The sequence below is a fragment of the Ochotona curzoniae genome, unplaced genomic scaffold (genome assembly GCF_017591425.1).
Source record: "Ochotona curzoniae isolate NIBS_2020 unplaced genomic scaffold, NIBS_Ocur_1.0 contig_883, whole genome shotgun sequence".
Taxonomy (NCBI): Eukaryota; Metazoa; Chordata; class Mammalia; order Lagomorpha; family Ochotonidae; genus Ochotona; species Ochotona curzoniae.
In genome coordinates, this window is record NW_024466599.1 from 2,915,046 (window position 1) to 2,987,134 (window position 72,089).

Genomic DNA, 72,089 nt, shown 5'->3' on the forward strand with positions numbered 1-72,089 from the left:
CTTTTTCTTTTTTGTTACTACAGTAATTTGGAAAGTTTTAAAAGTGAGATTTAATTTTTTAAGTGAGGGTTTCATTTATCTGGGATTTTTATCAACAGCATAAATAATTTTATGTCATATATTAAGCATATTTTTAAGACTTGTTTTATTTATATGAAAGGCAGAAAGAGCAAGAGGAAAATCCTGTCTGCTGGTTAACCCCTCCAATCCCCTGACAGCTGGAGTTGGCCCAAGTGCAAGTGAAGCCAAGAACTCCTTCTTAGGTCCCCGGGTGGGTGGCAGAGACCCAGCTCCTCGGGCCCTCGCTGGCTGCTTCCCAGGTCATGCGTGAGCAAGCAGCGAGAACCCGGAGCAGGGCCCAGAGTCGAACCCAGGCACTGTGGGTCTAGGATGCGAACTTCTGCCCCAGTGTGCTAACTGCTGCTCCCAGTGCCTGGCTCATCTAGGAAACCTGGATGTTTGATAATATATCGCAGCACATAAAATCCTTCAAAAGCACTTTCCGCTTTTATCATTTCATACTGGTAGGTGTGACACACAATAAAATACATATGTTGAAGCATGCAATCTGTTGAATTTGACATGTGAAATTCATGAAACCATCACCACAGTGAAAATTATAAATGCGTTCATTAATGTTTCAAAATTAATTTCGTTCTTCTTTAATACACCTCAAGTTGTGAATTTCCTCTTCATATTTGTAACTCACATTTTTGTTCACATATACAAAACATTTTTATTTTTTTCTCTTGAAAGAAACCTGCCTTCATCTGTCATGGAACAACATTGAGAACTATCGCAGACCACGGTGTTTGTGAAAGAAGAAGGAGTGTTTCCTACCAGTGTCCTTGTCTACACTTTCCGTGAGTTAACGAGCAAACCAAGTGGAAAGATAATGTCTCATTTTCAAAATACGCTACAGTAATATGGCAGCTGCTGATTGTACATTAGTAATAAAACATTTAAAAGTAAAGTGAACAGTTTCTTCATGCTGCAACTCATATCCTTCTATCCCTGCCCTGTGCCTGAAGCATCATTCTGTCGTCCCGTGGAAACGAGGATTCGTTGCATTTTGGAGACTTTGGGAGAGCTCAGCTCTCTGGTGAGCCAGCAGTGCTTGCCACGTGTTGGTGCTGTAGGGCTCACTCATGGCTCATCATGTAAACTATCTTATCAACAGGCCCAAACTGTATTAAAGTGGACGTGGGCAGTTGTCTTTCAAGCAAAGTGGTGTCCCGAACCTGCATCTGCTGAGGTTCTGTTCTCTATTTAGTGTGTTTTTCCTTGGCATTTACTTTTACAAAGGACTGAATGAAAAGGCCAAATCACAGTCTCAGACAACAGGGTCCACTGGAGCCAACTCCTTGGGGCGGCCATGGCCCTGGGAGCTCACCTCTCAGGTTTCCAGAGCTCTCCCACCTTGGCTTGTGGCTGGTGGACCAGATGCTGGTTTGTTTCTTCTGTTATTACACATATTTGATTACACTATTTTGCTAATAGAAGAGGTCTTCAAAAACTTTGTGGGTAACACATTTTATGAAAAAATACACTGGTTTGTTTGAAAAACTGTTGCATTAACATGAGCTTACCTTTCATTTCTATTTCCCACAAAGCTTTTGCAGGCCCGCCCCACTTCCCTCCCATTTGTTGTAGACTTCCAGTCTTGAACTGAAATATGCCTTACTTAGATTCTCCTCAACTATTTGCCAACGTTTCGTCTTTCATTTTCTCTTTTCCCAGTTGAGAAGCGGGTAGATGGCAGGACACTAAGCTTGAACGTAGGATTAAGTGGTATCAACAAGAGGGCTTGATGCAGAGCCAGAATGTGCCTGTGCATTGGCTTTTATTAATAATCATGAAAGCAACTGGTCTTCATGACAATTTTTATGAAATCACTTGTGTTCACAGCTGCAGTTTGTTCACTTGCTGACTTACATTAGTTTCTCTAGGATGCTATAAACTTAATGTTTTCAAAAGACAGAAATTCTTACAAACGTCATCTCGAGTTCTCCTCATTACAACGTTAGGATGGGCACTTATCACAGCATTTACACATAGTTTCTTTCTGGTAATTAAGGGTGAGTTACTACCTCGGCGTATCTGAAATTCCAGAGCAGAAGTTCAGCTTCCAATGTTTCATTTAAAGGGAAAGATGAAGCGAGAATCTGTAAGTAAAATGAACTACTGGGCACGTTTGTTGGAATGAGAGCAAGGCATCTGCTCACTCTCCCTGCTGGGTGCGGAGGGCCTTGGCATCTGGGCACTGCTGGATCCGCCCTTCCCTGAGCTCCTTGCTGGATCCCACGGTGGGGACGTGCTCGGACTCACTGTCGGCACGAGCTGGGCTCTGGTTCCGGTGCACCTGCCAGGCTCGGTGCCCACTTGCACTTGCTGATGCATGTCTTTCTGAAGCGGTGGGCACTCACACGGGCTGGAAGGCCGCCTCGATGATACATGGTGTTGCCTCAGACATGTGGAAGTGCTCTCACGAGTGAGACCCCAGCATCAACCCCAGCATACAGAATGTTCTAGAGAGAACTTACTCCTCAGAAAGAATCACACATCTTCACTAAAGCTGACATCTCAAGTCTGATTTTTCTGGATTAAGTGTACTACCTATACATGATTTAGTTTCAGGATAAACATTGTATTTCTCTTTGATTAAATAAAGAGTAGATGTGAATTTAAACTAGTGGAACTCAATTATTGGACTTATTAAGCCAGAAATATATGTTATCTATTTAATCTGCTTAATTACTGAAGCAAGGCTTCCTTTAAAAATGACTCCATTAGCTTAGAGAATAAAATCAATGCATATTCAATTAATATTAATTATACAACAAATGCAGAGTTGAGGCAAATTTAACACAATCAAATCCTATGATTTTCTTATTCATTTACTGAAAGAGAGAAGAGTGTTTTGATTCCGTTTGAAGTCACATGCATGCTGCAGTCTGTCAAAGCCGTCTCGGCTGACTCAGTTGGTTGTTTTCATGTATCCAGGGCTGGAACAGGGAGGGCAAATATGGTTCTATTTCATCCACTTCTAAAATAAAACTACAAAGATTTACAAAATGGGCTTAGCAGATTTGGGGACACAAAATAGTTTTACAAAACAGTGTTTCAGTGATAGGAGAAGAATGATCAGAGATGCTGAGTGACTTCTTCCCAAGTGATGTTCAGCTTTACAAATCCAGGGCAAAGCTCTCGATGAGCTGTGGCAGGACCAGCGTTGTGAGGCACGGAGCCAGACTGCTGCCTGCAGTGCCGGCAGTGCCAGCATCCTGATTCCAGCTGGAGTGTTGATCCAATTCCCAATCACTGCTCCTGAGCCGGCTTCCAGCGTTGTGAGGCACGGAGCCAGACTGCTGCCTGCAGTGCCGGCAGTGCCAGCATCCTGATTCCAGCTGGAGTGTTGATCCAATTCCCAATCACTGCTTCTGAGCCGGCTTCCGGCTGATGCACGTGGGAACGCAGCAGGGCATGTCCCGATTCCTTGCGCCCTGCCACTCATAGAGGAGACCCAAGTAGGGTTCCAGGCTCCCAGCTTTTGTCCTGGAGCAGCCCTCACAGTTGAAGCCATTTGGGGATTGAACCCCCTCTCCTTCTATGACTCCGCATTGAAGTAAGTAAATACATCACTAAATGAGTCACTAAATGAAATGGACAAATGCTTTACAAAAAGTGTCTCTGCTTCCACTACAGAATCAGTTCTTTAAAGAGGTACCATCCAAGGAAAGCTATTTAGTCCTTCAGGAGAAAACAAAACCCTGCACAGGTGGAAAGAGGGGGGAGGTCTGCAGATCGCTGTGTGCTTGGTTGCTCGGAGCTGCTGGCTAACCCGACCTGCACCTACATGCATGCAAGGGACAGTCTCAGATGAGTGGCCACACCTGATGCTTAAACAACATTTCCTGCTTACAAAGCCCCTTGCTTTCTTGTTTAATTCTTAAACAATTCCATCAGCCATTAATTTGTCTTTATTAACTATTCATGATATGATATCAGTATTGCTTATAAGCTAAAGTTCATACAATCATGAGAATAACTGTGGTCACTCTGTCTCTCAGTAGGACAGGTGGACTCCTGTTCTCAGGTCGCTTGGGGATGGAACAGCTGGAACTTGAGCTTCCTTTTTGAGAACTAGCAATCTTCGCTCTGCCATTCAACCAACTGACTTGCTGATTGATATAAAGATATAATGAACCCCAGTCATACTTGAAAGACCTGGATTATGTCGACTCTGCCAACGTTATTCAAATCAGGTTGAAGCTTCTGTTTTTCATTAAGTTATAAAGAGAAAGACTAGGTCCTCATGCGTATGATTTAGATATTTTGGGCATAGCTCGCCCCCTCGTTCCTTCATTTAGCAAATAATTAAGGTTGTCCAGCATGTGGATGGCTCCATCACGGTCTCCGGTAACACCACAGTGCCAGTGTGGCCTGCTCTCCCTCCTCATGCGGCACAAAGGGTAGTTCTCAAGCAGGAATTAGACACCGTGTAAGGAATGCTATGAGAAGAAGGGCAAGGGGCCGTGGTTGCTCCTAGGAGAGGCACCAAACACCTGAGGGAAAAGCCAGAGAGATTCCACGTGGTGCTTCTAAGCTTTCGTCTTCCTGGGTAAAGATTAGCAAGGCACCAGGGAGGAGTGAGGTTTGGCAGAGCTGGAAGACCGCAGTGGGTGATGATCCTACAGAGCGGCTGCACACAGATAAGGCGTCCTCACGTCAAGACACGTGGACAAAGAGAAAGCTGTGCAGACTCCGGCTTGCAACACACTCAAGGTTACTTTTCTGCGAGCATAGGGGCTTGGGGCTGCCTTTCCCCTCTATTTTCCTTCCTTACTCTCCAGTCCCTATGGGAAACGCTCTTTAGATGCAATCTGCCTACGTCACGTGTACCTTCCCCTCAAGAGACTTGGAATCTTACAAACAAGTGACTCAGCTGGGGAGTGATACAGCCATCAGTGTGTGGCCTGGCTGGAGGTTGGTGGCCCCCCTGAGGCCCTACCACCCAATTTTCTCCCTACAGGTTTACGAGTCTTTTCTAGAAAACCCCTCGTCTTCAGGCTTGAATGTCTGCATCTCTCTCTTATTCCACCTCCAGGGTTGTTCACCAGTTTGATGATGCACATGCATATTGGTACTTCATATTCTGGTGTCTGCCTTCCTCTGTGCCCCCTGCCTACAACGCACTCTCAGCTCATCCTTTCCTTGTGCTTCTAGAATCAGGACATTAATTGTTATTACTGCCTTCCCCACATTCCCTCAAACATATTCCATAAAAGAATACTCAGTCGTTATTGCTTTTCTGCCAGAGGTGGGAGCACTTTTCTAACGCTGTTAGATTTGAGGTTTAGATGGAGTAGGTTTGACCTCCAATTCTGTCTTCAGTGAACTCTAATTGGCCCAATTAGAATAACATATTTCTTTTAACTGATTCAGAACCAACATAATTCAGAAAGACTGGACTTGTGTTTTCCTTAAACATATAGACACTATTTTTGTTGCATATGAGATAACAAGAAACGCAGTGTTGGAGTGAAAAATGCCACATTATCCCCACACCTGGACTAAGAATCCAACCACCCCCCAACCTTAGAGCGAGAGCGAGAGGATGTAAGCAAAGCAGAATATCTGAAGCCACCTTGCTAGTAGGATTATCTCCACTCCAAACATTGTTTCTCATTCTTTAAGCAGCCTTGGATTGTGTTTCCGGTCATTACGTATTATAAGAACGATAATCCATCCTCTTTTGGCGGCTGTTTCCACATCTTCACCATGGTGGATTTTGCTACTGTAAATGCAGGGTTGCAGGTCACTTTCCCATATGCAGATTTCATTTCCATTGGTTATATTCCCAGAAATGGGATAGCTGGGCGGTATTGTACATCTGGGATATCTACTGCGTGGAGTACTACTTAGGCATTAAAAGGAATGGAATTCAACCATTTGTAACAAAATGGTTCCAAGTAGAGATCATTTTACTCAGTGAAATAAGTCAATCCGTAAAGGGCAAATATTGTGCATTCTTTCTGATAGAAGACGGTGTTCATGCAAATTATGAAATAGATACATAAGTAAGTATGTATATACACATATTCTCAAATATGAACTGTGTAGTGGAGTCTAATATAGTGGGAAGTGAAGACAGTGCAGTATGCATCTGTACTCCTGAACTAAAGGAGGCCTCCCAATGGAATCCTTAAATACACCTTGACAATACGATACCAGCTTTTCTACCATTGCTAATACCTACAATGCCATGATACACTTAAATAGCAGAATGTTGGCCTTGTGAATGTTGCTGAAGGATTATACGACTGTAATAATATGGGGGAAAACTCTAAGGTGGGAACTATTGGGATGGAGGAAGGAGAGGTGGAGGGGAAACATCCCTATACCTATAAAACTGTATCATGGAGAATAATAACTATAAAAGTACAAAAAAAAAAAAAAGAAGAAGGCTAAGTGACATGTTTTGCCAGTCAGAATGGATTGGTCCCCTCTCTGCATTACAGATTATTGCTTTATTACTATATCAAATGGCACTATCATCATATCAAATGGAATAATGTGTTATGTGTGTCTGATGTTGCGGCTCTACGTCGCTCCAGCTTCAGAAATGGTGTCGGTGCATGGTGGGTGCTCACTGACGGTGTGTTCAATAACTCCTAAGTTTACAGCTGCAAATCGGCTGCTTCTCCAAGTCTACAAGCTGGAGCTCCTACAGAATGTCAGTGCGTATTCATCTGATGTTCTAATGATCAAAATAATTAAAAGGCAATGGAACTACTTTATCTCAAGCACTTCCTCCAAGGTGAGCCAAGGTGAGAGCCCTTAACTAACTGCCATCACAGACACACCAAATGTAAGCATTTGTCAGTTGTGGAATGTTTTTCCAGCCTTAAAATTTCTCAGTATTTCTACAGACACCAGAGACTTTGAAAAGTGAACATTGGATGTTCTACTGATGAAAAGATGACCTGTCAGGGATTTTGGAAGAGAAGAAATAGCAATCCCCTCGAGTACCTTTCGAAACCTTGTAAAAATGCTATCAGCTGAATTATTACTATTTTTCTACATTTCTTCTTCATTTTAGAAAATTCACCCCTGCCAGGATGGAAACATAGCAGCCAATCAGCTGTCCTGACAGCAGAAGTAAATGCTTTCCTTCTTCAAGGGTTCGCTGAATTCCTCACGTGCACCCACGCCGAGGAGCGAGCTCCCCTATGAGTCTCACGTGAATGCAATCAATAGGCCAAATTCATCACACTACCCTGGTTGCCTAGCAAATGCACACATAGTGACTTTACTGCCTTTGACTGTACATTTCCGCTGTAGTGCAATTTTCACAATGATCCTTTCTCTACCTTAAATGGAAGGAAAGACCCTCTTGGGGTCTTCATTTATCATCTCTTGTTCCAAACAGAGTTCGTGGGAATGGAGGCCTACACATGCTACTTCTGGCTTTCCATAAATTACAGGCACACCTGTCATTGCTCAGCATTAGTAGTGCTCTTTCCCATCAGGTAGCAATGCTCTTGAATTTCACTTTGAATGGTCACACTAGGTAAAGAATAAAGCAACGTAATGGCTGCTAAGACAACGCGTTACTTTGCGGGTTCAAGGTCTATATGGTTTTTGAAAAAAAAAAAAACAAAACACTGATCCCTTAGCTTCCAAGGCTGGCAAGGGAAGGGGGCTCCTGTAGACAGCCCCCAAATACCATGGCCATGCCAGTGTTCTCTGATTCTGTACTGCTTTTCCCTGAAAGGATTGTATAGAGTCAACTTCCCTGGGGGAACACATTCCTAATTATTTTGTGTGCATTTGGCATTTTTTTCTTCCAAGTAATTTTGTTCTGTTGGTAACTGTGTAGTGCATGTTGTGGAAAGCATGAGATGTAATTGTTCACAAGGAAAAACAGATCTCGGGCCTCAGAGTAACAAAGACTTACACCTTAGAATGATCTCTTTGAAGAGCTACGTATTTCTATTTTTATTGGAAGGGTAGATCAGATTTACGGAGAGAAGCAGAGACAGAGATAAAGGTCCTTCATCCACAGGCTCACTCCCCAAATGACTGTAACTGAGCTGATCTGAAACCCGAAGCCAGAAACTTCTTTTGAGTCTCCCATGCAGGTGCAGGGTGTCAAAGTTTTGGCCATCCTCTACTGCTTTCCCAGGCCACGTGCAGGGAGTTAAATGGGAAGTGGAACAGGGTGGACATGAGCCAGTTTCCATATGGGTTCCCAGCACTTCCAGGGTGAGAATTTAGCCCTTGAGTCATCACACTGGGCTCAACTGTGTCTGTGAATGTGAAAGAATTCCAAAGTCTGTTGTGGTATGAGGGCTTCTTCCTACGTGCTGATCCTTGAGCTCGATGGTTTGAGTCGAGCAGTTTTGGTTGCTGCGGAATCTTCGCTCAGGTCCCGTCTGTGCTGGGGAGTCTTCTGAGCATATTTTGTGTGTTTCTGCAGGCACAGGTTAGTCACTGTGCCCTGTATTGTCTCTACAGGTGTTTGGATTCTATGAACATTTGCACGTTGAGTTCCTCAAAGGGAAAGAATGTACTACATTCTTCTTTGTATCCCCAAGGCCCCGCCTAGTGGGCAACGCTTCATTGAAGCCTCAGTTGGTGCTTGGTAAGTGAGCTCAGGGAAATTATGAACAAAAGGCTTTGTCAGTACCCCGGCAGGGGATTCATAATGTGTTTGGTGCACAGGAAACAGGCTGACCAGACATGGAAGGAAGGAGCGTGGACGCAGAAAAGCTGTCATGGGAATGGGAACAGTATGAGTCGATATCAATGGGGCAATGTGCTTTTGAAATTGTGAACTGTGATTGCAGCTAAAGAATGTTAGAAAGCAAAGCGAGAGGAACTTGCAAAAAGCTCTGAAAGGCAGACTGAGGTTTTACAACTCCTCTGAGCAGACCTACTTGCACCTGTAGGACCTCCTGAGTGCAACATCTTTACAGGTGATGTTAGTAACCTCTCAGGCATGCCTCCGCTCTCCAGTCTGCTAGCCAGGGACGAGCTGGCTCAGTGTATGCAGAAAGCAGCGTGCAAATGGGTCTCCTCGTCTGGTCAGACTCATCAGAACCCAGCATGACGACAAATCAGTGCATTGTAGCTCCTTTTCCAAACAATTTTGAAGGACCTGAAGGCTTTACAGACACATAAAATAACTGACAAGAGTCAAATGTGTTTCATGCAAGAGTGAGCCTACCTTCTGGAAGAAAGGAATTGTTGATTGAGAACCGGGATTCGGAGGCTGAATAAAGAGGACTCCGCGTGGAGAAGGGTGGAAAACAGTGGCAAAAGCCAGACACCAGCAGCCAAGCCACTGAGGTGTGGGCTGGCCTGGGCAGGGAAGATCCAGGATGCTGAAATCCACACACCTGGGCCAGTGAGGATCCAAAACGCATGGCTGCCTGCCTGGTCTCCTAGTCAACTCCCAAGGCTTCTTCTTCTGCTGCTCCACCCTGGAACTTGAAGAGGAACTCGAAGATTGCAGGTTACCATGACAGTTTGGAAAGAAATCGACTTGTTAAAAGACGGACTGAAGAACATTAAGGTAAGTAATTGACAAGTAATTCAGAGAAACACATTAACTGTTACCAGTATGAGGAATTTTCATAGTGATACAGCAAAATAAAAATGCCATAGGCACCTCGGAGTGTAAAAACACACGGTGTGCTATGATTCAGAGAGATGGCATGTGCGATCAGTTCCTCTTTGCCCGTCTCTCATCCAGCGGCTCGGCTTTATTCATATGTTCAGGATGAGAAACTACCCACATAGGTGAAGTTAAGGCTCTTGAACCTTTGGCATATTGGGATCCTCGAGGACACAGCAGCAAGCATGTACGCACGGTGCATAGACTGCTGCGTGGGAGCTCGGGGTCACGCGTGGCCCCACGTGAGCAGCAGTCTAAACCTCTATCATTTCCGTCTAGGACTTCTCACTCACTTCTGCGTGAAGGATTGCATAGTTTTATTTTTTACTGGGTTCCACAAGTAATGGGGTTGTTCTTGTGTAGCTGTGTGGATAGAATGGTGACTGTAAGACAATAGCAAGAGGAAGACGATGATGATGGCAACGACGCTGATGGTCGTGGTGGTCAGAGGGCAAGTGAGGGCCACGGGAAGGGATCGCTGTGCGGGGTCAGGAGGCAGCCCTCTGGTGGACGTTGAGTGATGGCATCATTTTTTCTCCTGCAGACTCACTCTTCTGGCTAGTTCATGTTCCACATAGGCAGAAAGTTTCAATTTGAGTATCAGTAGAGAATGTGAATGCTCTAAGGCGTCTGCATGGTATGAGCTGCACCAGGACCATCCAGCTGGCTTCATTAAGTGCAGTTGTTCACGTTATTTATGTGGGTATTTTGAAACAGAGTAAAAAAGCACTCTTCTGCAGGAATGATAGTGTGCTTGTTAGCAACCTTATTTCTTCTAATCGTGCTTTGTCCCTGAGAGCCAGTAAATCCCCACTAAAAATGTCTCAAATGTGATCCCCTCAACGTTACCTAGAGACAGACTGTTTTAACAGAGGCTGTCGCTGACTTCCGGCCCGAGTCCTACAGTGGCTGTGCTTCATGCCAGTGTAATTGCAAACAGGCCTGGGCTAAAGACTCCACCGCAGCTAGGTGACTTTGCAGGTAAACAGAGCAATGCAGAGAGTTCCAGTGCTGCCTAATTCCGCTCCGTGAAGAAAGCTGGTCGCAGTGGCAAAGGCTACAATAAAAATAAAGAGTTAGAAACCGGTTAGGCTCATTGCCGATCTCCTTACTAATACCATTTTGATGATTACACATTGGTGATTGCCTGCATTTTCAACTTTTAGTAATTTTATATTTGAGGCTACATACTCATTATGAGTGAGTGACCATTGATTCTTAGGCTATAAATGCTCAAAGTATCATTTGGGATCATCCACTCAGTTATTTCATAATTTTCAATAAAGTGCATTTTCCCATGTATTTAGTTGCCATCGAAGATCCAATTACATCTATGTTTATAAATCAGCTCACTTTTAGGTTAAGCTCATTTATCTGATTTTAAGCCTTAACACCCATTAAATCTTGGATTTTATGTGCCAATTTGGCATTCAGCACACACACACTTTTTTTTTCTGCCTAGATTTGGTCTATGACCACCTAAAAGCAATTCATGCCTCTCTATTATATTATATAAATACTATATGTATATAATTATACATAGATATATATGTTATATGTTTCTCTCTATATATATTACCTATATATCACCTAAAGGTAATCCATGCATGCTCTAGCTTGAGGTGTGGATATATGACCCAGATTCCTGCCGCTGCAGATGAGCCCATTAACACTGAGTGAGAGTATTGAAATCAGGTTGGAACGTCCCATGGCCCAGCAGGAAATCAGAGAGCTAAGAATACGCATTTAGTTATTTGTTGGGGGAAGTTACTTAGAATCCTTAAACCAGTTTTCTTCTGTGTGTAACTGACATTTCAGCCACAGGGCTGAACCCTAGATTTTCCTGTGCCGCTGACGAAGGGGTGGGGTTCTGATGCAGCTGTGGTGGTGCCAGGTGAGCAGGGCCTCCTGAAGATACGAACCTCATTGTGAACGAGCTAGGAAGCCAGTACTAGCCAAAGTCACAGACAGCTGTTGAGAGACCCTGCAAAAATGCTCATTCTCAGTATGGTGGACTTGGGGCGCAGCTTTCAAGTCAGCTATATCTTGAGCAAACTGCTGGTATCAAGCCCCTGCCTTCAGTCCACTAAGTCTTTGCCAGGGCTGTTCTCAGAACACGGACATAGCCTTTTGTTCCCAATGAAAACACATTAGTACATTATTGCAGGGTGAGCATCGGTCGCACAATTCTCTTCTGACACAGTTGCTTCACTGTGATTTATCTCTTCAGCAAAAGGTAGACTGGTTGGTTCTTTTTTGATTTTTCCTTTCAATCTAACATATGGTTCTGTTTAAACGTGTCCATGTTTGCAACTTACAGTTGACATTTTTGGCACTCAGAATAGTATCTTGCAATTATACTTAGTTTAGAAAGAAGGGTTTGCTTTAACAGCAGAATGCATGGAATAAAAAAGCTCAAGTCAAATTTATTGGCTGCTGAGAGCCCTGCAGAAGGTAGATGTCTGGTCTGCGGGAATTCAATGGATTTCTGTTCTTGGTCCATGCACCCACTTACGTGTTCATGTCCCACCCCCCAAGCTCATAGCCATTACATGAAAGCATCTGAGTGTTGTACAAGGCTAAAGCTTTTTGTGCTAATCTATCCCATATGGGGTAAGTATTAAACAGACAGCAAATTCAGTCCAAGCCTGGGGCAAACGAGTGTTTGTAATATGGGGACACTATCAAGGGACTTTTGTAGCTAAGAGTGAAGGGAAAAAAATCAGCAGAGAAAAGAGCAAATGGAAAGTAGAAGAAAACCTTCCAAGCTCCCTCAGCTGGAGAATGATAGTGTTTGTAAAGATGCGAAGCTCCTTAAGCCTGTCCTGGAGGACACGCACAGTCAAGGGAAGCGTCGGGGCAGGCTGTTCTCCCCGCCTCTCTGAGCCCTTAGCTGATTCGGGTGCCTCACTGCCAACATTAGACCCCAAAATGACCATGACTCAGTGCAACTCTGTAGTGTCCCAGCTCCAGATCCTGCACATATGGAAATTAATGAAATGCAGAAGTCTTGGAAAAATGGTGGAGACACTCCTGGAGATACCTTTGTCTTTTACACGGGAAGATTTTGTTTGGGGCACTGAGCTTTAAGCAAACGAGAAGTAATGGTTATATGACCCACAGTGATGGTTCCGCGATGATGTGTGTAAGAGTGGAGATCAGATGCAGGTTCCAGGTAAGACAGGTGTCCCAGGCAAGCCAGGGGAGGTGGTCATGCAGGTAGCTCCAGCCCCAGTGCGGACAAGTTGGGTCGTAATACAAAAGCACCGTGAGCCTTGCTGAGTTTCGTGATTTTGAACATGTAGGTTTGCTTATCTACTACATTTACACTTCTCTTAGAGTGTGGGAAGGCATTTCCTCTGGTGTTTGACCATTTGCTGGTGTTTCCACAGTTCTTAAAGCACTCTTTGGGGTGCTGTAATCCCGTATATCAATGTGGGTCTCATAAGACATGCCTGGAAAACCATTTATCAAGTAGAAAGCTAAGCTTGGAACGAGAACTTTTGGATCGGATGATATCTGAGTTTCTTTCAGTTCTGAGACATTCAATGAGAAGGCTCTCACCTCCCAAAGCCTAGCCAGTGGCAATGCTGCGTCTGGGCTCTGTCCTTTGATGTGGAGGGTGGCTTTGTAGGCGCAGCACTCCAAGTAAGGCAGAACATATTTCTAACTGCTGAATTTCTGTTCTACGGAGTCTGAGTACCACCCGGGTGCTAAGAATACACCAGCGAACAAAGCCAACATCTTCTCTAATCCTAGAAGCTCAGACCTTTGAGGGGATGCAGACATAACCTCAGCAGAATGTGAGCACTTCACAATGATATGGAGCCCTGTAGGACAAGGGTGTGATTTGGGGTAGCAGGCAACAAAGGAAGCTGACAGATGGGAGCTCAGGGAAGGATTCCGGCAGAAAGGAATATTGGCACCAAAAGCAGAATCAGAAGAGTTAACCAGGAAAAGCTGTAAGTTTCTAGAGAGAGGAAACAGCTACACCCAGGGGAGGAACCTGACACCAGGAAGGCTCAAGGACTGGAGTGTCATTGGTGCAAAGGTAGGGACTCAGGGAAGGTTGGTAATTCCACTCTTGATCCCAAGTGACAAGGAATAGTGTGAATATTGCGAGAGTTCCTGAGCAGAGAGTAACACAAGCTGATTTACATCTGAAAAATAGCATCAACTTGCACCTGTTTGCTAAGATGAGACCAAACTGACCCAGGGCCCAGGCTTGGTTTGGTTTTGCTGCTTTTGTTTGTTTAACTTTCTTGAGCAGGGTAGGCTACTTGAACATTCTTCTTGGGGTGGGGCTTACTCTGTTCTCTGCCTATCAAATGGATGAGCTAATTTCCTAGGCTCTCCTGTAGAGTCCAAGGATGTTGGGCCAGCACGACTCTCCAGCTCTGTGTGTTTCTGGAGAGTCCTGCCCCTTGAGACAAAGCCAGGAGTCATCACTGTGAGGTCTCCGCAGGGCCGGGTGGTGTTTGGAGAAGTTTAACTAAAGGCAGGTTGACACCAGATCTTTGAGAGGCTGTCAGAATGGAAGAGTTGGAGATAAGCTATCAGAAACCCAGCTCTAGCAGAGGAAAGGCACTTAACTCAGAGTCTCTGTTTACTTCCTTCCCTCATGGAATTCCTTCATCCATGCAGCACTTTTGTCCTTCCTTGTTTTTAAACAGTGCCGGTCCCTCAAGCCCTGTGCTAAGCTCTGGCTGTATTCAAAATAGATGCAGTGTGGGGCCAGCCTGCCAGGCGGTCAAGGAGTCACGGTGGAGAAGGAGGTGGCAGCCCTCACCGCCCACATTCTCCACAGCTCTCTTGCTGATCTGCATTCCACTCTTTAATCCTTACAGCCCTGAGGTGAGATCACCCGCTCCTTGGCCGGCTTCTACAGAACGAACACTTAGACATGGAGAGAGGAAGCCCCCAAGGGCAGCTCAGGCAGATGCCAAGATGCAGAGCCAACTTCACAGGCAGGTCGCTGGGGGTGGTGCCTGGGTTCCTGCTAAGGCCCCTCGCGGTAAGCCAGTCCTGGCCTCGGCCTGCGATCAGGGCTTCAGAGGAGGCATGCACGCAGAATCCTCTAGCAGAGCAGGGAGAGGTTAATAATAGCACCCATGCCGCCTCTCAGGGCAGTCTGGAGGCGCACAGGCGCTGACGGGCTGGGAAGGGCTTTAAACTCCCAAGTGCTATATAAATAAGAAGGATTACTGCAGCCCACGCATCCGGATCCGCTAGGTGCGGGTGCTGAGTAACTCTGAGTGTGAGGAAGGCGTGCCTGGCCTATGGCTATTTCATTCATTCATTTCCAGGACTCAGCATTTGCTAAACCACAGCAGCGGGTCTGGCAGCCAGTAATCTGGTTCCTGGTGGAAACCAAGGCCGTCAGCTGTGTAGGGACATTCTTGGGTGCTGAGTGCTGGCATGGCCCCCGCTCTTATCTCTAAACAGAAAGGGAAAGCTCCGATTTAGCCTGCACGGTTCCCATGTTGCCCAGAGCCCCGCAGTGCCCGGAAGTCCTCCCTGTACCCCAGCTCCTGCAAGATCCGAGGGGTTTCCTGGTGGGATCGCCACGGAGATAAGCTTAGGCCAGGCAGGGCAGGTCACGGTCTGGAAGGCCGACGGAAAGCACGGCTTGGAGACAAGGCCTGTTTAAAATTACAGGGATTTTCCAGGCTCCCCGGGGCGGGAGTGGGTGGATTGTAAACAGCTGTGTTCGGTAGCCAGGGAGTGACAGCAGGGTTGGGTGACCCAGCTCAGTGTCCTCAGGGAGGAATCTCTGGCCAGACGGAGGGTAGAATGCCTCCCCTGGCAGTTCCTGTGCTCAGAATGGATCCTGCCCCTGAGAGTTGCATCCGTGAGGTGGCGCAGGGTGGCAGAGTCAGGCACTCTGGTTTTTCTATGTGGGCAAGCTTGCCCTCTCAACATAGGCTGACTTTCAAGCAATTTCTAAAGTGTTAAGACAACCTCCGTTGGTATCGCCTGCACTGCTAAGACAGGCTGCTACGGGGCAGGCTGGCTGGACCTGCTTCCGTCCCAAACACCTTGCTCCTGCAAAGCTGGTCCCGGTGGCAGCTTCTGCTGGAGTGGCTGCGAGGACAGGTGCAGGTCCGCTGGTGATCCTCCCCCTCTGTGCCCCTTTTTATGCTACTGGCCAAAAGCCCTACCAGGCCTCTTGGTAGTCCACAGCAGCACTCATGGGGACACCCTTGCCTCAAGGGGGCCCTCTGCTGGTTGAGGGGGAGAGAGAGAGAGAGAGAGAGAGAGAGAGAGAGAGAGAGAGAGAGAGAGAGAGAGAGAGTTCTGCTGGCAAGCACAGCAGGACTCCTCCTCTGGAGGAAGTAGCCGCTGTCTTGACAGGTCTGACAGCACCTGGGCAATGGGATGACATGAGATGGCAGTACTTGAACACTAAAGCCCAGGGGTGCTGTAACTAGGGATCTCTCCTCTTTGCACCTGAAGAAAAGAGAAAGGTTTAAGAAGACGGGCCAACTGATGATTTAGGGGAATGCTAAAGGACAAGGCTTGGCAGATGTTGAGAGATTTCTGATGGGCATACCCATGATCTTGTGAGGCCTTTGGTGAAGGGGAAGAAGCAAATGCAGACTGCTTGTCCTAGAGCCTGGGTGGGAAGAGAGGAAAAGATCAGAGATGAAACTGAAACTTGGTTGTATTTATCTACTTTGAGTATGGACTCTTGGCTTCCAAGGTATTGACTGGCCTTTGCGTGTGAGAAGCGGTACAGGCCCTGGATCTCGGAACATCCCCTCCCACCTGCTGGTCTGGCCGGGGAGGGTCTTGGAGCATCCCCTGCCACCTGCTGGTCTGGCCGGGGGGGGGGGGGGGGGCAGGGTCTCAGAGCATCCCCTCCTACCTGCCCACCTGTTTGTCTGGCCAGGGGGCCTTGGAGCATCCCCTGCCAACTGCCCACCTGCTGGTATGGCCAGGGTGGACTCAGAGCATCCCCTCCCACCTGCTGCTGTTGCCCTGGTTCCCTCCAATTTCAATGAGATATTTTCTGGTTGGAAGGCTAGAAAGGTAAAAGACTGGATTCAGGACCTGGAGAGAAGGTATGGCTCAGCCTGTCGGGATGGCTGCTTCCTGTGGAAAGATAGCCAGAAAAACAACAGGGAAATTACAGAACGTTGCTGGAATGGATACGAGGGAAGCTGGGGGTGTGGTCAGATGGCAGAGAGCTATTCTCTCATAGCAAGAGGTTGTGCCAAGGGCAGAGGAGAGCTCCGGTGGGTCAGGGAGCCCATGGAGGTCAGAGGAGATGTTAGTAGGTTGGTAGGTGTTAGCTGTTACTGGGACTTGTTTTCTCCAGGCCAGAGCCATTGGCCGCGTGGATTGCACAGCCTTATTTCCTTGTTCTGCCCTGGGTTCTGACCTAGCAGTTCTGCTACGGGAACTGCTGAGGGCTTGACTGGATGAGGATGTGGAATCTGGTGCCGTCCTGGGGCGATTGTGCTCTTGGGTAGACGGTAGCTGCTCTCAGTAGGTACCCGGGTCCTCACAGGCCCCAGAGTTACTCAGCCTGTCTTTGTTACAACTAACTTGGGGTGAGCAGCCCAAGGTCACTAGCAGTATAGATAACCACTCCAGTCAAAAGCAGTGGTTGACAGATGTGAATGAAATTCCTATTTTAGATCCAAAGGTACATAGCAAGAGCCAAGTAACTGGGCAAGTTAAATAATGCAAACAATAGCCCAAACTGAGTATTAGAGGCTATACTGATACCAGAAGAAATGGACTTTTAGCCAAAGTAGAGAAAAAAGGCCTCAGTAAGGACAAGTCAACTAGCTAAAGGACAGGACAATAACACACACCCAACAGTAACATCCCACGATGCAGAAAGTTACAGCCAATCATACTGAAGAAATGCAGACTTCAACAATGCTACTTGCAAACTTGAACCTGTACGTTTCAGCAGGACGAGAACTGGGCAGGAGATCAAACAAGGAAGTACAAGACTTGAACAGTGCCACCTACCATCTAGACAAGAGAACCTAGAGAACGTTACACAGAATACATTCTTAAAGAATGGATCATTCTCCAAGCAATATCTCAATTAGGATATAAATCAAAGATCAGTGCCTTTAAAGGACTTCAAACCATGCAAATTATATTTTCTAATCGAATGAAGATGGAAAATAAGCAATATTAATTTGGAAAGCTCAGAAATACATGCAAATTTTAAAGAGACCCTCCTAAACAACCATTGTTTTAAAGAAGAAACTGCAAGGAAAATTAACATACAGTTTTAGACAAATGGAAGCAAAAACACTGTATCACAAAACTCTACACGATATAACTAATTACAATGTAGGAAAATTCTAGATGCAATTACCCATCTTCATTAAAAAGAAGAGACATTGCAAATAGAGTTGGATATAAGAAATGATGAGAGGGAAAGTGAGAAAAGACAAATAACAGTAGAGAAAATCAGTGAGACTAAAATTGGTTCATTAGAAAGATCAGTAAAACTGAAAAAAAAAGTTTGGGTAGACCAACCTAGGAATTTAGAGGAAAGACTATGTACAAAATCAACAAAGAGCGTAATTCTCTCACCCTTAAATATGTTTAAAAAAAGAATTGTATGAGAGTTGTATGAATACATAAATGCAAACATATAACCTGGATGAAAAGAGTACATTTTGAAATGATACAAACTAATAAACTTAGGAAGAAAACATAATATGACTATACTTGGAGCAAGTAAAGAAATTGAACAAGTAATTGGAACATTTCTCCCACACACCTAAACACACAAACACACACACACAATGGTGAGTTCTAGCAAACATTTAAAAAGTTATTAACATCAGTTCATCTTAAACACTTCCAAAATAAACAGAAAATAACATGTTTTCAGCTCATTCTTCCGGACTAGTATTATCTGATATCAAAATCAGACAAAGCCATCACAAGAAAACTACAGATCAACATACTGCATGACTGTACCACCAATAATCCCCAATAAAATGCTGGCACACCACACCACATCCAGCAACATATTAAAAGGGTCTAACCTTGTGTCCGCTAGGGAAAGATTCCGGAGTACAAAGTTGTTACAACGTAGGAACATAATTTAGTGTAATGTATCATATGAACAGCACGAAGAAGAACAGAAACGCTTGACTGTCTCAGAAACATCAAGAAAGCATTTGACATTGCCCAACCCACATTTACTGTTGAAACAGTTAACACATTTCATTCTTTTTTACATTTTATTATTATTATTATCATTTTATGATACAGTTCCATAGGCTCCTGGCATTTCCCTTATCCCCTCCCCAATTCCTTCCCCCCAACCTAGTACCTCTATATCATTACTAAAATATAGTTCTTCATACACAGTCAAATGTCCATCATTGCAGGTGTGGACAATGGCAGAGAGTCCAGCATCCTATTGTTAAGATACAGTAAACAGTTTCATTGCAAGTCCATTTTTGTCTGGAAGTAGAAATGCATACTACATTGTATCCTCACATCTGGATGTTAGTCTCCATTTCACAGCTACTGCACATCTCCTTAAATGAAAAGTCATAATACAAAACCAACAATAGGAAGAAAAATAGAAATTTACAATGCCATGAATTTAAATGACATGTTACAAGATAAGACAGTCTCCATTACACAACTACCATACATTCCCTAAATGAAAAGCCACAAAGCAAAATCAACATCAGGGAGAAAAAAGAAATTAACAACACCAAGAAGTTAAATAACATGCTACTAAATGACTAGTGTGTAGCTGAAGAAATGAAAATCAAGAACCTTCTTGAAGAAAATGATGCCACTGCATGATCTACGAGTCATAGAAGAATTTAATCAGAAGAAAGTGTTTTGAAGAGATGAAACCAACAGAAAACAACAAAACCCATGCAATACAGTTTCTCCTGATTTTTGTTGCAAAGTGTGTCTCTTCTAGACAATAAATAGATGGGTTTTGTTTTTTAATCCAGTCTACTAATCTATGACATTTGATTTAGCTTAAGTCATTTACATTCAGGGATTAATGTGTATGGATGGTACTTTGGTCCTGTCATTTTAGGAATGGTTGTTCATTGGTTTAGTCTTCTGTTGTCATTTTACTGGGACGTTCTTCCCATTTGCCTTTGGTTTTGTTTGGTGCTATTCCTCTTCTCTGTCAACAGAACATCTTGAAGTATCCTTTGCAGGGCAGGTCTGGAAGAGGCAAATTCCTGTAACTTTTCTCTACTGTGGAAGAATTTTATTTCATTTTCAAAGACAAAAGAAAGCTTTGCTGGATATGTTATCCTAGGCTGACAATTTTTTTCTTTTAGAATTTGGAATATGTCACTTCATTCTCTTCTTGCCTGTAGAGTTTCCTGTGAGAGATCTCCTGTGAGTTTAATTGGCATTGCTTTATATGTCAATTGATTGTTTTCACGTGCACATTTAAGGATCTTTTCCTTATGTTCAAATGAAGAGTGCTCGATGATCATGTGTCTTGGTGAAGATCGCTTTTGATCAAGCCTGTTGGGAGTTCTGTGCCCCTCCTGGATCTTGTTTCCCATTTCTTTCAGATTAGGGAAATTTTCCTTGATTATTTCCTTAAATACATTTGCAAACTCAGCTTCTCTTTCTGCACCTTCTGGGATTCCCATAACTCTTATATTTGGCCTCTTAATAGTGTCTTTCAAATCTTGAATGCTTTTTTTGGCCTGATCCAGCTCTGCTTCCAGCTTTTTGTTTGCTTCCCCCTCATGACAGGAGATATCTGTCAATTCTGAGATTTTTTCTTCTGCTTGCTTCATTCTATTTTGGAGACTCTCCACTGTACTTGTAATTTGCTCTACTGTATTCTTAATTTCTGATATATCAGCCTTGATTTGCTTTATTGCTTCCTTAAATTCTTTGAATTCTCGTATGTGCTTCTCATTTTTGACCAGAATATTTAAGATGAGTGTTATGAATTCTGCGTTCCCCATTTTCTCGATGTCTTCCTCAGTTAATTCTGAGGTTGGCATAGGGTTTTGCTCCTTTGCAAGGGGAGTTTTCGGTAATATTTATTGTGCCTTTGTCTCTTCTTTTGCTCTTGGTCAATGTACTTCTGGTTAGCAGAGTCTTCTCCTTGGGACAGGTTTCTAAGCTTTGTCACCCACAGGTCTACAATGCGATTTTACTTATTGCAGTTGGTACACAACTTTTTGCTTGCAGCCACTTGTGCCACAACCTCCAGCGAGTTCCAGGTCTGGATTCTTATGTTAGATTTCCACCGTGGTCTCCACAGCCTCAGCTCCTGGCTTACCACTCTCCACCTCCTGTGATACCATGCTGAGGCTGCACCATTGTCTGTGCAACCTTTCTCCCACTTTCGGTTTTAGCAGTTCCCAGGATTAGAGAGACACCAGGTGTCCTATATAGCTAGGTTGTTGGTGGCACTGATTTTGTCGGAACCTGTTGGACGTTAGATCTGGGTGCCACATGGACCTATTTTGACCTGTACGATGCCACTGTCAGTATTATTTTCCTGCGGGACCAGTGCAATCCATGGAACTCAGTGAGTTCTCATGAGCTAAGCACATGCGCAGTTCACTGTGGTCCATTGCAGTCCTAAAGCTTTTGCCACCATGTACAAAATGGCGCCCGACATACCACAATTAGAATTCTTGATCTGCTGGTGGTCAGATCTGAGGGCTACACAGAGCTGTCTTGGGTAGAATCTGTGGAATGCCACATTGTTGCAGTTCACTGAGTCAGAAATGAGTTCACTCCCAGCTCATCATATGCTCAGTCCTTTCCCTTGCTTTTGCCTCTTTATGCAAAATGGCGTCTAGGACAGAACTTAGTCAAAGCTAAAACTGCGAAATATTACACAAAATGTAACAATCAATCTTTATTATCTTGGATTAGAAAATATTTTCTTAGAACACCAAATATACAAACAATAATTCCACCAGAACTAAAATGTATTGTTCAATATAAATGCTTGGCAGTATTTTGTTGGAAAAACTGTGAAGAAAGTGAGTAGACTTTGCATAGAAATGGAGAGAGTTGTTTGAAAATACACCAGGTAACCAACGTATCCAGAACATCTAAGGAGCTCTTGCAATTGAAGACTGCAAAGATGAGCAACCTTATTTAAAAATGTATGAAAAACCATCTGAGCCAAAATATTTCCCAAGAAGGCCTACAAATGTCCAAAAAGCACATGCAAATGTTTCGTCATCAGCCATTAGGACAGGTAAATCAAAACCACATTTACATATTCTTTCACAATCACTGGGATAGTGATTATTGCAAAAAGAGAAAGAGAATTGTTGGTGAGATTGTGCATAAGTTCTAGCTGCTATATGTCACAGGTAGAAATGTGCAAAGATGGAACTACGGTGAAAAATGGGTTGGCCATTCGTCAAGCACTCACAGCTACCATACTTCAAACCCTTCTGTTTAGTGTGTTCCCACAAGAATACACAGCAACTTGTGTGAGAGTGTACCCCACAGGATCCTTCTTGATAACTGAAGGGAGGAGCAAGGCGCATGTCCACTGATTCAGCTTCCAGCTGGGATGGTGATACTCTTGTTGGACAAGTGTTACACAACTTTGTGAGTGTACTAAAAAGCACTGAATTGTATACTTAAAGGGTAGATGGATTTTTGACATATGGATTACAGTTGCAACGTCATTGTGAAAAAGAAAGATTTAAGAGAAACATAATGTAACTTGAGTTAACCCTGACAGACACATGCTGGCTACCTAGCCCAGGTGTCACTTCAAACGGAAACCCCCTCTTAAACCAACTACCTGAAAGACACTGATATTCTTCCCAAATCGCCAACCACAAAATTAAATACTGTGAACATTTCTTGAATCTTGTGCTATTTTTCCATAGCAGGAAGTCTGTAGGGGACTTCGCCAGTCCTGGCCACCAGGAACCCATTGTTCGCCCATCTTCTCTCCCTTGAAGGGCACTTGTCATGTTCCAGAGGAATATTTTGTCTGGTTTTGGTGGCGGTTGGAAAAGCAGAAGACTGCCGGTTGGTTTCTGAGGTGGTAGTGGAGAGGAGCCTCAAGTCAGATCCTGTGTTGTGTATGACCGTGTGGACTGGCTGATGTGCAGCTCGCCTGCTGTGTCCATGCAGAAACATGCCTTCCCTGGGGCTCTTGCCTGCTTCGCATTCATTGTCAAACTTGTACGCTCCAGCCTATGAAGTAATTGGCTTCAGCAGTGTGCTATTATTGCCTCATTATAAATTGCATGCAGGCATTTAAATTCTGCTTTTTAGATTCCAGTTATGCTTCTAACCCTTCTGGAGAAATTTCAGCAGTTTCCTTGTGGTATGGAGTCCTTGCTCTCTCTCTCTTTTTTTTTTTTTATATGCCGACGTCTCTTTTATAGCCCTGTGCTTTCCCTCTCCGTGCGGGAAAAGCATGGCTATGTATAGCTCCGGTATTAAAGTCGGCAAGGCACACACCTGTGTTGAAATCCAGGTTTCCCCACGATCTGTACATGAGTGAAACTGTGACAGCTTTGTTTGAAATATAAGGTAAGAATGCAACTGAGACCAATGTTTGATTCTCTTCCTTTTTTTCTACAATCTTTAGAATAATATTTTTATTTCCCACAAAAAATAATGACGTCCAGGGGCTTGCATTTCCTATTGGCAAATTGTTTTATTCGTTAAGTTTTTATTGATCATTTGTTCTATAACTTCGTCATTGCTAGACAGTTACATAGCACAGGGTTGTCAGGACCCTGCTGTGGCATAGCCAGTCAAGTTGCTCTCTGTGGCTCTGGTGTCCCAGCTGAGCAACAATGTAAACCTCCGGCTGCTCTGCTCCTGAAGCAGCTCCTAGCCAATGGCTGGGCAAAGCAGTGGAAGACGGCCCAAGTATGTGGGGCCTTGTCATCTACCAGAAGGCCAAAAGAGAGTTCCTGGATCCCGGCCTTGGCATGGTCCAGGCTGGCTGGTGTGGTCACCTGGGGAGTGAGCCAACGGATGGAAGATCTCCATCTCTCTAACCCTGACTTTGAAAAGCAACAGAGAAATCTTAGAAGGAGAAAAAGAAACACCATAGGATTCTTTCTCTATGAAAAACATCAATATTATTTTGAAGGCAAAACGTTCCAATTAGTCACAGTTTTAAATAAGCATGAAATGGGTGTTTCTCAAAATCTTGTTCCACTTAGTTTATCCTCTATCAGTGCATAACCTGAAGCTCTGAGTGTGGTATGAACACTGGCTGGTGGTGTGAACACTGGCTGGTGGTGTGAATCCTGGCTGGTGGTGTGAACACTGGCTGGTGGCGTCCCTATCTGTGTGTGTGGCATTGGCGTGCTGTTCCTGGCAGCCTGGTAGTGTGGTGTGAACACTGGCTGGTGGTGTGAACTCTGGCTGGTGGTATGAACACTGGCTGGTGGCGTCCCTATCTGTGTGTGTGGCATTGGCGTGCTGTTCCTGGCAGCCCTATAGTGTGGTGTGAACACTGGCAGGTGGCGTCCCTATCTGTGCATTGTTGGTAAACTGTTTCTGGCAGCCAGAAGTGAGCCTCGTCCACCTGCTTCTGTTTTCTAAGATGTCGGAGTCTTAAAGCCTGACCTGGGTTGGAGTGAGAGTGTGGTTTAGTGTCTCACTCTCCTCATGAATCCACGCATCCATCCCTGCGTCTCGGTTTGAATTGCTCTGGAATTTCGCCCCGGTCTCCTGTCTTTGGGCCCCTGCTCACAGCAGCTCTGAGCTGCACTATCAGCTGCTCTTCAATGCCAGCATACTACGTGAAGGACCCTATCGTGCCCTTGCCTGCTGTCCGCCTCTAACTTCCTCTTTTTCTTATTCTAGGGATGACTAAACCAACAATTTCTTCTCTCCAGTGCCTGAAGCCCTGGTTCCGCTCCCCACGCCCGCCACCTCACTCAGCATCGATTTCTGAGGCTTAATAAGAAAAGTTAGCAATGACACATGGAGCAATGCAGCAAAGGCTGGAGCAGAGGGTCGAGCTGCCTGATGCAATGTGCTGGAGGCGGATGAGAGAGCTGGGTCAGAGGGAGAACTGCCTTATAGAGTTGCTGGGGGCAGGATGAGGACAGAGAGGAGCAAGGAAAGAGGCTCTGGGGAGAGAGAAGAGGACGAAGAGGATGCTTCCAGGGAGGAATCAATGATTATGGTTTGCATGGATTGGAGTGGACAGGTGGTTTATACAGAGGCTGGCAGGGCGCAGCGACTTAACAGTCATTCTCACAGTGCCTCAGATAACAGACAGCCTTCACTTTGAGCAACTCTGGGTGCTCACCCACTGTCCTGGAGCATGACTCAGCCTCGCGCTGAAGCTCTGTAGGTTCAAATCGGGACACATTTGCAGTGCAGGGCAGGCACCATGGTGCGGCAGATTCATCTCTGCTTCGAATGCCATCATCGCGTATGAGATCGGGCTGAAAGCTGGGGTGCTGGCCGCTCCACTTCTGTCCAGCGTTTTGTTAATAATCCTGTGCAGTATCAGGTGATGCGCCAAGTACTTGGACTCCCGTAGCCATGTGGGAGATCCAGACGAGACTCCTCACTCCTTGCTCCAGTCCCTGCAATCTAGGGGGGAACTGACATATGAAAATCTCTCCTTCTCTGTATTTTTATTTAGTTCTACTTTCCAAATAAGGTGAATATGTTTTAAGAAAATAGTTACTTCAAAAATAATAAATAAAGAATAAGTTTAGAAAAGATCAGTCACGTTTCATGAACCAGATTCAACTCGGGAAGAGCTCCCTTTTGTCCTTTGATTTACGTCGAGCAGAATTCGCTAACCTTCCCCACATAACGCCACCTGAGCGGTAGTGTGGTAAAATCCACATACTTCAAAAATGTTGTCCATCAGTGCCTGTCTGAGCAAAAAGGCAAAGTGAGTTTGGGTTTTTCGGAGGGCCTTTGAGTGGGAGAAGCACTGGAGCTACCTTTGTTGCAGAGCACACCGGCTGAGATACATAACCGAGTCTCTCTGGACACGATTCTCTGTGGAGAAACCTCCCGCGCACCGTTGCTGTTGACTTCTGCCAGCAGAACACACGCTGCTCATAGCTCAGCCCACGAAAGCTCCAGCCTGTGCTGAGCTCGGACAACCACTTAGAGATCTTGCATTTGTACTCTTGCAAGGACCGTGGGATTGTAGACAAAAGGTTATTTTCATGTCTGTCGTCATCATTATTATTGTAAGAAATTAATATGGCCCACCTTATCTAGGAAATACTTCAAGGGTCTTGACCTGACCCCGGCCGTGAACCCCAAGCTGAACTGAACCGCATTAATCTGGAGACCCCTGGACTGAAACTGAAACCAGCCCCATAATTACAGCTGAAATGTATATGGGAGCAGTGTCTTCTGAAGACCTGGCATGCAGGATCTCAAAATGTAATTAAGAAATGCAAAAATGCCTCTACCGGATGGGCTGGGAGACCTTGATTTGTAACCTGAGTCCGGGCACATGCAGTGTGACCAAAATAATTAAGGCAGAGAAAAACCGTCCTGAGCTATCGATTTTCAGGTTGCTGCTGCTGGGGGAGGCGGGTGAGTGTGGGCATCCGGGGCCTCCAGAGCTCCAACTCCAGGGCGCAAAGGGTGCGCCCAGGAGTCAGGCCCCCGGCAGAGATGGTCTCAGGGCCGGAATGGACCAAGCCGAGCGGGGACTTGGGCTTAGAGCCCTAAGGGCAAACGAGAACACAAAAAATGGAGTTCTGGGGGTGGGAAGTCTTCTGCTAGGGCCCTCAGAAAATAGACCTCTTTCCTATAACGGATGAGGGAAAAACCTTCCGAGACCCGAAGTGACCTCTGTGCTGGGTTAGCGACTTAACACAGGGTTCCAGATTCGCTGGGCCTCTCGGTCAAAGGACGGTGCACTCAGTTCAGTGACTAAACTTGTCAGGGGCTGTGTAAGGAGAGTGAAAACACACACTGTGCCCAGTTAGCTGCATGTTTGCCGCTCTGGCGGGCACAGTGTGCATCCCTGCCTTGGTCAAATGGGCAGACTGCGGAGCACTTTGGCTGCACGACTCACCTTCTCCCCCGCCCCCACCTTACATACTTTCTTTGAAAGGTGCAGGGACAGAGAGAGACAGGCGCAGACCCAACAGAGCTTGTTCACCTTCAGGTTTGTACTGCAGCCAGGAGCTAGGCACTCCATCCAGGTCTCCCGTGTGGGTGGCGTGAGTCTAAGTGCTCCTGCTGTGGGCTCTGCCTCCTGGAGGGTGCACTGGAACCGAGCGCACAGCCAGGCTTCAAATGCAATCACTCTGCTCTGGGATACAGGCTCCTTAGCTGGTACCTTCACCTCAGTGTTACACACTCATGACTCACCGTGTGACTGAAGCATCTCTGGGCCTGGCTCAGAACAGAGCACTTGTTGGACCCCTGAACGGATTCATGATTGAAGGCAGCCTGTGAAGCTCCAGAAAGGGGGACTTCGCTGAATGTGGCTAGGCTGAGAACTTTTCGGCCTATCTTGAAAGCTGTGCCCAGAAACTGGCTCCTAACCCCTCCCGTCCTACTTGGCAGTAAATGAGAGAGTGGTGATGATCACGCAGTGTTGTGGAGGGAGAGCCAGGATCTGAGGGCTTGCTCAGAGGATGAATGACGGCTCTGGCCTGCACATCCAGGTCCGAGAGCTGGCACACACCTGCCTCTGCCTCTGTGTCCACCCATCATGATTTGAAACCGTTCTACCTTATACAGACTGGAAGAGAACAATGATCATCGCAGGCGATCTGGGGAAGTGACTTGCAACTCCTAGAAGAAAACATCACAGATAAAAACAAAGAATCACAGCTCAAAGGGGAAAACCCAATGTTTGAAAAGTGAGCTGGACCAAGGCTGGCCGAAGGCAGTCCGTCAGAGGTGTGTATGGTGCCCGAGGCCGCCTGCCTGGCCGAGGAGCCAGACGCACGCAGCTGTGTAGGCACAGGGGTCTGGAATGCACAACCGCCCTCATGTGAGCTCAGAAAGGATCTGGACTGAGGGTTTTCAAGGGTAGAGAAGGCAAAGACACTTTGAGGAGGAATGTTCTGCAAAAGCACAGAAGAAGGATCCCAGTTGATCACGCGGGGTGCCGGACGCTCACAGCTCACCCCTGGACACCGGGACAGCGGCATCTGGACAACTGAAACTTGCGAGTTATACAGCAGCAGAAACACGTGGCGATAGGTTGCTGCAGTTTCTTTTTAATTCTAATTAGAGCAGAAAATGAGAAAGCATATTAGGTCAATGAACTAATTAAGAGACAAAATTACAGGAACTCCGTTTTCAGGTAGGTTATGCAAAGTCTATAGAACAGCCCGTGTCTGTGAATCTACGGGTTCACATCACAGGGTCCAGGTCACACAACCAGGTGCTCATCGGCTGTGTGACGGCAGGCAATTCCCTGATACCCTGTGCCTCGGCTCCCTCATCAGCAGTGCACTCACGTTCATAAGCGCCCCTCTGCTGTCCCGCTTGCCTTGCTGAGATGTTACGGAGCTGCACGTCAGAACACCTTTGTTGTGCTGTCATGTGGTATGTGTCTCGGATTTTGGCTTTGGCACCCAATTTCAGATGAGGGGAAGCAAGAAAGGTAAACACTCCCTGGCCTTCACCTGTGAAAGTGACATCAGCCGGTTGGACGCTGGCCCTGCATGCGAGGCACTGCTTGCTTTGATGCATCGCTGCCATGATTCTGTAGTCATGAGCAGGTACACCTCTTCTGAAACCGCCTGGGAAGCTGGAGGAAAAAACCTATTGAAAGGCCATGCTGGACCAGAAGCCACACATGCCGCTGGTGGTGGGCAGGTGGACGGCTGGCAGTGATGGAGCCCAGGAAACACCCAGGTGCTGGCAAGAGCAGAGCTCAACCTCTGTGCTGCCAACTAAGCAGAGTAGCCATCGACCACTCAGCACACATCTGCAAGGGAGCATGCCTAAGTTCCTGCCCCAAGGGCCCAGGCCTCTGAGCCATCACGTCGTGGGGACCAGGGACTCTCAGGCCCTCATCTGTCACATCTCGCACGACCACTGGGAGGGAAGAAAGACACACTGCACTCCTGAGGGAGCCGACAGACTCCTTGACCTTCACAACGACAGCTTCCAAGTGCACACACCATCTGTGCTTGTAAAAGCAGACTGAACTGCTTTGTCTCTTGCTTGGTTTTCTTCCATGCTACTCTCTGTGAATTTGCTTAGAAACTGGTGTGGGAGGAACAAAGTAGAAGGGAGGGCTGCTGGGTGGTGACTCTGCTGGAGGCTGTGGGCTTCCATCATCCGGCTCTGTGAGCCAACACTTGACATTTCCAAAGTACATTCATGATTGACGGGGCCATTTTGCTTCGTTCTCGTTAGAGCATTTTGCTGCCCTCTCACTTGGGTGCTGGGAGAGAGACTTGAAATGCATTGCAGGAAGGAGGGGCAGTTCCTTTCCAGTCTCTACAAGGAGGTAGAAGTGGTTCAGCCAAATGAGTGTGTGGTGCACCTGCCTGCAGGCCCACAGCATCACAATAGGCCATATCTGGGCCCGGTTGCTGTATACAGGGTTGTTAAGAAAAGAGAGGTTTATTTAGTGTCCATTTGAAAAGCAGGATGACACAGGAAGAGGGCAAGACAGAGGAACAGGTTTTTCATTCACTCATTCATCCACAAAATGGGCATGATATCCAGGGCTGGGCCAGACCCTGCTAGGAGCCTGGAGCACCGTCTGTGTCTCTCACATGGGCAGCACAGGCACTTGGGCCATCCTCTGCTGCCCCTCCACACACGTTAATCGGGAGCTGGATAGGAAACAGAATGGCCAGGTCTTGAGCTGGTTCTCCGATATTGCCAGCATGGCAAGGGGTGGCTTAGCCCACGTGCCACGATGGTGTTTCCAAAGATGTCTTATTCGACACTTTTAACAGCTCTATGTCTGCTAACTGTCCTTCTCTGTCCATTTGGAGTCCTGTGATAAAAATAGAATTGACTGGGTGGCTCATACATGTTAACCATTATTTCTCCCAATTCTGGAGGCTAAAAAATCCAAGGCCAAGACCTCGGCGGTTAGTGTGCAGTGAAGGCTGGGGGAAGATCAGGATTTAATAACAAATACAAGTTGTTAATAATATGTCCGGGAGGACGTGTGCGTGTCACTCGGGATGAGCCGCCACCCTTGGGGGACTGTGATCTTCAGCAGAGGCTCGCAGGAACTGGGCGACTGCTCGGGTTCTGGTCATTTTGGGAGATCTCAGCACCAGATGTGTCATGCGAATAGGAATGTCAGCATTGCTAAATTGATTAGAATGATATTGGAGTGGGTTATAGGTCATCACAGGGATACAACAGCCATGCAGGGTATTTTTGTCTGCGCCAATTCTGGGCAAGCACTTTGTCTCTATTGAGGTGGGGAGGATATGGTGACGTATTTTCCTCTGGTTCGCTTGCTAATCTCCGCCTGTCCCTTGCCCATAACATGCAAGCTCGGGGCTTCTTGTACAAAAGCCCAGATCCTATCTGCGTGTGCTTCACGCATGGCATGGTCACCCTCTAAAGGTTATGCCTCTTAGAATCAGCTTGGGTTCAGAAATCAACACAAGGTGAGCGTTCTGTTTTCATTTTGTGTATGGGGAAAGCTGAAGTTTGAGTAGTTTAAGCACTACGTTAAAGGTTGCAAATCTGGTTTATGGCAGAGCCAGGACTCACGTGTCTTAGCCATATACGTCCTTTTTACTTAAATTGTATTGGACCATGATCTGTGTAGTTTGCTTAGGTAAAAAGTCTTTTTCCTGAGTGGGAATAGTAACACACTTGACTGGAACAAAAATGATTTGTCAGCCCGGCTGGGGATGATGATGAGTGCAGTGTGATTTCTGCCTCATCTTTCTGTGGCACCACTTAACTGAGCCATTGCGTGGCTCCCTTTCATGGCTCCCTGCAAGACCACATGGGCAGCTTGTAGGAGGAGAGAACGCAGTGAGGCATGAAGAAAGCCACGGGTAGGAAGAGCACCAAAGGCCCTACTAGGGCTGAGTGCCAGGCTGTGCCTGCCTGACAGTGAGCTAGGCACTGGACCTGTCAGGCAGGTGCTAAAGGCATGACTGCACTCCCCAGGGAAGGAATTGGCGCAGGCAAGGCCAGCAAGCATGATCTGCAGGGGCCTGTGGGGGCTGGAGACCACCCCGTGCCTGGAGCACTTCTGCTTCGCCTGCCCTACGTATTACATCTCTGTCTGGGTGACCTTTGGCAATGTGACTGGGTGAGCGGGTCCCTCAGGCAAATGAAGGCAGGCCGCTTGACAGTGTAGTTACTGGGGAAGGCAGTGTATTTTTCCATGATGTCTTCAAAAGAACCAAGAAATGGTCAAATGTCTGAGATTTTTTTGTGATGAGACATAGAACTTTCTGGATAGAATTTTATGTGTTATACTGAAAATCATCATGAAATAAATCCCCTAAGCAAGTCACACACACAGCATTTGTGTTTACCATTTCCACCTGGAACTCCAACCACAGGTCCGGGTATGCAGGAGGTGTCAGCATCTTGGCTGTCTAGTCGGACTCTGATGCCTGGTTGAGAGGTGTCCAGCCCTGTGCTGTGTGTGGTGCTGTCTGGGTAAGAGTCCGCAGCCTCAAGGCCTCACCACCATCTCACAGGTGACACAGGGACAGCCCTTGGTCGGTAACCCCCAGCAGCTGTTGGTAACACTGAGCTAGCCCACAGTGAGGACTCTGTCCACCCACAGAGCCTCTGCTTTTTGGTCTTTCTCAGGAGGGAATCCTGGGAGTCTAGGCAGTGTGGTCAGAGAGCTACTGCTCCCGAGGTCGCAGGGAGTGTGCAGCACTGGTGCTGGAGAGCAAGTTGCAGATACCACAGAACACCCCTCCTCTCACCTCTTCCTGTTGTCTGGGGAAAACACCCCTCATCTGTAGAGGATCAACGACTTGTGTCTTCCAAGGTGACCTCAGCGTTTATTCGGTAAGAGAATGCAGGAAGGACTCTGGGGTTGGTCATGTCCTGCGGCTTTGTGACCAGCATCAAGCACAACACTGCTCAAGGAGAGGGAGAGAGAAAAATCTATGTGCAATTAAGTCTCCATGGCTTACTCTCCATGTTTCCAGTCTGGAATCTCTGGCCCTGTATCTCAGCATCTCTGGCAGGTTCTCTCTTTGTGCCCAGAAGAACAGATGCTGGAATGCCAGAGGTGTTCATTTCTAGCTGATTGGGTCATCAGTGATTTTAGTGTTGAAATCTCTCTTGAAATACTTATTGTTTGATCATTGCAGTGAAAACATACCACCATGCTAAAACATGACAGATGAATGTCTTGAGTTGGGAGAAGTTAGGGTGTCTGGAGGAGAGACCATGTTTGTGATCTTGAGCATGGGGCCATCAAGGATTTTACTTTTATTCTCCGGAAGACAGGCAGCTTAGTGCTGCTGGCTTCAGGTGCAGAAGCCGGAAGGTGTAAACTTGTAGTATGAGAGATGTCTTGGTCACTGTTCCACATAACCGGTGAGGAGAATCACTGTGCTTCTCCAAGTAGATTACATGGCAGCTGATCTTAATTATATTGGAATTCTTTCCAAGTTGTGTCATTTCACATTGTAATTGACTCAGCCAAGTGAACATGGAAGCTTGGCTGTCAGTGTCCAGAGGACTCCTTTGCAGAGGGCTCCCTGAAAACATGACATCTTGTCCTTCAGCTTCCTGGATTCCTCTAGGAAGTCTTCTCAGAAATGACCATGTGGAACAGATAGCCAGCCTAGCCACGGAGGACCTGAACTGAGAGGAACTCAGAAGAAAACTGTGGACAGCTGGACTCCTCCCAGGCCTTGCACTTGGCTGATGGCAATGAGAGGTGCTCAACTAACGAAAGGAGTTTGGCGTTCCTTCCCAGACTCAGTATTGAGTTACCAAATGACTTAGTACTTTAACTTTGTCCAAGTCACCTATCTGTGCTCAAAATGTGTTCAGACAGAAGCTGGCACAACGGGGGCCACAGAAGGACTTTACCCAACAGCCAGAAAATCAGCCCTACTGTGACTGGACACAATGTGGCTCGTGGGAAGTCACTCAAACATAAGCCCGAGTGGAACACTGCCCTGTGCTTCTGTGTGACAGAACCTGCAAAGCTGGGTGCCAACTGAAGGGAGACCACGTTCATCCAGGGGCTAGCACTGTAGTGCGACCTGTAAGGCGTTTGCCTCCACTCTGTCACAGCAAGTCAGCTAGCACCTATTTGATTTTTGGCTGCTGCACTTCCAATCCAGATCCCTGCTGAAGTACCTCGGAAAGCACCAGAAGACAGCACAAGCGCATGGGTTCCTGCACCCACCCAGAACTGGCCCAGTTCTGATCCATTTCAGGAGTGAACCACTAGATGGAAGATTCTCTCTCACTCTGTAATTCTGCCTTTCAAATAATTAAAATAAATTTAAGAAATAAAATAAGTGGAACATTCCAAATAGCTAAATTCATAAAAAAAAAAAAAACCCAAAACAAGTCATTGGTTATTAGGGGCAAACGGAGAGCGACTGCTTAGGAAGGTTGAGGAGATTTGGGGCTCAACAGGCTGCACAAACACTGTGAACAACTACAGGCCACTGGCCTGCACACTGTTCAAGTCACATGTCTCATGCATTTCCTGCAGAAGAAAACAAATGTTTTCAGGATTCTCGTGTGTGAATCTAGCTTAACTGTTCTGACTCATGCACTGGGGATCTGTTCTTGGCGGCCTGGCCAAATTGAAATGCTCATGCTTGCAGTACAGACCTGCTCATTTTCATCTCCCTGTCTGTGTCCTCCTGATCCCTCTGCTGTTGTAGTGGATATGGCGAAGGCACTGCCCTTATCACCTTCTTCCCAGGTGGGTGATGGTCTATATCCTGGCTGCTCCACTCTGATCCAACTCCCTGCTCATGGCCTGGGAAAAACAACAGAAGGTGGCCCTGTCACCCACATGGAAGACCTAGAAGAAGCTCCTGAGTTCTGGTTTTAGCCTGGCCCTATCCCGGCCACTGTGGTCATCTGGGGACCAACAAATGGAAGATCTCTGTATCTGTCTCTCCCTCTCTCTGTGCAAATGATTTTCAAATAAATAAATCTGAAGAAAGAATACTGCTGACCATTCCCTTCCCTCTCTGCCTGCCTAACACTCCATGGAGCACACATGTGATTTGAGCCAGAATGCACATTGGTGGCTCATGAAATCATCCTTGAACTGCTCAAGGTGGACTATGGAGCTCCTATTGCTGCTATGCAAATATCTACCAGATCCGTAAGATGTGGTTAGGTTTACTGTGCCTGTGTAAGGAATTACCGCACAGCACAATGGCGTACAATGACAGCATTTATTTCGTGTCAATGGCTGCGATTTGGACAGGGCTTGCTAGGATGGCTCCTTTGCACCCCAGGGAGCCCCTCACATGAGGCAAGCTAGCAGTGAGAACCAGGGACAAGCTCACAAGTTCAGAGGTTAGTGTGAGTGCTGGCTGTGGCCTCGGTGGGGCTGTCAGTCAGGACACCTACATGGGGCCTGCCCGTATGACTGAACTCCCTTAAAACACCACACTGAGTTCCAAGGCTGAGGATACCAAAGGCAGAGAAAGCGCCGTGCCTCACCCCTTCCTTTGTGAGTCGCAGGGTGCACGTGGACCTGCAGTGACAGGAACCAATCATGGAGGCACACTCATGCTCTAGGGGAGGTGCTGTGGAGCTTCCTTTTATTGGGTGCATGCCAAGGAATTTGCAGACCTCAGTTGGAATCACCCCAAATGCTTTCCCTAGGATGGATGCACTTGCTCTGGTCCCACGGCAGGCACTTACTCCCGTTGCAACGTTTTCACTTCTCATGTCGGTCTCCCCCCGTTGGTAGACTAATAGCTATGTGAGGCAGCATCACTTTTGCTCAGCAAGTTATTATCACTCTGCCTAGATATTTATTGCTTGAATAAATATTTTATCACACTCATTTGTTCATGAGATTTCCTCTGTCTACTTTTGCCTGAGGATAAGAACTGTGTCTTACATTATTTCATACTCTCAGCCGTAGTTGTGTCCAACACAGGACAGGAAGAACCGTTGCTTGTGAGATGGGCCAATAAGAGCATGCATTGGTGATGGGTTTCTTAGCTGGCATTTATGTGTATTTGTGCATACAGGTTTTCTGCAAGACTTTCTATCCATCAGTGAGCCTCAGTGAGGGCAGAAATTCATTTTTCTTACATCTAGGCATTCAGTGTTAGATAATTTCGTAAGGTAGGATGTGCTCCGCGTGCCCATCCAACTTAATAGTCAGGTGAACACATGCTCTTTGTTAGAGAAATACATCGAGAGCTCCTGGCAAATGACTGCAACTAGTCAGAGTAAGTGAATTCTGTGGCAACTGCGTGTTTATTCCACAACTGTTCACTTGTTTTCAAGTATCAGCTCAGATCCAGCGATCGGACTGCCGGTGGTTTGCAGTGGGACTAATTTTCTGCTCCGGAGACAGCTGGCGCTGTCTGAAGACACCCCTGATTCCCTCAGCTAGGAGGGTGTTGCTGGCATCTAGCAGGTGGCAGCCAGTAATGCTGCTGAATGTGCTGGAGTGGGGAGGTAGGAGGGGACAGGTAAGATACTACCATTCTTAATGAGCACACAAAATAAGCACATTGGTAAATAAACACTTATTCCAAAAGCACAGTCACACACAGAGCATGAATCTTGTGCAAGGTGACAACCGAGAAAAAGCTGGAGAGCTGAGCAGAGGGAAATTGATGCCCAAGATGGACATTGTCATCTGTCAGTTTCTGTAAGGATGTTCATTCGACATGTCAATGAAAGCTTTTTATTCAATAAATGACAGGTTATAAGGGGAAAATGGAGCCTTAAAAAAAAAACCCTGAAAACTCAACACCTGGCTCTTCCAGGGGGTGGTGGTGTTCTCTCCTCCTTTCCAGAGTTTTCTTTCTTTAAGGCTTTTTTTTTCCCAAAATTAATTTAATTTAGCGTACTTAATTTAATTTAATTTTAAGGGCATAAGGAGAGGTAGTCATAGAGCCCCATTCATTGGTTCACATTGCAAATCCAGGCTGGTGAGGCCAAAGGCAAGAGTCAGAAATGCAATGCGGGAACCCTGCATTTTCTGCTGTTTTCTGGGTGCACATTTACAGGAAGCTGGGCAGGGGGGAGCAGTGGGGCTGAAGCTGGCCCTGAGAGCAGCACTGGGACTGAAACCAGCACTCAGATGCAGGATATGGGCATTCCAAGGGGCATCTCGGCCATCGTGCCAAGTGTCTGTTCTGGGAGTTTCTTTCAGTACTATTATGTACAAGTTCTTTCTTCCCCTGCTCCGAAGCCTGGGAGCTGGTGGGTCTCCAGCATGGCCAAGAGCCCAGGCGCATGCTCTGATGGGACCTGCTAGGGGGAACCTCTCTTCCCTTGCATAGCTGTCATTATGATGATTTTAGTCAAAGTGGGGCTTATGTGGCAATAGAATGCTAAGGAATTTATAAATCCATATTTCAAAGCTTTTTTCCAAGGTCCCTGCACTGCACAGGAAAAGAGAAAGATCCATCCATTCCCGGGGGATATTGCCTCAGTTTCCCCTGTGAACCACTCTCCTCCAGCCACGTAATCCATGGGATGAAGACTTCAAGTCAGACTCATTTTGTTCTTGCTCTGGATCTGTCATCATCTCTACCTAAAACTTTGGGCGGATTATAAACGTTTACACATTGGAATCACCATGTTTTGCAACTGTGGACGGTTGTAATGGTTACTGAAATGTCTTTCCCAGAGCTTGCTAGGTGTTCTAGACTAAGTTCCATTACTGTAAGGGATTACCTGGCAAGGAGAGAGGTTGGTTTAGCTCACGATTCTGGATGTTCAAAGTCACAGCATCGATTTCAGCTTGGCTGCTGGAGGACCTCAGTGTGGACAGCGTTCCCGGGAGGGAGCACAGGCCAGGAGAGTGATCACTCCATGAGCCGGGAATCCAGAATCCATGTTTACCCTCTCCACAACGTGAACCACCTTCACCGCTTCCAAAAGCAGGGTCTTCACGACTGTTCATCTGCACTAGAGCCACCTTGGGGACCCAACAGCCAACCACATCTTAGCCGTAGTGATGACCAAGAAGTGCACAATGAATTCCTTCCTTCATACCCCTCTATATTTTTCCTCCTTCCTTCCTATTTCTTAAGATTTATTTTATTGCAAAGTTATATATATATGTGTGTATATATATATATAAATAACTTTGCATATATATACATACATATATATATATATACATGGAGAGAGAGAGAGAAGGAAAGAAAGAGAGAGGAAGATCTTCTGTCTGATGATTCACTCTCCAAGTGACCACAATGGCCAGTGCTGCGCCAATCCTAAGTCAGGGGCCAGGAGCTCTTCCAGGTCTCCCATGTGGATGCAGGATCCCAAGGCTTTGGGCCGTCCTCGATTGCTTTCCCAGGGCACAAGCAGGGAGCTGGATGAGAAATAGGGCTGCTAGAATTAGAACCAGTGCCCATATGGAATCCCAGAGGCTTCCAGGTGAGGATTTTAGCCTCTAGGCTACCGCAGGGGGCCCTCTCTTTTCTCTCTTAAGGCAAGACTATGTCTCCTCAATACAGACGAGTGGCCTTGCCATCAGCAGAGTCATAGTTTGTGAAGACCATAACTATGGCCCAGGAAACCCAATGCTGACACTAGGCAAAGCAGGTGTGGGAGAGTTGGGACTTAAGATTTCAGTAATCCCAAGAGTGAGCCATCATAGAGCATAAACCACAGAACAAAAGTCCGCTGCAAACGAGCTTTCCGGGAGCAGCTTGCTAATTTCCCGTGTGGCTGTGGAAGCCTGTGGGGGCAGGCAGTGTTTTCTCTTCCTGTCAAATGCGGCTGCTGAGGTTTCCATGGCTTGGACCATGTGCCCAAGTGTAGAGCCGAGAAGGAACAGAGGGAGCAGGTGAATTTTGCAAGGCGTCATGATGCTCAGGATGGCCATTTTGCCTCTAAGTGCTGTAGTAGATGTGTCCCGGCTCGGAAATTAACGGTAATCCTGGGCAGGACTCTGGGCAGCCCTGACCTCCCCACTCACAGGCCTGGGACACGTCTGCCTGGGGCAGTCACTACTGCTTCTTGATCCAGATGTGAGCTACAAGACTCAGTTTCCCAGGTGTCTCTACAGCCTGTGCAACAGCCGGATCTGTGTTCTAGTGCACATTACTGATTCCCTACACAGCCACGTGTTTTAATATCCATATCTCCCCGGTTAGTCATAGCCTTTCCATATGGAGTTTGAAAATCCCATAAATGAAATGAGAACAACATGTTATACAGAAATGAGGGAATGGTTGCTGGAATACATATATAATTTAAAAACAAAATGACTTCGATCCACAGGTATTTATGGAAAAACACCAGAATTATCATAAATACCTTCATGCTTAAAACATACTTTAATTGGTTTAACCAGCCCAGGAGAAAGACCTGCGCAGAGGCTTGCGATTAACAGCCACTCTGTTGAACATGACGGATTCCTGTCTAGCGTGCTTTGCTGGGTTGGGCTGTGAACCCCTGAAGAGCTGGAGTCCCATCAGGGAGCGGTGGAGGCGCTGGCATATAGCGTGGCAGGAAGATGCACGCTGCAGAGACGGGAGGGCCATCAGCTTGGGGAAGAGACGGTTAAAGCTTCCCTGTGCAGGCGAGTTACAGCACACAGTGTGAGTGCCAGGTCAGCAGTCTGCACGGAGCTCGGACGAGGCTGGTCGCGCCAGGCGGTGCCAAGCAGCCCTGGCAGTCCTGCAGAGGATTCCACCCCGCATTCGGGTGAAACCTTGATGGGTGCCTTGCGACCGGAAGCTATAAGCTGTGCTGGTGTTTCCCAGACAATCCATGTTGAAAGCGCTGAGCTGCCGGCTGCTGGAAGCCTGCAGACGCCATGACAAAGGGAGCCCTGCCCAGGTGAGAGGGGGTTTGGGGTTTGGAGGCGGGGATCTGGCCCTTGTCTCTGCATGTGCACAGGGAAGGGCGTGTGCCGGAGCTGCTCTCTGCTGGGCACGTTGATGGCTTGAATGTCTACCACCATTTCTCTGACACTTTCTGTAAAATCAAACGCCATTTAGCATGCACGCCATTCAGAAAGTGACCCGTGGCATGAGGGGGAGAGCTCCCCAGGATTTCCCAGAGGTGGCAGCCTCCCGGAATCCTGGGCCAGCAGCTGCTGCACCGTCATAGGAGCATGCAGACGCTGGTTAGGCTGTCCCCGTGGGGCAGTTTTCTCAGATCCGCTGGATGAGAGCTGGCAGGCTGGCGTTGGCTCATTGCGGAGCTGGAGTGTTGAGTTCCAATTCACTGCTTGTACTAGGCTCACGAAGGACCTGAGCAGTGCTGAGAAAAATCTCAGAGCCTTCGAGGGCTCCATTGTTGGCTGAAAGAGACAGTTAACTCCTTGTACTAGCTGTGACAGGCTTGAGAGTTCCAAGAATGGAATCATGTCCGATTTACCTCTGATTGCCTAGCTCTTGGCTAGGGGTTGGCATTGGATGTAACAAAACCAACATGAGAGCAAGCCTGGAGCAGCCGTGAGACCCAGGTTACGATCTGAGCAGTCAGGCGACTGGAGCTCCTGGGAAATCAGCAACGCAACAGGCTTGTGTTGTGATGATCGCTTTTGTCCAAATCAGGGCGGCTCCCAGGCAAATGGTGGGCAAGTCCCTGGCTCCCAGTGCCTCAGGAGACTCAGCTGTGGGTTGTATGAGACCTGAGGACAGATCTATGGGTAGGGAGGGGATGATGTAAGGCCCAGTTTTAAGAAGCCCTGTTGAGGGGCCTGTTAAGTAAGGTGAGTAAGATGATGTTAGGCTGTTCCTGAGCTGGAGTCAGCCTTTAACATGCCTGATCCCCGTGGAGGCTGAGTCAACAGCATCCGGGCAGGCAGCCTGTCTGGTTCTGATATCCAACAGGTCTGCCCAAGTCAGCCTGCCAAGTAGACCTGTGAGAAGCAAACAGCATCCTGCTTCTTTCCACTGCCCTCTCCCCATCAGAGGCTTTCGCCCTCCTCCTCCTCTGGACTCAGCTGCAGAGACACCCTTCTCCCTCCTGCTTTCCTGCCCCCCAACACCCTATCTCACTTATCTCCTCACCCCTGTTTAGGCAGGGCACTCCTCCAGCAACTGGGTCACCTGCAGCCATTGTTGAATGCACAGCTTGGCTTCAGTGTCCTCTCAACAGCCTTTGCCAGCTGGTACAGGCATCTCTTCCTGACACTGCTTAGCATGGTTTCCTGAACACACTGCTATGCAATTCTCTACATCCACCACACTATACATCCCGAGTACAGGGACTGTGTGTACAAAGAGAGAACTTTGCCTGGCAATAAGGAGGCAGAAAGAGCATGTGACACTAGGTCATGGTCAGGAGGCTTCCAAGGTGATGTGATCTTTAGAAGGACAGCAACTCAGCATCCAGGGACCCCAAGTGGAACCCAGAGCCAAGGAATCAGGGGGCAGTGTCCAGTGCTGGAGTACAAGGTCAGGAGTCAGATCCTGGTGACTTAAAGATTTCCACATCCTGGTGGCCTTGGTGAAACTGGCCTTGACCCCATGGATCAGAGAATTATAAACTTCTTGATTACACCACTGACTTATTCCCAGATGGCAGCCTGTGGTCACCATCACTTGGAGAAGTTGTCCAAAGAAGCTTTTGTCCTGGAATCAACATCTAAAGCCTTGGGTGTACGAAGTGGGGGGCCCATGCCCATTGGGACTACGAATACACAACACAGCTCCCAGGAGTCCGAGTATGGCATGCATGGTAGCACCATGGTCCTTAAGTGCCCTCCAGGTTAACAGAAACATCCTTTGCGCCAAAATTGCCACAGTGGCTGAGACAGTGTGGATGAAGTCTGGAAGATTGTGATAAATATTGGATACTCAAGTTAGGCTTGAAAGGAAATATGTAAGAGGAGGAAATGGAATTCAAGATGCATGTTTGCTGCAACCCAGTCCTGCAGTCAGTGGAAGCAACGCAATGCATGTTTGCTGCAACCCAGTCCTGCAGTCAGTGGAAGCAACGCAATGCATGTTTGCTGCAACCCAGTCCTGCAGTCAGTGGCATCAAGGCGATGAAGTGCTTTCCTTCATCTGTGTTTTCTTTGTTTCTATGATCTGCTGTTTTCTGAGCTGATTTATCTCACAAACATTTTTTTTTCCCTCTGGGTGGCTGGGTGGCCAACAGGCTACCTCCAATAACTCGGATCACTCATTCCAGAAATGGGTAAAAGGACCAGTCTTCAGGGAGGTGACCTTTGGGTCCCAAGCCTTCTCCCTCTGTAGGCTTGGTGTCTAGGCAATGTGGAGTTTTGGGGGGCAGACCTAGGAGTGCAGCCCCCCACTCATACCCACAGGTACCTGCTGGGCCAACCAGGGCAAAGGCTCCCCAAACCCCCTGCTATACAGCACCAGGGGGGAAGGCAACTTAAATCTCTCTGGAAACTTCTCTCTTTTTCGGCTGACTGTTGAAGGGTAGGGTTGTGAAACCTGTCGTGCGTACCCAGAACCTAAAGAAACAAAAAGGGAAGGTAAAAATGAAAGCCAGGCAGGCTCCCCTCACCACATGTAGTTACAGCTCTCATCATTTGGATGTTCCCTAAATATTTGACGATTTTCTCCATCTTGTGACAACTATTCCAATTTTGGGATTCTGGCGTTTGCTTGGAACACGTTTCACTTTCTGTCAACGTTTCTTTAAAACATTGCTTAATGACCTCCAGCATGAATGAACTCATTTATCCACATTCTTCTACCTGTTGCCTGGGATCAATGCATTCTTTTTCCAGGTGAAGAAATTGGGGAGGAGAGAAAGGAAGCCACTTTCCAAAGTGAGCAGTGGTGGGTAGCAGGTCTGAGGCTAGGGCGGTGAGCTCTGAATCTCATTCATTGCTTTGTTTGTATCTGCTAATTTACCCAAAGGCTTGGCCTAAATCTGCAAGGAAGGAAAAGGTATGTGTTTGCATCTTCGAGAACAGAGGTTAAAGAAACGCAATGTGTTGGAGCAGTGGGACTGTCCGAGCCCTCCACATGGGGGTAGGGGTCCTCTGCAGCTGTGTGGGGAAGGGGGTCTGTCTCCATGTTTTGCTTCATAAAGCAGAGAGCTAGTGCTCATCTGCTCTTCATGAGGCATGGTCTATGTCCCATGGACTTGCCATGACAACACTGCCGTCAGTGGTCCCATAGAAAATCAGACAATGCAGAAAACTGAACAGTCAGGGGGCCTGATCACACAAAATGGAGCAATTTGATGAGGAGTGATGAGTGTTGAATTCAGACTAGGGACTCAGGAAATACTCACATCAGTGGGGACCAGGGAAGGAGTTGGCTTGAGGCCAAGGAATCAGAGTTTGTGCAGGACGGAACTTGTGGCTGAAGATGTTGGGGAGAATTTTATCAGGGCAGTAACCAGCTCTGTTTCTGGTTTGGAAAGATGATGCTGGTTCCTGGGAGAGACTCGGTTTTCTGGGTGCAGGGGTGGCAGCAGAGGCTTCCTAGGAGGTTGTTGATAACATTTTGAGGGGAATGCAGGAGTCTGGGATTGGAGAGAGCAGATGCGGCTTGGAGTGAGTCCACAGAGAACTGAAGGACAGAGGCTGGGTGGCTAGAGGTGGGGCTCTCAGGGATCTGTAGGCCTATGTCTAGGGAAAAAGGGAGAAGTTAGCAATGATCCTTGGAGTTAATGCTGTGATAGCTGACTACAACAGCTGTTCCCCCTGGTTTGTGGTATATTGAGGAGGGTAAATGGACACATGGCATGGGAGTGATTCGGATTCAAATACTCCAGCATCGCTTCCATGGCTGTGAGCTCACACAAACATGTCCTTCTGTGAGCTGTCTGTCATCAGTGCAGCCAGGGTACAAGGATCCTGTCATTTTGCAGGAGAAGCCTAGGGTCCTGCAGCTCTGCATAGTGGCGGTGGGCAGAGGCTGTGCCTGCTGGCTCCTTCAGAATCCACTGAGTTCCATCCAGAGCTACAGGAAACTTGGCAGCCGCAGGAGGCATTGGGGCTGGAACGTGTGTTTTCTCCCAGTCTCGTTATGGAGCCAGCTGCTATAGGGCAAACAGCACCAGGAATATCTCAGCTCCAGTTGGTCTCAGGTGGAAGGCTGCGATTACCCCCTACAAGGCAACAACCTTTCCTGGCTTTCTACACGTGGTCAGTTAATGACATGCAAACTGGCAGGCAAGTGCACCTAAGGCAGAGCCAGGAAGGTTGAGTGGCCAGGTGAATTCTGTACAGAAGAACTTCTCTCCTTTTTCTAAGCAAAAGGGGCTGGAGCTGGTTGAGGAGAGAGCCTCCTGGGGTCCATGTCTTGGGCATTAAGTGGGAGATCTGGGCAGGTTAGGCTTTCCTCTGTACTTCCCAGCGCGGCCTTTGCCTGCCAGGTGCTGCCCTGCTCTTGCTCTCCTCCCAGGGTGCCATCCTGCAGTCCTCACAAGCTACTGTATGTCACCCTGTAGGCTGGGAGGTTTCCTTCCTTCTCAAACTCCATGGCATGTGCTATGTCCCCAACCCATTTCCTCCAACCCCAACATTCAGGGTTTGAGAACACCAGCTCTGTGCAAAACACGTGCCAGGCAAGAGTGCTCAGAGCTGTTCCCTGCATGCACTGCACCACTGCCTGAGAGTAAGAGATGGATGAAGCCAACGCTCTCTGGGCTGAGCTTGTGCCAGGCGTGGATGTTCACTGCAGGCTGCGATGCTTGGCTAAGAGTTTAAAAGAAGAAATTTAAAAAGTTGCTGGGCAACACTCCATCACCGCATCAAAAAAAGGTAGTACCGATTTCAACCAGAAAAACGAAATCAAGATAAGCAGGTGAAATACTTTCATATTTAAAACAGAAAATGAGCACTTACGAAGTGTCATCTTCCTGCCTAAAGTGAAGATGATTTGGATGCTCTCCAAGTAATTCAATCAACAACCTTACAGCCTGAGAGACACTTTTCTATGTCAAGAATCTTTGTTCTAAAGTTAAGTTCAAGATTATCAGATCATGTGGGCACTCACTGCTATGTTTGTTCTAAACAATTAAGAAACACTGTTTTACTTTTCTTTTAAGGTTGGCATTTATCTACTTTTATTTGAAAGATGGGGAGGGAGAGAGAGGGAGTCTCACGTGCTGGCCCAATCCTCAAGTGTCCACTGCAGTCAAAGTCAGCGGGTCCCGTGAGCTGCTCCCAGGTGTGCAATCATCGTAGGAAGCTGGAATCAGGAGAGCCTAGACTGGAGCCCGGGCGATCTGATGTGGGCAGCACTGGAGGCCTGGCAGCATCGGGCGTTCCAACGTGGGCAGCACTGGAGGCCTGGCGGCCTCGGGCATTGTCCCAAACTGCTGTCCCAAACTTAAGCTCTACCTATGTATGAGCTATTTTCCATATTACTTATATTGCTAGTGATACATGCATTGCTTTAGATACTTACAGCCTTTGATTCAACTTTTGTTGCTACTTGGTGTTGGACATATATGAGGTGCAGTAACGATTGATTTGGTGCGATTAGCATTTGCAGCTCATCAATTAGCCTCTTGAGATGTTTCTGAAATGTCATAGGCCACAGTTATGCTCGTAGGCCAGAGGACACGGGATCTAACTCCGTTTCATGGTGCTTGGTGCTCAGCCCTTCTGTTCCATCTCTCCTTTCACTTCTCACTCTCCACTGGTGACAGCACTGTGCTCTTGCTGTAGGAGGTAGTATTTCGATTTCTACAATTGAGTGACCACATGCCATCTTTGTCTCTCTAATACAGTGATTTTATTTTCTTGGAGTGTGTACCTACCTGTGGGGTTGCTGGATCACTGGGTAGCTCAACTTTTAATTTGTAGATGAATCACAGCAGCTATGCCGATCTGCCTTCTCCCCTGCAGTGTTGTGGAGTTCTCCTTTCTCTACATTCTCCAAGGTAGATTTAAATTTTTCTTTTTTTAACGTTTAAGTTGTTTTCCATGTTACGGGTTTGAAGTATAGGGATTCATGTCTTTCCCTCCCCGTCCTCCCTCCCAATTTCCCCCTTCTTTTCCTCATATTATCACAGTAATATAGTCCTTTAGAACAAGTTACAAGTTTAACTTTCTGATATTTAGATGTATCATGACATGATAAGGTCAGGCAAAGGCAGGGCACTTGGTTCTGTAATGTAGTGGTGTATCGACAAGCTTCGTTGGGAGTCCTCCTCCGGTTCAGAGGTAGAGATGTGTACTACACACGCTCTACTTCCTGCTGTGCCAGCCCCCTTGTACAGCTCACACACACACACATATTATAAGATACGTGAATTTGTTTGCTTGTCTCTATATATGTGTATATTGTACTTTGCCTACTGACTGTCTTATGTTGGAATATGTGATATTTGTCCTTTTGGGACTGGTTTACTTCACTAAACATAATATCATTCATCTGGGACCATTTTGTTACAAACACCAATATTTCATTCCTCATTATCGAGTAATATTCCGTCAAGTAGGTGTGCCACAATGTCTGTATCCATTCCTCTGTTGTCAGTCATCTGAGTTGATTCCATGTCTTTGCTAGTGTGAACTATGCTGCTGTAAATACAAGGTTGCCAGTCATTTTCTCGAATGTGGATTTTATTTCCTTTGAATATAGTCCCAGGAGTTGGCTGAGTCTTACGGTGGATCGATTCTCGGTTGTCTGAGCACTCTGAATACCGACTTCCATCACAGCTGCAGTAGTCTACTTTCCCACCAACGGTCAGGGTACCGTTTACCCCACATCCTTTTCAAAAAGTGTTATTTGATGATTTCTGTATGTAGGCCAGTCATAGTGGAGTTAGGTGAAACCTCATTGTAGTTTTTGTTGGCGTTTTCCAAATAGCTAGAGAACCTGAGCATTTTTTTCAAAGCATTTTTTAATTTTAATTATTTTTTCTCTTTTGGAAAATAGACATTTCAGTTGGAGTGAGATGGTATTTTATTAAGGTTTATAGTTCTGTGATGATTCTCAATGCTAACTTATTTTAATAAGCTCAACGGCCTAAGTATTACTCTTGCTGTACCTCATTGGTTTTGGTATATTGTATTTTCGTTTCCATTTGCCTCCAGCATTTTAAAATCTCCCTTTAATTTTGTGAGTGGCTCACTAGTTGTTCCAGAAGCTATTCAACTTCCGTATCTTCACATAGTTTTAAATGTTGTTTTTGTTGATTTCCAGTTTTATTTTACAGTGGCCAGAAAAAAGGAATGATATTATAAATTCACTGGGACTTGATTGGTGGCCTGACACGTGGTCTCTCCTGGGAGATGTTCCACGTGCTGATAATACTGTGCATGTCGCAGCTGTGGGGGTGAAATATCGTACAAACATCTGCTAGATTCCTTTGTTCTACAGTTCAACTTCAGTGTGTCCTTTTTGATTTTATGTATAGGTCATTTGTTTCGTGATGAAAGTGGGCTATTGACGTATTTCACTGTTAACATAACAGAGTGTATCTTTTTCCTGTAATTCTAATACATTTGCATATCTGGGTGGCTGCATATTCAGCGTTACATATTTCTACATCTTCCTGACGAATTCTTTTATCAGTCTACAATGACTTTCATTTTTTCTTTTTTATAGTTCTTACTTAAAGAATATTTTATCTCATATATTTATCCTTCTCTTGCTCATGTTAATTTTCATTTTTCATGAAATATCTTTCTAACCCTTACTCTCAGTGTACATGTGTTTTAAAGGGGAAATGACTAGGAAATATATTGTTGAATCTTGTCATTATTATATCTATTTAATTGTGCAATTTCATCCATTTACATTGTCCTTGAATATGTTACTACTGCCAGCAGCTGGAGATGGGGTGATGTGCAATTGAGAGAATAAGAAAAGAAACAGATACAAGATAAAGACTATGAAAGCAGGTAGCCAGAGTGAAGTTAATTTCTCTGGTGCATGAGGTTGACTTAGAAGGCTCACTACCTCAGTCTTTTATTCAACTGTTTGGGAAGTCACATTATAAAATTTGATGTGGCATAACCATTGATAGCTCTGTCCCAGATTGATACTAACCAGCCAATGCTTGATGATCAGGAAGCAATGACACGACCCATGTACAGAAGTCAGTATGTGACTGTCTCAAGGATATCTGAAAGCACACACTCCCGTGGCCTTGGGCCGTGGCTGGACTGTGGCCCCTTGTCTGCAGGCCTCAACCTTGGCCTCAGACTTCTGCCCACTTATTGACCACTGCTCACAGTTTGACCTTGGTCTCCAGCTCCAGCAGTCTGTGAACTCAAGACTGCAGACACAGTCTGTCCTGCTCATCCTTGTCAAGTCACACTGCCAAATTGCCTGTGGTATTTGTGATCTCCTGCTGTTAGTATCATGGGTATTCCCGTATATGGGACATGATGCTAATCTCTTGATGGATTTTAGAATCTTTTCTTTCTCTTTGAGTTTTGAAAGTTTGACTATAACTACTTTGAATCAAGTGTTTTGTGGTTGAGTTTATTTGGGATGCTTTGAGATTTATCTGAATGTTTATATCTCTTTCAAGATTTGGAAACTTTTTAGCTATTATATAATCAAAAGAATTTTCAATAACTTACCCTTCTCTTTTATTGGAATCTCCATAATGAGGATACTTATTGACTCAAAGAGTGTCTTGCAGAGTTCATTATATTTAATTTCTGTATTTGTTTATTCATGTGCTTTATTTCACTTGATCTTAGCCAGAAGGCCGAAAAGCAATGTTATTAGTGTGTTTTATTTCAAAAGTTCTGCCCTTCAGTTCAGACATTCCCCGTGCTTTATCTGGTCTGTCATTGATTTGCTTGAGCACAGTTTTCTTCTATTTCATTGACTAAAATTTTCAACTACAATTTTACTGTTTGGCACTATTTTCATGACATCTGTCACCTGGTTGAATTTCTCATCCATGTAATTAACAAGTTTCCTCCTCTTGTTGAGTTGTCTGTTTCCAGTATCTTAGAGCACACTGAGTTCCCTTAGGCTCACTATTTTGAACACTCTTCCAGACAGTTCTGAGATTGACTTCACAATGAGTTTGATTGCTAATGAATGGCTGTGTTCCTACTGATCTGTGATGACTCCTTTCCTTTGTCATGTTCCTTATGTTCCTACAGAGATGCTATGCATCCTATATGAACAGTTGCCTCTTCCCATATTGTAGAGCGGTTTTCATAGGTTAACCATTTTGCTTTCCCATTAGATGACACATAGGATATCCATTTGATAGCTGCTTGGTATTGTTCCATGTGACGTGCTCAGCAAAGGGCAGAGTCAACAGTATTTACAAGTGCTGCAGCTCTTCTAGGAGGCAGTGGCATAATTCTGCAGCATGTAGCCTCAGATTGCAAAGAGATGAGTAATGATGGCATCAGGGTTATGGTGATGGCAGCTGAGCTGGCAGCATGAGATGTGCAGAACACTGTCCCATGCTGCCAGGAGAACTATAGATGGTTCCCTGTGAGTGGCAGCAATAGCTGAGGCCCCAGAGCTGCAGGACATGGAGGAGTCTGTTCATTGTCCTGTAAGGCCAATACTTGTTTCTGGCTTGTGGCAGAAGCTGCCAGGGTCACCCACTGGCCCTAGAACAGGGTGTGGTCTATCAGTGAATCCACACTGACCATGTTCCCATGCTTTGTAGCATAAGCTCCAGTAATCAAGGTGGGGGTGGGGCAGATTTTGAATGAGTTCCTCCTTTGGAGCAAAGCAATCTATGGGCCCCAGGCAGATCCACCATGGACAGAAATTGAGAGCAATGAGGGATTTGAAATCAGAGCCACTGGACTATGGCTGTGATGAGGGTCATGGGCTTTTGTGCTTGCCTTTTTCTGACCAAGTGGAGACCCTATCAAGGGATCTGGCATTGACGCCACAGTGCACTTGGTCTCTGTCTCAGTGGTGCCACCCTGGGTCTTCTGTCCCTGTCTCACAGTGCCTTGCTGGGTTCCATAGCTTCCTTCTAGTTCTTAGACTCCCTGACTCTTTCCTGAGGTAGAGCTGAGTGCAGGGACTCCCTACCCAGCCATCTTAGATTATTTTACTACTATCTTTCATTTTTAAAGTGCTTTTTAATTGTTGTTTGTCTTAATATGATCTTTTTGTAATGGTTTTCATTATTAAATGTCTATATCAAAGTTAATTTTTACTTGCTCATAAAACATATTATCTTGTTATGATACATTGACTCATAATAAATCATGTGTTTTTCCTAGTATATTTTATAAAATATCTCTTTTAATATTATCCTACCATAGAGATGATTCATACTTTATTATTATTTTGAGACATTTGCATTAAGAAGAACATAAATATTAAAGTTTTCACAGAAATATAAAAATAACTTAGATATTTATTGTGCAAAGTGAGGAGTCCTGTGCCTTCTGAAGATGGAAAACTCAGAAACATAAATGGGAAACTCATCAGAGCTAAATCCCAGCATGCAGTGAAACAGTAATTCCTGCGAGAGGCACAGAGCAGGCTGCTCAGAGGGAGCACCGCTGTGACCCACAGGGAGGCCCTCGTGTGCACCTGATGCCAGCCCCTGGCTCACAGATTGGATGCAGTTGCTTGGCGATGTGCTCATGAGTGGCTCATTGTTGTTCCCAAATGATTATGATCTACTCTTAGGGCAGACCCATTGATGGTCACAGGATAAAGCATTCTGCTAAGAGCAGTCTCCTCTCTGTGCCATTTGGCCTTTGCAGCTGGCTTTGCATCCTGGCTTTGCAGCTGGTGGACACAGGAGGCTCCAGGGCAAGGTTCTGCAACAGTCTTTGCAACAACCATCAAGGCTCCGTGGCGTGGCAGAGAAGGCCCTGGGCCTGGCCCTGCCCTCAAATGCCTTCCAGATCCAAATTTACCTTTCCTTGCCTCAAATCTGCCTTCCTCTCAAAATTCCAAGTAATTGCTTGTGGTTCTGGCTGGCTTGGGCTCCTTCTGCACAATCCCGACGGATTCATCCTCCTCATGCCCTTCTCACTGGGAATGCCATCTCTTTGGGGAGCCTTCCTTTCCTGCCCCAGCGTGGCTATGTGTTCTCTGCATGGCCAGGTCCCAGTCTCAGCTTGGCAAGGTGGTGGCAGGCTTCTCCCTCACCACAGTGCCCTTCACGTTCTCAGTGGCTTCCTGAGTCTGGCTTTTCACAGTCAAGGTGCCCAGCGCTGGGAGGGAAAAGAAGTAGCCGTAGGAAATTCCACAGGACGTGCTGTGATGCAGATCAAGCCTTTCCCAGCTGAGTCAGATGCTGTCCTCTGGGTTTGTGCTTGAGACCAAACCCGATGCCAGCTATGCAGTAACCGAGGTTTCCTGGGCGCTTCCCGTAACCCTGTGTCTAAGTCTCCTTGAGGCTGCTGTAAGACTCAACAAACAGGCAGGGTACAGCGGCCCCCGCAGAGCCATACAGCCAGTAACGCCCAGAACCAGTGCCTCTGCTGCTGCTTCTAGATACCCAGTTGATTGCCACCGCTTGCTGTAAGCACTCAAGAAGATACAATGCATTGCTTTTACTGTTGCTATGGTTTAGAGGCCCTTCCAAGCTGCGGGACTTGGCTTGAAACTTTAGTTTTGTAATTCTCATTTCAAAAGCCTTGAGAGCCAGCAAGCACGTTTGGGCCTTGGTGCCCCTGCCTGTCCCCATGCCTGTCTCCACTCCAGAGTGGCTCGAAAGACATCTGCAGAGAGGGAAGCCTGAGGCCTTCAAAAATGCTGCCCCATGGGAGTCCACATGGAGGCGCCACTGAGACAAACCTGTTTCTGTGGGCTGGGCCTGTTAACACGAGACACTGGACTTCTATCCAAGCTGACCTTGGACTCCAGTCTTCGAGACCTGCTGACAAATTCTGCTTGTCCCCTTCTTACTTTTTTTTGTGTTTACTTGCCTTCTTTTCACATGGAATGATCCAGCCTCCTTTTTTCCATCCTCCAGGCCCAATACTGTTGCTCTTGAGCACCTGTTGTGGGTCCTCAGGCAGGATTCCTCCTGTGCCTACCAGGACAGGAGCACCTCCTGTCCTTCTTTAGCCAGGCCTTCCTGTGGAGAGCATCTTACTCCCAACCCTGAGTCCAGGGTCTCAGCAGATGTCTGCTGAACAGACTTGGCGCGTGGGCCACTCCTTCTCACCATACGTGTCCACCTCCACGGACCCCCATGCTCGTCAGCAATGGACAATCACGTGACAAGGTATGAAGTCACAGGCACAGCCTGGATGTAACCAGGAACAGACAAGAAGGAAATGTCCTGGCTCGGCGCTGCACCTGACAGCCACCCTGGCACGGGCTGTCTGACCACCCTTGGGACTGAGAGTTGGTAGAAATACAGCCCTGCCTGTTGAGGGTGGACACGTGAACCTGTTGTTTTGTGTGAACCATTTCCTACCCAACCTTTACTTCTTGATGGTGGGAAACATTTATTAGGAATAATGGGGAGGAAACCTCGGGAACAGAGGCTTCAAGGCAGACAGAGGTGTTGCTGTGCTACGGTGGGACTTTGGGAAGGAGGAGGCCAGAGGCTGAGCCTGCACTGTCCCACAGGAGCCGAGAGGCATGGGGACTGGCTCCCACCTAGGGCTGGCACTTACTCAGCTCTCACCATTTACAGACCAAAGAGGTTAATGATTACAAATGAAGCAGTGTGGGGCATTTGAAGCCGCCACATTGTAGCAAATCCAGGTGGGGAAGCCACCGTTTCCGGGAAAGCTGAGCATCCCCTGTGGGAGCACTTAGCATTCTTCTGCCCTGGCCATCTTACATGCAGATCCTGTGTGGTTTACTGCCTTGCACTTTCCTCTTCCAAGTTAGAGCCCAGGTGTGAACAGAACGTGCTATCTGAGGGTTCTGTGGCAAGGCTCTCATGTTGCAAGAAGCTCTTTGTGTTTTCCATGTGCTTCCAGCAGCTTCCATGGGCCTCTGCATTGTGATCAGTGCATTTTCCTATGTTAGCAACTCGTCCTGCTGGGAGGATGCAGCTTGTCATCCAGAGGAACAAGGAAGCAGACGAGACGCCAACACAAGAAGGAAGGGGACCTAGTTCGAGGCAGGACGCAGGGTGCACAGCGAGCCCAGGGACTGCTGCGTCTGGTCCGTGTTTTCTCCTTTCCATGTCTGTGTCCCATGTTCTCGCTTTGTGGTATTTGGCCATCTTACCGGGAATTGAGATTCCTAACAAGTTAGGTCCCTACTGGTTGGTGGAGCCCAGCAGTAACTTATGGTAGCAGCTCCAATTCCGCTGAATTGCTCCAGGGCATCATCGGTCAGCCCCTCCACACCTGGATGGCCCTGTGGCTGAAGGGGACCGGAGGTGGGGGCGTCGGTCAGGACTTCACCCCCAGCCCTTCCTGTTGAAGGGTGCAGCTCTGTGATGCATCCACTATTCTGGCATCTTCTGCTGAGGTGTCCTGGGCTGTTCGAGTTTGGCAAGAAGCGACACTTCTCCTTAAACAGGTTGCAAAGGTGCCATGCACATGGTGGTGGTGTGAGTGCCGCTCAGGGTGTGCACTGTACCTGAGGTATGGGCGGTCTCTGCCCTGAAATGATCTTCTAAGTGGCATGGGTGTTCTCACCGCCCTGGCGCACAGGGCAAACCTTGCGTATTCGTGCTGCTCTGGACTCATGTAAGCAGGCAAGGCTAGGCTCCTGCAGATCTGAAAGCGGACTAAAGGCGCCGCAGCAGCCCAGCTCCTGGAGATTAGATGTGGTAAACAGGGCTGGCCCAGTGACAAAGCGGGTAAAGGCACTTGTTGAGATTCCAGCATATTGCTGCCAGTTCTTATCCCGGCTGTTCTTCTTCCAATCCAGCTCCTTCCTGAGGGCCTTGGAAGCAACAGGGAATGACACCCATGTGGGAGAATGAAACTTCTGGCTACTGACTTCAGCCTGGTGCAGCCCCAGCCGCTGGAGACACTTTTGGAGCGAAGTAGCAAATGGGAGATTCTCTCTCTTTCCCTGTGTCTCTCTGTAAATGCTGACTTCGCAAATAAATAAACACATATCTTTTTAAAAAGATTTTTTAAAAATTTTTATTAGGCAGATGTACACAGAGGAGGAGAGACAGAGAGGAAGATCTTCCATCCGATGGCTCACTCCCCAAGCTGCTGCAATGGCTGGAGCTGAACTGATCCAAAGCCAGGAGCCAGGAGCTCTTCCAGGTCTCCCATGTGGTTGCAGGGTCTCAAAGCTTTAGGTCATCCTCCAGTGCTTCCCTAGGCACAAGCAGGGAGCTGGATGTCAAGTGGGTTACTGGGATTAGAACCTCATATAGGATCCTGCATGCTTAAGGTGAGGACTTCAGCTGCTACGCGCTTGCTTTGGGCCCTCTCCTTTTCCCTCCCTCTCTCTCTTTCTCTTTAAAGATGTGTTTAGTTTTAGTGAAAGCTAGATTTTATAAGGAGAAGGAGAGACAAAGAAAGATCTTCCATCCGCTACTTATTGCCCCAAGTGGCTTCAATGGCCAGAGCCAAGCAGATCCGAAGCCAGGACCTTCTTCCGGTTCTCCTACTAAGGCTTTGGACTATCCTTATGGTTTTCTCAGGCCACTGGTGGGGAGCTGGATGGGAAGCAGAGCAGCCCGGACATGGACCAATACCCATAAGGGATTCCAGTGCATGCACAGTAAGGCAAGGATTTAGCCACTCGGCCATTGCTCTAGGCCTAAAAAAAAAATGTGTTTTTAAAGTCACAAAGAGATGGGAAATCTGAGAAGCCTTGAGAGTAGGCCGCTAACATGAAGCCCCCAGCACCAGGACCAGATTGGGACCTGGGGACACCGAGGTGCCTGGGATGCTGCTTCCTGCAGGCCAGAGACCCCACAGTAACCATTCAATCTCGGCTTTGAGGTCCGGGAGCAGGCCATGTCCCCCTGGCTACGCAAGGGCTGCGGTGTAGGGACCACAGCGGGGGCTCGGGCTCTGTGCAGCTGAGGGAGGGCATACACACAGCACCGATTCTCAGCACAGCTCTGTCCATGTGAGAGTGAGCCTCACACAGGAGGGTCTGCTCCACTTCCCTCTACGCCTCACCCGTTCCTGTCAACTGACACTGAACCCAACCCATCTTTCTAACATATCTGTTCCCACCAGGCCTTTGCATCATTGATCATGCGAGTATAAAGCCATCTGGTTTAATCTCTGTGCTGTTTGTGTCTGGGGTTTGCGATCTAGTGGCAGAGCCTAGCGCCAGAAACCATGGAGCGGGCAGGACTCCACCTAGGGCATCCTGAGCGCCAGAGCTCTGTCGGTGACACCAATGTTGTGTGTGACAATAGGAGCCGAACAGGTAGAGCAGCGCCCCGAGAACAAAGCTGGGTGCTGGTCATCCGTAGCTCTGCAGGACAGTGGTCATTGTGAAGGCTGTTTCCAGAAGTGGAAGGAGCACACAGCCCTGAGCAGGGGGGCCATGTCACACTGCCGGGGCTCCTCCCACTCACACACAATAGGGGTGCAATTCTAAGGTCCCAATTAAGTGGGAAAGATCTCTGCAGAGGTAACAATGGGCCTGAGCCAGGCAACAAAAAACATGCTACTTAGTTGGACGACCTTTGTTAAGAAGAACCCTGTGAAAAGCTCCCCCTTGGAACCCATGAATGGCCCGCGCCAGCCTCAGCCCCTGAGTCCCACAGGGGGTTAATTGAATGCTGGGGGTGGGGTGGGTCACCTTTTGTGGCCAGAGCTGGGTTCCAAAGCAGCTCAGCACTCCCTTCCCAAGCATGCACAAGTAAGCCCTGTCCTCTGCAGGGCCAGCCTCTGGCGGGGGTGGGGAAGGGCAGGAGGGAGAAAGTGAAATCTTTCGCATGCACAGAAATTGCTGGAAAAAGATGCAGGTTCCACGCAGAGTCCCAAACTGAATGCAGGCTCCTTGGCACACAAGTTTGCCCTTTTTTTGTCCTTTCTGGGGTTCCCAGTCCTGCAGTCCTGTGGGCAGGGGGTGGGAATTTGTCAGGATGCAACCCCCATAGGCACCCCTATACACACATACGGACGCTGCACCAGAGGCAGTCAACCTTCCCAGGCCTGGAGATTTGGGGTTGAATGTAGAGAACACGCCGTGGATGGCCTGGAAGGAGGGGAAGCACGGCTCTCTCCCCTCCTCCTTCTTGCTGTGGGAATTTCTCTCAGTTCCACATGGCTTCCCCAGCAAACAAGCTTGAGAAGAAGTTACAGGTGGGAATTGAACTGACTCCTGGGTCTGGCTTGTAATGAGCCATTTACTTAATTAGATGATCATGGTTTCACAACATTGGAAAGTGTAAAGTTGTATCTGAAAGCTGAGACCCAGTCTAAGCATCACAGGCCTTTTCTGGAATATCCTTATTAAATAGGATGAGTTTAGGGACACCAAATGTGCAATTTTGAAGATTTATTTATTTTTATTAGAAAGTCAGATTTGCAGAAAGGAGAGAGAAAGCGAAAGATCTTGCATTGGCTGGTTCACTCCCCAAGTGACTGCAACAGCCAGAGTTGAGCTGATCTGAAGCCAGAAGCCAGGAGCTACTTCTGGGTCTCTCATGCAGGTGCAGGGTCCCAAGACCTTATAGCCATCCTTGGCTGCTTTCCTAGGCACAGGTAGGGAGTTGGATGGGAACTAGAGCAACTGGGACATGAACCAGCTTCCGTATGGGATCCTGGCATGTGCAAGGCAAGGACTTTAGCCACTAGGCTACTATGCTGGGCCCTCACATGTGCATTTTTAAACAATGCACAATGGACAGAGAGAAAGTGGTCTCTTGTCCCTTAACACATGTATTGTGTAGATGCTACTTGCCTTGTTTTCTGGGGCCCAGCTCCATCTCCGTAACACAGCTGTGATTTGCACATGGAATGCAGTGAGAGGTACGCTAACGTTCAGCATGTGCCAGACACTGCCCCTCCTCACTGCAACGCTCCAGCACTGCCCCACAGCACATCTGCACACAGTGACTTATCACACTGGCTGAAGGCCTTGTCCAAACCCACAGAGTCACTACAGATGCACCCAGACCCCAAGTGAGCACTCCGGAATCCTGAGCCTCTGCAGGCGACAAGGGCCTATCTGTTCCCAGACTAACATGTGTATGCTGCAAGTAAGAGCTGTGCCTGCCCGCGCATTCCTCTCTGGAAGACGAGACTAGACCCTCATCCGGCAGCCCTCTCAGCTCCTTGCTGTCTAATTTGTTTCAAAGGAAACTGCTCAAGACCAAGGGCTGAGGTTGTCAGGTCTGCTCCATGCCATGCTGGGTGGTGGTCAGCAGGCTTTGCAACCTTCCTGCCTTGCTTTCCCATGTGCAAAATCGAGAAGCTGTGAACAATGATGGAGCCAGATCAGGATTCTTCATGTGACACACAGAGCTTGGTCTTCAGTTCAGTGATTGACTTGTAGGTCTGGGCAAAGGCTTTGGCATAAGAAATTAGGTGAGAATTCCCCCTTTGCTGAGGAGTCTGACGTAGAGCCACGCTCCAGGCTCTGCCGGCTCTCCATCCCAGCAGTTCCCTAAACAAACCATGTGCCGATGTGCACTCTGAGAGTCCCCTAAACCCTCAGACCGCTGACCCGCCGCGGCTGGCACTTAAGACTTTGAAGCTTGATTTTATTTTGGGGATCACATCCTGCTAGGTTCCGCATGCCTATGTGACACTGCTGTCAAGCAGGACTACAGCCATCACAGCAGTGCTCCTGGGAGCCTGTACAGGCAGCCTGTGGGGACACAGGGTGTGTCGGCTCCTTAGCAGGTGTGTGAAGCCATGGCTCTTGGCAGCTTGAGCAGCAGCGTTTGCTTTGAGCGACAAGCCATTGAGGAATCCTTGACGTGAACTTCCTTCTAGGCCATGGTATTGTGATCTGAGGAGGAACTCGGAAGCGGTGATTTTTGGCCTTTGCTAACACATGTGGTGCCTGAGAAAGTCCCCAAATGCAATGATTCCAAGCAGAGCGCTGTGGCTTTCTCACTATACTGTTACTAGTAAGTTCACTACAATTATTGTATAGCTTAATTGAATAATTAACTAATTGATGTGAGAGAGACACATACAAACACACAGTAATTTTTGCCCTGCTGGTTCAATCCTTAAATGCCCACAACAACTGGGACTGGGTAGGGCCAAAGCCAGGCTACTTGGATAGTCTGCCCTCCCACAGGGGTTAGGGCCCAGGCAGCTGCTCCACGGGACTCAGTCTGGCCTCCCACAGGGGTTAGGGCCCAGGCAGCTGCTCCATTGCTCATGTCACCCAGCATGCAGATTGGCAGGAAGCTGGAATTGGAAGCAGGTCAGAGAACTGCACCCAGGTGCTCTGATGGGGCTATGAGCAGGCCAAGTGGGGACTCAGCTACCAAACCAACATTAATAGCTGTAACTTTTGAGAATCTGCTGTGTGCCAAATACTCTTAGAAATCATTTCCATGCATTACTTCGTAACAATACATAGGAGTAATTCTTATTGTCCTCGCCTCATCCATAAGGGAGCAGCAGGTGCCTGGCCCAGTGCTGCAGCTTGTATGTGCAAGATGCGGCTGGCTCCCAGAGTCCGCCTTAGGCACCAGGCAGCATTGCCCTAAGGGTGCCTGTCACCCCCAGAGGAGGAATCTTATCTTTTGCGAGCACTAAGAATGGCTCTGTATGTCACACCCACTGAAGTGACATCCTGAAGTGTATTTGGACACTGAAGTATCATCCCATTAGGACCAGAATAAAAAGAAAGAGGAGAAGGAGGAGGAAGAAGAGGAGCCGGAGAAACAGAACGAGGACTGGAGGAATTGTGATCAACTCACCTAACTTAGGAGTGGGGAGTCTTTTTGCTGTCAAGGGCCATTTGGATATTTGTCATATAATTCACCAGCTATGCAGCAGGCTATGTACTTACACATTGCTATAGATTTACTTGGTTTCAAGTCTTGCCTGGGAGTGCCTTGACAAGGTCAAACCGAATTATTTTACAAACTTTATAGAGCCATGGGTGGGACATTCTCCACTCTTGCTTCCTGCTTGCAAAGAATCGTTACTTTCCTTAACGCAAGTTCAAAAGGAAGATTCATATTTATTTACTTCAAAAACGTTTATTTATTTATTTATTTGAATGGGACAAGGATGGAGGGAGAGAAATTCTTCTGTCTCCTGGTTCATTCACCAGTCCATCAGGGAGTCACTTCTGGTTGCAGGAAATAAGACCTGGGGCTGTCTCTATCACTGCCAGGCACATTGCCCATCTAAGGTGCTCTAAGACGCAGGTGAGGACAGACTATGGAGTGTGAAAGCATCCTTCTGAAGCAGAGCCACACATCAAACAAAGGAACGCCCGAGGAAAGAAAGCATCTTTCAAAACTCACTGGCGGTTGACTTTGAAAGCACAAAAAAGTATTTCCAGACACTGGAAAGCAGAGGCAAACTTGGAGAATTGAGTGGGGATTGTAGCCAAGAGCCTTTGAGCTCTTGGGATCAGAAATGAATTTAGGTTGTGAGACCCTAACTTCTGCCAAGAGAAGCTTCTAGAGCTTGCAAATGTCAGCTGCCAGGAACATCAGAGCAGCTTGCCGGGATGGGCTGTGTGGACCAGGAGTGACAGCTGGCAGAACTCAGGCTTTCCCAGCAGGACATGCTACACACAGGCACTGCTGGCCCCAGGCTCCAAGGTGGGGCCCAAACCCCCAGTGCCTTGGGCAGGGGAGGGAGGACTGAGGGTGGAAATTCATACTGTGCTGCTTGGAGATTGCCAGCCTGGACTGCATGCAGAGGCTGGCTGGGAACTTGCTGCAACCCCAAAGCCATCGGGCCAGTGGAAGGACTCTTGACTGAGGAAGCAGCCTGAACCACCACTGAAAGGCCAGTCTCGAGGGAAGAGCTTCCCCCCGTGGTGGGGGCAGACTCTGCAGGAGGAGAAGCTGGTCAGAGGAACTCCTGGGAGTGGCAAGCTCAGCACACACAGACTGAAAGGGAAAAAGAGTCACGGCCCAAATGCTGGTCACAGGTCCGAGCAGAAAAGTCACAAAATGACAAGCGGAAACACTGGAATGAACTCAGTGGGGCGGACTTGATGTCTCTTGTGTCTGCTGGCTTTGTGCTGGGAGGTTCTCAGACATGGTCTCATATGGCCTTGAAGCAAGCTTACCTGGCCCCTGCTCCTGGGTAGGTGCACAGCAGAGGTGTACCTGTTAAGCAGATGAGTGGTCAGGGTGTTTCCTGAGCAGCGGGACCGCTGTTGGAACCTTCAGGCTGGACTGTGGCAGCCTCAGACACTCTGGCCAGTGGAGCACAGTGGCTTAGGCTGAACTTCTGGTGAGGGGGCTGTGGGAGGGAGGGAGGGGAGCCATCTATACCTGTGGCCTGACACACTGTGGTAGAAGGGGCTGGTGTGTGCTGCTGTGATGGGGCCGGGCCTGGTGTGTGCTGCTGTGACGGGGCCGGGCCTGGTGTGTGCTCCTGGGACAGGGCCAGGAGGAACGCAGATGGCCCCTCTGCTAGCGCCTCCACCTGTATGCCTCCCCACCATCTCTTGGCCCTGGCTTATTGTGCTCCCTGGTCCTGCACTAACGAGGAACCTTGAAAAATGACTGGTATGGTAATGAGCTTGCGAAGTTACTGGAGATAGTAATTAAATCTGGCTAAGGGCCTGGTGACGCTGACACATTCAAAGGCTGCGGGCTGTGATTTACCAGGACAGCTGGGCTGCCTCCTCCCAGCCGGCTGCCTTTTCTCGGCTCTGCTTGGGCAGCACAGTACAAGCCATCCGTGGTTTCCAGGGGCTCCCAGGTTCTCCCTGGCAGCCAGCTCATCCAGTGTCACGTAGGCTGTCTTTGTCATCCTGGTTACATCTTTTGGTGTGCGCAGAGTGCCTGAGGTGGCATCTCTGTGTAGAAGGCCCATGGAACAGGCAGGATGGAGGGTTTGGTCTCATCGCCCTGTGCCTAGACAAATGCCCCAGGAATTCTCTCTCAGCAGAAATAACCTGGAGACCCTGGCAAGCAGTTACCACCACAGCATCTACACAGCTTAGAAGAAGGATCGGGCTAAAGTCAAGATTGGGGTAACTGAGTACAAAGCCTTCTGAACTCTGTGCTCCCCCGGTGGAACTTGGCCTGATGTCATGGAATCGTTCATGAGTGCCACATAAGACACACACAGAGCGCTCAGATGGTCGGCTTCTGCCATTGCGTTTTACCCCACTGCACAGGCAATAATGACTCCTTGCCCTGTGCCTAGAAAAGAAAAATGAAAAGCTGGAAAAATCAAATCAAGTTCATTGGTTATGGGTGCCAAGAGGTGGCTGTCGCTGTTGCATATTGGCATAATGCTGCCCCTGTGCTTTTTAGCCACACACTCGTGGGATGTCTAGCAGGCTTACCCTGTGCACCTTGTCCCACGCCTGCCTCTCTCCCAGGTAAGACGTCCATCTGTGTTTTCCTTCTCCCCAGGGCCCTGAGCATTTCCTTCCAGATGGGCCTCCGTGCTGAAAGAGGGAGCCAGGAGATGCTCGCTGGGTACACTGACATGATGTGATGGGAAAGAGACGGCTGATTGATGAGTCCAATGCAGGAGGAAGAGGGCGCGCAGTGAAGTCACTGACCACGGCTGTGTGCCTGGCCGCTGGGAGCCGGCCCCGCCTGCCCACTCTGCCTGCACCCAGTGGCTGGCCCAAAGGGACGCATGGGAGGCTCCCAGAAGCACAGGCTCAGGGAAGATGGCACAGCTCCCTAGGCTAACCAGGCTTCCACTCCGACTGCTTGGGGTGTCTTCACTGCTCACTTCAGGGGGCCTCTCAAGTCCTGTGGGGTGATGCGGGTAGCTGCGACTTCCTGTGACACAGGCATAAGAAGGCATGAGCTCTGCACGGTGTGGGACAGACTCCAGCTCTGGGAGTCTTCAATTTGAACTGGAAATCGTCCCCCCACTAACCAAGTCAGCTTTGATTTGGGTTGTGTGAAGGTTTTAGTGCCTCGATGTGTGGGGCACCTGTGTGGTGTGTGTGTGTATGTGTGCGCGGTATCATGGGGTATGTATGTGGTATACAGTGTGCATGTGTATTACATGTGTGGTGTTTCTGTAGGGTACATGTGGTATGTGCTTGTGCATGGTATGTGTTCATGGTTTGTGCAATGATGAATGTGTGATGCGTGTGTGACTGAGTGGGTGGGAAAGTGGAACAGGGGTTGCTATATGGAAATGTTACTGGCTCCTAGCTCTGTCCCAGTTAGGAAAGGTGCTTTATGGCAGACAAATGTTCTCTGAGATCCCCAGCAAATGGATATTCCACTAGGATATGCAGGCAAACCCAGTGCCCAACAGGTGCAGCTCTATGCAGGTGTCAGTCCTGGGGTATGTCCCTAGGAAAGCCAGGGAATGCCTGATACCTGCTCGTCTGTTCTCTGCACAGCCTTTGGGACAGGGCCGGCTCTGGGGAGGTGCTGGGGCCAACAGGAGGCCAAGGAGGAGGCTGCCCTGCCCTCACGGACCCGTCAGGCCTTGGCAGGCCACTGCTTAGCCATGGGTTTCATGAGTGGTGTGTGTGTGCAGAGGGGAAAAGCTGGGGCTGCATTTAGACATTTCCAGGTGGAAGACACCCGCCCAAGTCCAGCACTGTGGTGAGATCAGGGCTCAGGGTCCCTACACTGCTCCGGGTGGTGCTGACACGGGCTTTGTTCTCCTCTGTGTCTGCTCCGGAGGCCCCTTGAGGAACTGCCTCATTTATCACCGAGCCGCCCAGCAGGCAGGGCACCCAGGGCCTCGAACGCGCATGTGTGTGTGTGTGTTAGAGTGGCCGAGGCTGCACTCCACAGCCAACTGCTGTGGGAGAAGGGGCGGGGGCAGCTGCGGCAAGGCTCAGCCACTGTGGGAGATGCTGGCCAGCACAGGCCCGCCCTCCCCTCTGGGCTCCCTGGGGCCACTGGGCGGGTCATGCTGCTTTGTTTTCAGGGAGGTGAGCGGCACAGCTGCAAGATGCACCCCTAGCATCTTGACGCCCTCTTGTCTTTGTTTTGTTTTAAGGACCCATGTGGACTGACCCAGCTGCACCATGAGTCCCTGCCATTCTCTCCACCTCCACAATTGACAGAAACGTGGAAATGCTGCGTCTTCTGGACGGAGGACCACGTGCTGCACATTTGTGCATAACTGATGGTAACGGGATAACAGTGGGAAAGGCAAAAATACTCAGGCCATGGAAGCCCTGCACTGGAGCCTATAATTTAATCATTCTTTGCTGGAGGAATTCATTGCATAAATTATAGCCACAATGATGGCATCACCTTTCCCAAAGGTGGCTTCTAGTAGATTCGACTGGGCTGCGTCCGAAGGAGTCACTGAGTGCAGTGGGGCTCCCACGGTAGCCGCCCAGCTCCTGCTTGTACTGTATGTGATGCTGGCTGGCTGCTTCCCTTTCATTTCCTGGAATAAAGCACTTGAAACCACTGGTAGCACCTTTGTTTCTGCAGGCAGGAGGCTGGCTGGAAAGGTGTTCCTGCCACAGCCGCTGGCGTGTGTCCGTGGGGCTTCATCTCACAGAGGACACGTGTCTCCAGAAGTCACTTCTCTGGCGCAGCATGGGATGTGGTCATATTGGTGGATGTTTCTGTACAGAGTCTCCTGGGAGCACGGCTGTCACCTGCCCCCACACAGCAGGATTCAGAGGGATGGCTGCAGTGAGCTCAAGCACAACCGAGCGCATGTGCAAAATCGTCTCTGCTGTTAATCAAGCGTTACTCACTCCCAGGTACAAGTCGTGTCTCCCTCTTAGAGTCACCGTCAAGACTTCCTGCATCCTGGGGAGACCCAGATATTTACACGTGGGGCCTGTGCATCTGCAAGATACACGCCTGTCTCGTGGCCTGACACTGCAGCCACTCTGCCTGCTGCACACGAATCAGACCCCTGAGGCCTCAGGATCCAAGTACCCCCAAGGAGCAACACGGGAAACTTCAGAGCAGCTGCTGTTGCATGGTTAGCATTTCCTGTTGATGGGAAGGCTGAGTGACAGCCAATGTGAACGGGGCCTCAGTCAAAGCAGGGTGTGTGTTCACATCAAGCTGGGTTTCCTTTCTGCAAATCCGATTATTCCACTAGCCGTCCTTTAACCCCTCTGTGGTAGCCGGGCTGACGGCCCAACGGGTCCCTGGGGTGAGCATGGATGGCTCTGTGCCATGTCTCTCAGAGGAGTTTGGCTGCAGGACCCTGTGTGATCACGCAGGCAAACATCCCTCCCTTGGTGTCTCAGTGGCAAGCGTTTGTTCATATGGTGAATGGGGGCCCCACACGTGCCGTGGCAGCCCAGGTCATGGAGTTCCATGTATGTGGGAAGAGCACAGGGCGTACAGATGAACCATCAGAAACAGGAAGTGCTGTCCACCTCTTGTGTGAGGTCAGCTGGTCCTGCTGAGGTGCCTCATCCTTGGATCTTGCCAACCCAGACTGGAAATATTCAAAAGGAAGTTGTGTCTGCACTGAGCAGGCACAGACCTTGGGCTTGCCTTGTCTCCGAAGCAATGTGCTCTAGAAGCTATTTCCATGGTGCTAGCATCATGTTAATCACCAGGAATCTGTGGATACCTTATGGAGCGTGCCTGTCTTAGGCACTAATTCTACATTGCAGAAGGGAGTTGAGTATCCTGGCATTTTAGGAGGGTCTTTGTATAAATTGGAGTATAACATGCCCTTTTGCTATTTACATAAAGCAGGTATATTCTTCCAGATTAAGCAGAAATGGGCCATGAAACAAGGGAGATAGGTTTATCTGAATCACTTGCAACTGATTTGAAATAAGGAATTAAATTAACAGATTAGCATTGCTACTAATTAGTTATACAATCTTAGACAAATGATGTCACCTCCATGGTCTCAGCTGTAAACAGAGTTGTGTCATAAATAATCCTACAGCAGGCAGGAGCACTCGGGGGCTGCCCTGGGCGGGGACCTGGGTGATGTCCAGCTCCTGGTGAAGTGAGACCTGGCCTTGCTGCCTCTCTCCCTCCCTGTCCGTCCAGAAGCTTCTTCTGGGATGAGCAGAGGGGTGAGCAGACCTTCTTCAACTCATATTTCACCCAGTCTAGAAGCCAGGAAAGCAGCGGACTCAAGCCCTCTCCATTAGTCCTGGGAGCAGGTGCAACCACCATGCCTGCTGCCCCAGGCCTGCCGCTTCTCAGAGGTTGACTGCTCATTGCAGTGGGGTGTGCCTCACTCCACCTTGTCTAGCATTGCCCATGGCAGGCACTTGGAACTGGCATTCTGTCATAATGCTCATGCTGACTTGGCCTCACATTCATTCCTCAAAATTACCTCATTCCCAACCCCAGCACTCCTCTCCGTAAGACAAGGAAGAAGACCCCAGACCCTTCGATTCTGCAAGCAAATCAGTCTTGCTGTGTATCTGAACCCAGGAGGCCTCTCCTGTTGAGACAAACGGGGCAGAAGGCACAGAGGCCCCGGGAGACTCCACGTACGCAGAGAGCGTGACCCTGTGGGAAACCAAAGTCTCATCAGTGGGAGGAGGGGAGGGAGAACAGTGGGTAGAGACTGTGTGAGCAGAAGGCGAGGCCTGAAGACAATCAGAGACAGCCAGCTGACAGCAGCTGAGACCAGGCTCAGAGCTCCATCCATGGCTAAGGGGCCACCCAGGGCCTGCTGGCCAGCCGGCCAGCTCCTAGGAGCTGTTCCTCCGAGCTCCTTCCCTTGGGGCTGTAGGGAGGCCAGTGACCCACAGTGAAAAGAATGACAAAGATCCTGGGAAGGGAACAGCAAACACAGGCTGGCAAGCCCAGTGAGCGTGTTCTGTAATTAAGTCCCACCTGCTCCCCATCTGCCACTCCAAGCGCAAGCTCCGCGACGCTGTCACACAGTCGCTGTCTGCTTCTCTGTGGCCCACGGTGACAGTTCAAGAGAGGCAGCTGCAGACTCGCTCTCCTCTTGTTCTCCGGCAGAGTATAAACACACAGTGAGAAGTTGTCAGTCGAGCAGCCCCATTTATCCAAGAACACAGGTCATGGATTACACCTATTCCGAGAACGTCGGATGCGCAGGTGGCCCTGGAGTCAGGGTTCAGAGACCTTGCTGCATCCTCCCTGCCTCCCCGAGCAGAAGAGGTACACCTGCCACAGCCGTGCCTGACTGTGAGGGTGGCTGGCAGGGACACAGTCACCTCCTGCTGCCATGCTGCTGTATTATTCCATGTGATGGAAAGATGCAAGCCTGGGGCCTGCCTGGTCATCCTCCTAGGGTGGCCACCATTCCCATAACCCTCAGGGGCCCCTCCTCTCCTCACAGGAGAGACGATTCCTGCTCCCATCTGTGCCTTCTGGCTCCTGTCAGCACAGTGCTCTGCTGCCATCACCTTGGCTATCCACTCCCAGGACCTGCTTGTCCTCTCCCAGTGTCCTGCTGCCAAGTCGCCCCATTTTGTAAAGGGGGAGGTTGATGCCACTGCCTACTTGTGCAGGAGTACAGAACAAGTGAGCCTCAGAGACTCGTGTCCCTCCAAAATGGACTCTGTGCCCAAAGAAGCTATCAGGTGGAACACGCTGGAGGGATTCTTTGCACTGGGAATTGCCCCAGAGGCCTGCCCTATGACATGCCTTGGCCTAGGCTTACTTTGTCCACCTACTGTTCTGGCAGGAACAGGGTCCTTGCCCAACCAGCCCACACCCAATCTGGTTCTTACTGTTGGATGTTGCAGCCCAGACGCTCCTGGTCTATGTCTACATGCAGCTCTCAAATCATTCAGCAGTTGAGACCCAGTCCAGCTCATTCTTTACCCACTCTGGCTCTCACGAGTACCAGTGGGTGATGGACTCTAGCCAGTCGGGCACTCCCCAGATCCAGTCCACACCCATGCTGGGGGAGACTGCAGCCACACTCACCCCAGCCCAGCCCACTGCCCCAATTCTGGCTTACAGGCTCTCGCTCCCACGAAGCGGGGACTCAATCCCAGCCGGGGCACTCCCTTAGCTCCTCAACCAGGCCTGTTCCCAGCCAGATTTTGTGCATGTCAGTGGAGACTTCTGCTTTACATGGCTGAGCCCACTTACTCCCCCACAGATTCTACTGCCAGACCTGCTTCACTCACGTTTGGTTGGCCCAGCCTCATATTACCCATTCCCTGTTCTAACGCTCACTGGTGGGTTCCATGCGTAGTGGCATTGTCCATGGAATTCCCTCGAATGTCACTCCTCACCTGGACATGAACCCACAGGGCTCTACTTGCACCAAACTGTGCCATCCCACAGACCCCTGTAACCGCAAACCCCCATGTCCCCAGGGCATGCCACTGGGCAACCTAAGGGCTTCACCTGGTGCTGTTTGGGCCCCACGCCATCTGACCCAGGATCTGGCCAGCTGGCCACAGCCACACAGCAGGCTGAGCTAAAATGACAAGCCTCCAGTCCCTGATGTCGCCTTTCCCCATGCCCTCACCACCCTCACTCTGGCAGTCCATGTGCATGTGTATTTCTGATCACTCCATCATCAACCCCAAAGTTCATGGAGTCTCTAGAGCTGAGAAGGTACTATTATCACAAACCTTTAATTATTCAGATAAACTTCTCCTCAGCAGATTTATAACCATTGTCTAAAGAAAAATCGACACTTAAAATCAAAATTACGATTCAACAGAAGACATTCAGAAAACACTGCAGACTGCAAGCAACAACGGGCACTTGTTTACTATTGTGGAGCATGCAACTTCCTCTCCCCTTTGGACAACACAAGGCATCCACTGCCTCCCAGAGTGCCTGGGAAAAGCAAATAAAGTCTTGGTGAGAAGAGTCCAGTGGCACATGACTGATGATGTGGACACAAACATTCTGAACGTTCAGGGAAAGACTCCATGTCTCGGGAGAGCGCAGAAAAGCTCTGTGATAAAGTAAGCTTGGAACCCAGGGCCTAGGTCTTAGAAACGTCACACACATGCACACAGACCCAACGCAGACCCACACTCAGGCGTGTTCCTGTGTCCTGCACAGCTGGGCTATTGAGCTCAGCAGACCCCAGGCCTTCCCCGTCCCCATCTCCAGGGCCCAGGAAGGTGATCTGAATGGGCAAAGCTTACCTGGAGAAGGCCCTCCTCAGTGTTTGCTCTGTGTCTTTCCTCGATTATGGAGCATCTTGTCTATCCCAGGGCCACCTTTTACAGTTGCTATCTTTGGGGGCGTTTCCATGTCCTGTGTTATTTTCATTGGGACCTGAACCTTGACCAGAGCTGTGCATGTGAGGCTCCATGCGGAGCGTCAGTCCTTTCCTGCACTGGGAGGGTTCTCCCTGTGCTCTCTCAGCACGCCATCAGTTCTTGGAGATTCCCATTGGCCCCGCACTTGTCTCTGCCATGAGTGCCTCACTCTCCCCCTCGCAACTTGGTGCAGGCTCAAGTGAAGCAAGGTGGGGATTGGCATGAGTCTCGGGGCTCCCTGGGGCTGCTGTCCTGGATCCTGGGACAAAGCTCCCACCTGCCCCCTCTCATTCCATCCCAGCTGAGCAGTCCCTCTGCCGAGTGCCCCACCCCAGCATGTCTGGCATCACTGCCCCATTCTTTTCAAAGTATTTTTCTACCATTATTTTTATGTCTATTTTCTTACATTTTCATGCATTTTCCTATACAGAGACTTTTGCGCTTTGTTACCCCTGTCACACAAATGAGGAGATAAAGATTAAAGGAGATCAGGCAACTCCACAAGGCAGGAATCGAACCCTGGATTCTCAAGACTGGAGTGGTCTTGCACAGACTCCGCTCTGTTCCCTCCCCTTACCCCCGCCCCTCTCTCCTCTGTCCTGCACACACATCTCTCCCATGTGATTCTCTGGTTACCCAAGGCATTCTCTCTACCCTACCACACACCATGGTATCTTGGCTTTATTTTGAAGTGCCCCAGACTCTCAGATCATATAAAAACCTTGGAGGAAACATAGAAGCACAGGTGACAGTGCCAGTGAGGGTGCCTTGTCCCATGAACTTTCCTGTGACAGGTCCAGGGTTACACCTCCACACTTCAGATCAGCCTAGTGTCACTCTGGAAGCTGCCCCAGACCCTTCCCACACTGTTGACTTTGCAGCTGTTTCGACGTCTGGAGCAAAAGCACCTGCAGCAGTCACACTGACCGACCCACAGGACGCAATCCAACTCATGTCGAGTGACGGATTGACGCAGCTGATGCAAGCAATAAGCAGAAGCACAGAGCAACAGTTCAGTGCATGACTCCAGGTCATCCCAAGAAGGAATCCCCTTGGAAGGCATTCTGCAACCTGTGCTTGGCCTCGACTTTGGAGACATTTGTCCTGGAAAGGATTCCTGGGGTGTCAGGAGACATGCTGGAAATTCAGCTGCAGCCTCTCTTTTATTTTCTTTTTGTAGGATTTTTTTTTTTAAGTTTATCTCAGAACAGTTTTAAACTTATGAAACAAAAATTGTGAGGGAGTGATATAATGTGTTCCCATCTATTTTCATCGTGTTGAAAGGCAGAGATCGAGGGAGAAAGAGGGAGAGATTTGCCATCTCCTGATTGATTCCTTAAGCACTAGCAAAGCTGGGGCTGGGCCAAGTCAAAGGGGAATGCAACCTTGCCTGCATCTTCCAGGTGAGTGCAGGGCCCTCCGCCTCCCAGGGTACATTAGTATGAAGCCAAGTCACAAATGGAACAATGGGGGCTGGCATTGAGGCACAGTGGCTTAGGCTGTGCCTGCAAAGCCAGCATCTCATAGGAGCACCAGTTTGAGTCCCAGCTGCTCCACTTGCAATCCAGCTCCCCACACATGCACCTGGGTGAGCAGAGGAAGACAGTGTTAGTCCTCAGATCCTCAGGGCAGCTAGGATTAGAACTAGCATCCCATGTGGGATATAGATATCCACATGGTGGCTTAAGCTGTTGCATCACAAGGCTACCCCAGAGCCTCACTGTCAAGGTTACTGTCAAAGATATAACTGACTTCACATTGGTGTAGACAACGGTTGTTAACTATGGAAAAAGCTTTTGACTTTCAAACAGTATTTTTTTGTTGTTGATGTTATTTGAAAGGCAGAGCTACACAGAAAGGCAGAGACACAGAGATCTTCCAGCTGTTGCTTTACTCCCCAAATGGCCATAACAGCCAGATCTGAACCTGACCAAAGCCAGCAGCCAGGAACTGCATGGGTCCTGGGAGGCCCAATATTTGGGCATCTTTCTGTGCCTTCCCTGGGACATTACCAGGAAGCTGGTTTGGAAGTGGAGCAGTTGGGACTCAAGCTGACACTGCAATCCGGGATGCTGGTGTCCTAAGTTCCAGTGTAGCCTTCTGCACCACAATACCCAGAATTTCTTAATTTTACTTTGCTCTCCAGTATTTTTTCCCCTAAGAAATAATCAGACAAACCTGAGTATTGTCTGAATGACATGAAATGAGTCATATAATCTGATCAAATTGGAGGTGGGGTGTAGAGCCCAGAGGGGCCTGGGCTGCCTGGCTCCAGTCTTTGGACCTGCCAATGAGAACTTGTCCCTGCTCAGTGAAAAAGACTGAACAGTGGATGGCTGGCACAAATGCACATGGAGGATGTGGTAGCCCATTGGAGCCTGCAAAGGACATCTGGTGCCATGCCAGAGGAAGGGAACGGAACAAATGGGACAACTGCCCCTGCCAAACGATGACAGCAAATAACTGTGCGGATATAGACCTAAGGTAGCTGGTGTCAGACAACGGACATTGAAAGGGATTCTTTGTCCATGAATTGGGGAAATCAACAGCATTTCAGAACTACCACAGTGTGGTCGACAAGAAGAAGGGAACCCCGGGGGTGGTGACAGTGAAGGTAAAGAACAGAGACTACATCTGGGCCAACTGGGTTAGACAGGGGCCAGCTGGGACCCACCAAGCCGCGGAGCCTAACCCAGAGTCCATGGAGTACACAGCGTTTGACAAATGAGCAATCCCTAGTCACTCCTGGGCACCCTTCTCCTTCCTGAACAAATACAGACCTGTGCATCTTTAAATGTTACTAAAGGCTAAATAATAAATTAAAAATGGAGGAGAAATCCTAAGACAGCACTGTGGTAGTAGACAGAACTTCATGGTCCCTGAATGAAGGCCTAATAGAAATACGCCCTTTCCTTGCTGTTTGAAACATCTCCAATTCTCTGCCAGCCCAGCTCAGCAGGCCGTTCTAGGGACAGTGGACTGGGAGACATGGGAGGATTGTAAGAACTCCATGCTTGCATTGCGATTCAGTCGGACTAACCATTTGTCTTGTGCGTGTTATCTCCTGGAACACTCCCCCGTATGCTGCAGGAAGATAGCACCACTCTCGGGTCTCTGAAGGTGCTGGGGTTTGCTGGGTCTGTCTTCACGCCCTGCAGGTGGATGTAAGCTCACTGCCACACAATGCTGTCGTGTCTTGTTGACTACTGAAGCTCCCTCATTCCAGATCTCAGCAGCCCAAAGCTCAAGTGTTAAATGCTGGGGCAGCCAATCTAAAAGGGAGAAACAAGCGGACCACTGAGTGCTGGCTGGGTTTCCACTTGTTTGTGCTGTGCTATTTTTCCCTTCGTCTTCCAGGTACTGTCTGGCTAAAGATCCTGCTGGATTCAACAGAGAGGCATGCCTATTGCCCAAGCTGGAGGCCAGAGGCTATATCATATGTAATAGAGGATGACAGATCTTCTTAGGTTGTTGGTCCACCAGTGAAAGACAGAAATCTGTGCTCAGTATTTCCTTACACATGCAAACACTGAGCACTGACTATTTTCTCAACACTGAGAAAAAGATCTCAGCTACCAAGAACTGCTGGAAAGGCTTCCTGCCTCACAGTGCACAGTCTTGTGAGGAAGAAGGACAAGTGGGCACTGTGGGCCCAGGTGGTGAGCACTGGCACTGAAACCTCTGGAGGGGTCCAAGGTTCTAAAGATACGGAGACCGAACCCTGGGAAGGAGTGGGATTCCCAGGAGGTGTCTTCTGAAATGTGCAAGCACTGGCTGGGCATGTGGTGGAAATCCAAGCTGCAGAACAGCACACCCAAGAATACCCCAGAGGGCTACACATTCCACTCAAGCGGAGGTTTTACTAATAACTCAAAAAGTTAGCGAAGATGCCAGCTGGCAAAATTATGCCTCAGGAGGATTTTAGGGCCTCAGATTAAACAATTTGGTGGCCCTGTGATAAACAGGGTTTAGTAGGGAACCAGAGGGAAGTCAGAGAAATCAAAGGAGTTCTCTTTTCAGAGAAGAAAACAGATAATGTGGGATTGAGCCAAAGTTGTCTTAGCAGATCCCCAAGTCATTGAGGAAGTGCTTCAATAGGGCTTCGTGAGCGATGGAATGAGGGTGTTCCTGATCCTGTCTGGGACCTTGCCTTAGAAGGACGTTCCTGTTAAGACAGGATATGCAGTGAAAGATGCTGTTTAGGGTTGATCTAATGATTTCAACGTTAGTTTGAGGTGTCCATGAGACAGGCAGGATGCAGCAATGTGGGTGAGTTAGCCATTTGTTAGCACCTGGATCTCACAGAAAGAGTAGGCTTCTGTACAGATTCACCCATTAGCAACTTCATAGGACAGTAACGAGCCAGGCACCACTGCACAGAGAATAACAAGACAGCTGGGAAATCCGGGGGAATAATTAGGTATCAGGAAAACCAGGGAACTCAGAGGAGAGCATTGTCTGAGGAACTCCAGGAGGCACTATAAGAGAGAGAGAGAGGGAAAGAGAGAGAGGCCCTGTGATTTCTGCATACTGAGCAGGGTCGGTTCAATGAAGTTGGAGCCTTACCCACTGCACTCAGCAATGCTGAAGCCTCTGTTGAATTCTATATGGGTCATTTCAGTGGGTTATGGAGCCAGTGGAAAAATGAGTCTAGAACAAAATGGAGGCGAATCCAGAGTTGATGCTTCTAGCTCAATTTGTAGATGGAAAAGCGGACAGCAAAGAAACACGACTGCACAGAGCTCTGTTCACTGACACCCTGGATTTGTATGGGGAATTAGAGAATGCACTTAGGAAAAGAGAGGCAGGTCCTGCCGGGAAGCTTAAATTCCAACACAGGAATGCAGACTTGAGTTTGTTTGCTCGCCCATGGCAGAAGAAAGCTTCAGAAGATCTTCAAGCAGGGCGCCAGCATGTTCACAAGGGCATTATAAGAAGATTGACAGAAATGTGTAAACAACTGGAGGGAAATGAAGGCTGGGACATCACCGGCTCAGGTGATGGGGGCCGAGAGGGGGAGGCAGGCTGTGAGCAAAGCAGCAGGTAGGCACAGGGCTCTGCCGCTGGGATCCTGCAGGTCTCAACACTAGAACTGCCTTTTCACTTCTGCTTTTCACGTTCCCTCTGCCTGGAGTTTAAGTGCAGTACATGTGTTTGTTCCAGCCAAGGCTTTTCTCAGAAGCTGCAGGTAGTGGTGAGTGCCAACGAAAGGAAAGTGGAGGATCTCCTTCTTTTCTCAATCGGACAATTGCTTTATTCTGTGTGTGTATGTGTGTGCTTACATAGCCCAGTTGCTTAATTCATTTCTCCATAGATGGAATGGATATGATTATTGTGAATAATTTTGC